Here is a 72,089-nt window from a genome sequence, read left to right as displayed (position 1 = left end):
TTTAAAACTTATCACACTCATCTTTTCCTGGTTAGCTTCTCACAGCACCCACAATATACATGCCAGGGTACAGTTGCGGGCAGTAGATTGGCTCCTTCAGCACCTGCCTGACCCTCCGCTTCCAGAAGAGCTGAAAACCATGCTTGCCAGACTCCCTTGCAGCTAAGCCCTCAAATGTGCTGTCATCCGACCACTGGGGCCTGCTGGCAGAAAACTTGAGAACCTGGGTCAGCACACCAGGCACATGTGGCATTCACGTTTGCTACTGTGGGGTCAGTGGGCTCCATCGGGCTCAGGAGTCCACAGGGCTGGCTAAAACTTCCCGATCTCTGGCTCACAGCTGGGACCCAATGGTCATGGGAGGAGACAGCAGCTTCCTCTGCAGTTTCCTGGATGAACAAGAGCAGCACTTGCCCTGGAAGACCAGCTCTGAGATCTCCTCCTGCCCTGCCAACAATTCAGGAACCTCTTAATCCCTTGCATTAAATCCCATCCTGCCTAACAAGCCAGAGTGGACTCTGTAATCTGCAACAGAACCACTAAATGTTAAACCATCTAAACATGTCTTAAAATTTTTTTTCTGAGTTTGCCGTTTGGCTTGAAGGATTGTTTCTGCTGTTTCCTTGCCACTTAAACATGTTTCTGTTTGTAGTCATATTTTAACACTCTTCCTTTATCCTCACTGATGGCATCCCTGGAAAAAGCTTTTCCACAGCAGGTTGATAAACGCTCTGCTTTCCTTCAGTACAGGTTTTACCTATTATTGGCCATTTGTATGTGTATCCTGGAGGAAGGGGTCACAGGAAATATGACAACTGTTGTAATCAAATAATCCCAGTTATTATTATTTTGGTCACACAGCTTGAGGGACCTCCATTGCCTGACCAGGGATGGAACTCAGGTCCATGGCAGTGAAAGCACTGAGTCTTAGTCCCTGAACAGTTGGGGAATTCCCAGCCTCAGTGATTTATTTTACTTATTTATTGCTGCGCTGGGTCTTCCTTGAGCATGCAGGCTCTCTCTGGCTGTGGTGAGTGGAGGCTACTCTTCGTTGTGGTGAGCAGGCTTCTCACTGCACTGGGTCCTCTTGTTGCAGAGCACGGGCTCCAGGGCACAGACTCAGTGGTTGTGGGGTGTGGACATGGTTGTGGGGTGTGGACCTGGTCGCTCCGTGACATGTGCGATCTTCCCAGACCAGGGGTTGAACCTGCCTCTCCTGCATTGACCTGTGGACTCGTAACAACTGGACCACCAGGGCAATCCTCCCAGTGACTTCTAAGGTCATCTACAGACACGTGATGCAGACTTTATTCTCTTGCCAGGGTTGGCAAACTTTTCTCTAACGGAACAGGGGTGAATATTGCTGAACCGGTCAAATGGTCTCTGTTGCAGCTACTCAGCTCTGCTTTTGTCCCATGAGAGCAGCCACGAGTACCATGTAAATGGATGGGCATGGCCGTGTTTGGCCTGCTGGCCCTAGATTGCTGACCCCTGTCCTACACCCCCCATTGGCTGATTCCTGGGCTGTTACCATGCCAACTGCAAGGCTACAACTTAAAGTTCCTCCTCACTATACTTTTTTTCAACATTTTATGTTGGAGCACAGTCAATTAACAGTGTTGTCTTAGTTTCAGGTGTATAGCAAAGTGACTCAGTTACACATATATTAATACATGCATCTATTATGTTTCAAATTCCTTCCCCACTTAGGTTATTACCGAATACTGAGCATAGTTCTCTGCCATTATACAGTAGATCTTTCTTGGTTATCTATTTTAAATACAGCCGTGTGTACATGTCAATCTTAATTCTCAATTTGTCCCTCCTTCCCAACATTATATTGGGTTGGCAAAAAAAAAAACATTGTTCTTCCATAAAATATTACAGGGATTCCCAGGTGGCTCAGGGGTAAATAATCTGCCTGCCAAGGCAGGAGAAGCAGGTTTGATCCCTGGATCAGGAAGGTCCCCTAGAGGAGGAAATGGCAACCCACTCTAGTATTCCTATTGGGAAAATGCCACGGACAGAGGAGCCTGGTGGGCTACAGGCCATGGGGTCACAAAGAGTTGGACACGACTGAGCACGCATACAAGATCTCATAGAAAAACCTGAGGGAACACTTTGACCAACTGAAAACTTCTTTACAGATCTTTTCTAGCTATTCTTGAACATCCATTTCTCTAGTGGAAAGTGAAAAGTGAAGTAGCTCGGTCGTGTCCGACTCTTTGCGACCCCACGGTCTGTAGCCCGCCAGGCTCCTCTGTCTGTGGGATTTTCCAGGCAGGAACACTGGAGTGGGTTGGCATTTCCTTCTCCAGGGCATCTTCCCAACCCAGGGATTGAACCCGCGTCTCCCACGTGGCAGGCAGACGATTTACTGTCTGAGCTGCCAGGGAAGTCCCATTTCTCTAGAGGAACTTCAGAGTTGGTTTTCCAAGTTAAGAAAGTTTTATTGGAATTACAATCTGATAATTTCTTAATTCATTAATAAGTTTAGAGGGAATGCCATCCTTACAAAATTATCTTCCAGTCTCCGTTTATCCAAGTCTCCTATTATCAAGAATTTTCTTCCTAGAGGATGTCCAGGCACAGATTCCAATCCAGGCTCTGTCACTCCCTGGTAGGGTAACCTTGGGCAAGTTACTCCTCTGTGCTTTTATTTTCTCATCAGTAAAATGTGAATAGTATAGCATTTGTCTTTCAGGGTGTTGGGAGGATGAAATGATTTGCCTGCCACATAGAAACCATTGCTCACTTGGTGCTCTAAACGTGTTGTTGCATCTGTTCAATCATAGTGGTTATTGCTGTGGGCATCCTGTCTATTTCTAACTTTAAAAACTGGTTCTAGTGTTTCACCATTAAGCGTAATGAAAACCTATGGAAATTTTCCTGATGTGGCCTATTTCTGTTTTACTGTTTTGTTTATCCAGGCCATATATCAACTTTGGCCACATCTCTTGAAATCATGATACCTTTCCCCCTTCTTTACCCATCAGAACAGAAAATTCCTTTAGCAGATTTCCCAAACTGATCCATCTTTGATTTGTTAAAATAGCCTCTCTACACCACGGTGCTAACCTTTTATGCATTCTTATGCTTTATTTGCTTATACTGCATCTGGGATTTTTATATCAGTGTTCTTAAGAAAAATTAAATTGCTTACCTAATTGTTTTCAAGTGCTACCTTCACCCATCACTGTTTATCAATGGTGTGCCTGCTTTATAAAGATAATTCAGAAGCCTCACTTCTTTTTCTCTACTCTGGAGCACTTTTAAACCACCTTAGAAACCATCTGACCTTCAATACTTTCAAATCATCCAAGTGGACATCATTTGTGTGTGATGTCTTATGGCAAATGGCTCAATTTCTTCCATGATAATTGGTCATTTTCTTTTTCTTTTCAATTCCTCTTGAGTCCATTTTATTGAGCCCATTTCTTACAAAAGCGTTCATTTACTCTAATGTTTCCACTTGTTAGAAGGCAATCTGCGCTCAGATTTACTGGTTACAGGAAAGTCATAACAATTTTTCCAGTCCACATTTGTTTAGTTTTGATTCTTTCTTTCCTTAGGTTTATTCATTAACTTTTAATTACAAAGAGAAAGAACCCACGGTTACACACACCTCACCCTGTGTGTTTCATAGAAGTCTTCCTCACCTTCCCCCATCCCATCCCACAGCCCAAACGCACAGTCTCTGACCTTCCTTGTAAATGCCCTCCAAACACGAGCAGAAGCCCCCAGGCCACATGAGTCGAGCGTGGGAAGGGGAGACAGGCAAGGGAAAACAATGGTCATAGAGGTAGGAGCTTTGTAAGGCCACGAGAGCGACCCGCAGCCCTGACCACACGTCAGAATCACCGGGGATGCTTCCATCGTCAATGCCAACACTGGACTGCTCTCCAAACCAGACCCTTCGGGACAGAGCCTGGCATCAGTGTGTTAGGTCCCCTCGGGCGATTGTATGATATGTGCATCCACAGTCAAGACAACCAGGCTCCAGAAACATGCAGGGAAGGCAGAAACAAAACCTTTAAAGGAACGTGGCCTCACTGTCTCTAAGCCGCATCCGCTCAAAGACTTGGGCCTTGGACCGAGGCAGTCCTGTGGGTCAGCCCTGGGGATTCTGTTCCAGACACAATGGCTGAGGCCTCTCTGCAGGGCTCTGAGAAATAGAAACTCATCCTCACCACCTAACACAGGCTTCCAGCAGTAGTAGTCATGCCTCAGGTGAAAAAAAAAAAAATCCATACACAAAAACATAAAACTTCTGTCCCAACAAGATGGGAGAGCAGTGCCCGCGGCGTTGGAAGCGCAGAGTCTGTTCTTGCAGCTCCCTGCCCCCCTCTGCACCTGCACAGAAGCACTGTTTCCCCGGGAAGATTAAGCATCACGAGCATAGAGCCTGGGGATAAGGCTTCAACGTCTCTCATCCGTGATCTAGAAGTGAAACCCCACAGGACGGCATGTTCAAACTGAGCGAATGGTTCAGAGGAAAGCCCCTTGACTCTCAAACCAGGTAGAAAATTATTACATAATTATTCTCCACTCAGTCAGTCAGTTAGTTCAGTCACGTCCAACTCTCTGCGACCCCATGGACCGCAGCACGCCAGGCCTCCCTGTCCATCACCAACTCCCGGAGTTTACTCAAACTCGTGTCCATCGATTTGGTGATGCCATCCAGCCATCTCACCCTCTGTCGTCCCCTTCTCCTCCTGCCCTCAATCTTTCCCAGCCTCAGGGTCATTTCAAATGAGTCAGCTCTTCCCATCAGGTGATCAAAATACTGGAGTTTCAGCTTCAGCATCATCCTTCCAATGAACACTCAGGACTGATCTCCTTTAGGATGGACTGGTTGGACCTCCTTGCAGCCCAGGGGACTCTCAAGAGTCTTTGCCAACACCACAGTTCAAAAGCATCAATTCTTCACTGCTCAGCTTTCTTTATGATCCAACTCTCACATCCATACATGACTACTGGATAAACCATAACCTTGACTAGACAGACCTTTGTTGGCCCAGTCAGCCTCATTCTATTCCTCCCAAAATACCCAACCATCTTTAGCTAACCCGGTAGGTCAGTCTTTTCCTATTTCACTCTTCAACTTTTTTTTAAGGCTAAGTAACTTATGTTTAGTGCTGGATAACATGTCAGCTAGTCAAACTTTTAAAACTTCCCCACACTTAGTCTAAGAGTAGTTTTATACATTTCAAATGATAATCAATGGTAACCCTGGAGTCAGACACACTATGTTTGCATCCTTGGGCACTTTTTCAATTTTTAGTTTTAAATATTACCTACCTCATGGGATAGTTATGAAGATGGAATGAGATAATGCATGAAAAGTGCTTAACACAGTGCCTGCCACCTCGTAAACACTATGGCCACTCACCCAACAGCTGTTTACTTGCTGTGTTACGAAGCATGTCTCACGGACTGGGCTAGGCTCGACGGATATGCTGGTGTGGAAAATCAAACTTGATCCCTGCTTCCACGGAGCTTACAAACTAATTCTCAGTAGATGCCGGCTGTTATTATTTCAAGATGCTAAGAATGAGAATGATCCCTTCGCTGCTAAAAATAAACACTGCAAGTGGTACAGCAAGAATTTGCAACCTTTTACTTGGGCTTGCTGAGTCCCAAATGGCAGGTATTTGTACAGTTAAGTTTCACGGAAAGAAACAAATGCAGCCCTGAAGGGCTGGATAGCTTTCTGAGTTTGATTAAACTTGAAATGCCAGGGATTAGGGGGGTATAAACATAGGCTGAGACAACCAACTTCCTGTCCCGAGAAGTCTTCACGGAGCCTTATGACATTTATTTAAGTCACTTCCCCCCTCTGTGCTTCAGTTTCTTCCTCTGAAAAATGAAGATACAGGGCCAGATTACGTCTAAGATCCCTGCCAGCTCCAACATTTTCCAGTAATTTTAAGTGTGTGTATGTGGCTTTTGTTTTTCCCTAAAAACAGTGATGATTCAGGCCTGCCAGGTTTAATATAGCAGTACTGGAAACAACTAGGCAAAACGCGTTTCCACAGACTGAGACTTTAAACAAAATTAGTAAGAGAAGCACCGTGTGGCAGAGCCTGGCAGTTGCCTACTCCTCGTTCACTTTGCATTTCTTCCGGGCAGCTGAACCCAACTTCATGTGGCGTGTCCATGTGCCGGGTTAAAAGGCCTTTATTTCCAGCCTCTCTGGTAACTCTGGCTAGAATGTTACTCAATCCCAGTCAATGACACGTCAATTGCTCTCTCCAGTACATCTTTTTTTCTTTTCCATTTATTTTTATTAGTTGGAGGCTAATTACTTTACAATATTGAAGTGGTTTTTGTCATACATTGACATGAATTAGCCATGGAGTTACATGTATTCCCCATCCTGATCCCCCCTCCCACCTCCCTCTCCACCTGATTCCTCTGGGTCTTCCCAGTGCACCAGGCCCGAGCACTTGTCTCATGCATCCCACCTGGGCTGGTGATCTGTTTCCCTATAGATAATATACTTGTTTCGATGCTGTTCTTTCGAAACATCCCACCCACGCCTTCTCTTCTTAAATGGGAAGGGTCCAGCCCATTTTCCCCTCCTGAAGAGCAATCAACAAAAAGAATATGAGGGAAGAAAAATACTACTGAAACATGCAAAAGAGTAATTTTTTTTCCCAAAGTCAGTGTTTTCAGACAAGCTTTTTATTTAACCGTCACCATAAGTTAGGAAGCCGTGTGTACTCTCTTTAGAGGATTATACTGGTTCTGACACCCTTTACACTGCTGGGGAGGGGAATGTCGTCACAGACCAACTGTAGGCTCTTCACTCAGCATTCGTTCAGAAATGCGTACGATCGCTGAATGCTTTCCGTGTGCTCGTCTGTCCTCTATAAAAAATGGCCCAAACCCCTTGCGTTGTTACATTTTTATTGGGAAATGTAATGCAGTAATCCAAATGGAAGATTTTATCTATATCCATTTAAGAATGCCAAAATGCACTTCTCTGATAAAGGCATCTTACTGGAGTTCTCCAGGGAAGCAGGACCACCAGGAAGTACACATTTAGAGACAGAGAAAGAGAGATCTGTCTTCAGGAATTGGCTCGCATGACGGGAAAGGCTTGGCAAGCCCCAAGTCTGCCGGGTCGGCCAGCAGGATGCAGACCCAGGGGAGAGCTGCAGTTCCCATCCAGAGTCCTGGCACATCCCCTCTTCTTCAGGGAGGTCAGTCTGGTTTTAAATTAAGGCCTTCAGCTGACTGCGTGAGGCCCACCCATATTATGGAGGGGGTGTGTGTGTGTGTGCGCGCTCAGTCATTCAGTCGTCTCTGACTCGTTGCAACCCCCGTGGACTGCAGCCCACCAGGCTCCTCTGTCCACGGGATTTTCCAGATGAGAACACTGGAGTGGGTTGCTGTTTCCTCCTCCAGGGGATCTTCCCAACGCAGGGATCAAACCCATGCCTCTTGCGTCCTCTGCCTTGGCAGGCAGATTCTTTACCTCTGTGCCACCTGGGAATCCCAGTGGAGGGTAATCTGCTTTAAGTTTACTCATTTAATGTTGATCTCATCTAAAAAATATCTTCACAAAAACATCCGTAAAGAAATATCTGAGTATCATGGCTTAGCTAAGTTGACACATAAAATTAATAGTTTCAGTTTTATTTGCAAGCCTTAACTATTTGCAAAGGTAATCAGAGTGCAAGGAGATCCAACCAGCCAACCCTAAAGGAGATCGACTCTGAATATTCATTGGAAGGACTGATGCTGAAGCTGAATCTCCAATATTTTGGCCACCTGATGCAAAGAGCCAACTCATTGGAAAAGACCTTGATGCTGGGAAAGATTGAAGGTGAGAGGAGAAGGGGACGACAGAGGATGAGATGGTTGGATGGCATCACTGACCTGATGCACATGACTTTGGGTAAACTCCAGGAGATAGTGAAGGACAGGGAAGCCTGGCGCGCTGCAGTCCACGGGGTCACAAAGAGTCAGACACAACTTAGCAACTGAACAACAACAGTCAGAGTTAGCGTAAATCTGCCATAGAGAGTACGCAGGAAGAGATCTTGGGGGGCTCTGTGGCCTGGACTTGCTGGGGAAACTGATCTTCAACTCACCCAGTCTTGCAGGAAATTCTCAAACACCCTGGCCTCTTACCAGTTACACATAAGGAGAAGCCATGTACGTGTCTAGTCTCCAGAGCAACTGGGGAGAGACAAGCAGGTAGAGATAAACTGAATCCCATTTGCAGTCAGTCTGACCATATTTCCACCCCTGTTAGACAGTATCACCAGAAGCTAAGAATTCTTATGAGACTTCAGGGCCAGAAACTGTGCTGCCCGGCCTGGATGAATGCCACTGTGTCCCCCACACGGAAAAGCCACACACAGGTAAGCGTAGTATCACTTACTCACCTTGAAGGGAATTGTACCCTCTGCCTGTTCCTGGTAATCGATCGGCTGCCAGCCCGTTAGTGTTCGCAAGCAGAGCAGTAAATCCACTGCAGCAGCATCATAGCTGCCGAAGTCCACACTGGTTCCCAAAGCACGTGGAAACCATATCCACCTTTGACACGGGCTTAGAAACTCCCTACCTTGCGTTCAGTGCCTACCATGCAATTCGAAAACATCAGTCAGTGCAATCTGCAAAGCAGATGCAGAAAGCAATAAACTGTCTTTTCAGTACAACCTTCCAACCCCTGAGTTTCACAAGGTTTCCCTCCCTCAGTGAGTGTGAAAATTATAACTACCAAGTGGGAACAAAATCACCTCAAGTTTCTTGCCCAGGGATCCCCACCATTCCTCAAAAGTGTTTGCATTTTTTCTAGTTGAGTTAATAATTGTCAATCATGTGGAACATCAAGTTCAATTCTATCAGAGCGGGAAGGAAAGAGGGAGAAGGAGAGAAAGAAGGTGGGACAGGAGGGGCTGAGGAAGAAGGGCCACGGGGTGAGGGGACGTGAGGAGGAGAAGAACGCGCCTAAAACCGCTTCAGGTTATCCATGTGCTTGAAGGAAGCAAAGGGCTATTTTCAGAATGATCGGATCAAAGCATGATACCTCCGACATACTTGAAAGAAACAAATACTTCCTGCAAGTGAAAGAAAAAAACCAAATGTTATGAAGAACCCATCTATGAGCAAAGTTGTGGTTTCTAAATCATGTGGTTTCTGCATCTTGATTATCGCTTGATTCTAGACTAACTTATCACAATGTTTAGACACCATGATAGCTTGAAATACTACTAATAGCTCCGTGAGAGTGATAAAGTGGTCTTTCTTAAGCAGGTCACGTAACTCGAAGAATGGAATCTGCCACAAGGCTTATCTATATTACTTTAGAATGAAGTAGACTAGCATTTGCAAAATGATTTCACTTGATGAAGCCATTTTGCTGGAGTGAAAATGTACAAAGCATTGTTTGATCATCTGCTCTATGGAAAACAATGGATAGCAAACTATTGATTTGGAAAAAAATTACCTCTTCAGGTAAGCAAAATTTGAATTCAATAAAGACATGCAGATTTTACAAGGCATAAAATTACAGAGAAAGAGCTGGAAGGAGTCTCAGGGGCCAGCTGCGAGTCTTTGTTTTATAGAAACAGCAGCTTCAGCCCAGAAGGCTTAAGCCATTCAACCATCAGTAAGAGCCCAGACCTAGGACCACGTTCAGCACTATCGTGGTGCTCCTCCAGGTGAGATATTTAGGTGTGCACTCTGACCCGATGCTTCTGTCCTCCACATCCCAGGATTCATATGTTCAAATCCTAACACCCAATACAGTGGTGTTGGGACGTGGGGCCTCTGGGAGGCAATTGGGTCATGAGGGCAGTTCAGTTCAGTCACTCAGTCATGTCTGATTCTCTGCGACCCCATGGACTGCAGCACGCCAGGCCTCCCTGTCCATCACCAACTCCCGGAGTCTACCCAAACCCATGTCCATTGAGTCAGTGATGCCATCCAACCATCTCATCCTCTGTGGTCCCCTTCTCCTCCTGCCCTCAATCTTTCCTAGCATCAGGGTCTTTTCCAATGAGTCAGTTCTTCCCCTCAGGTAGCCAAAGTATTGGAGTTTCAGCTTCAGCATCAGTCCTTCCAATGAATATTCAGGACTCATTTCCTTTAGGATAGAAGGGTTGGATCTCCTTGCAGAGAACCCCATGAGGGTAGGGGATTATTATTTTCATAAAAGAGGTCCCTAGCCCCTTCTGCTGTCTGAGGACTCAATGAGAAGGAGCTGCTATGAGCCAGGAAAGGAGTCCTCACCAGACGGCAAGCATGCGGGGCCTGGATCTTGGACTCCCCCGCCTCCAGAACTACAGGAAATAAATGTCTGCTGTGTGTAAGCCGCCCAGTGTGTGCTGTTTGGCAGCTCAAACTGCTCAGTGTGTGAAGTAACTTCAGCCATTTACAGAGGGTTTTTATCTAGAGACTTGGTGTCTGCTTTAATAAATACAGCTCATGGTTACCAGGAGCCATAAGTAAGCACAGCATATCAAATCAAACCTAACTGGAAATCAAGTCCTTGCTGGGCACCTATTCGCGTGCGTGCACCAATACACGGAATGAAGAAGCATGAGACATTCTCTACCTAAAAAGTTAAAAGCTACTGGAGCAGATCAAGCTGCCACCTGAAACAACATCAAAATCGTAATAAGTAGGGGGTTCATACCATTAGTGTTAAGATTTGGGAAAAGACTCGTGAAGGCTAAATATCGAGCTGAACGAGTGGAGAGTTTTTCAGCCATGAAAGAATACTATCTGGAAATGGACCCGTCCTTCCGCTGTAAGCAACAGTTTCAGAGTAGACAACACATCCCAGGACTGTGATCCCTGAAAGAGCAGAAATCAGTGAGGCAAGCCCTGTGTTCCCCAGTTTCCTTGTGGAGGCGTTTAGCAGGTTCCAGTACACAGAGGGGAAATACAAGGAATGCATTTCCCCAGGCGGGGTCGTGTAGAGCGGTGGAGATGCGGATCAGAGTTTGAGGAGGCCGAGACACCTCAAGTCTGCAGTGCAGAGCATCAGAGAGAAAGCCTCCAGGAAAAGAGGCCCAGAAATCCACCGAGGGGCCGATTTGCATCTCTGGCTCCGGACCAATCTTTGTATTCATAGTGTGAAATTCCATGGGCCAGGCAAAGAATCAGCAGGGGAAGAACAGTGACCAAGGACCTGTGAGCTCAACAACTAGTAAAATTCTCACAGAGGTGGGAGGTGTTCAAGAGCCAAACAATAGTGGAGCTCTAGAGTGGAGAACTTTTTGAACTCCTAGAGAATGCCGTGCCCCAGGAAAAGGAGTACTCCAGACCTGGTGTAGAGGCTAGTCTGGACCTGCCCTGACAAAGTTCTAAAAGCTCCAAAACCATCAAACCGTCAGAGCTGAAAAGGGAAGGAGAAAATACACAATTGTATTTGGAGACTTAACGCTCCTCTCTCAATGACTGACGGAAAGGTGGACAGAAAATCAGTAAGGGCTTAGACTTCTGAAACCAGACCATCAGTCAACACGACAATTAATATTTTTAAACATCATAGCCACTCACTATACAATCTGTATTCTTTTCAAGGGTATATGGGCTAAGACAAATCAGGTAGTAAACCCAATTTAGATACATTTAAAATAACTGAAATCAAATAGCATATTCTCTGACCCACAACAAAATGAAGTTTAACATCAGTAACAAACAAAGAAATCCAAAACATCCTCACATAATTGGAAATCAGACACCGCGCTTCTGGAACTTCCCTGGCAATCCAGCGGTTAGGACTCTGCCCTGACAGTGTGGGGGTCACGGTTCAACCCCACGTTGGGGAATGGGGACCCCACGCCACGCAGCACAGCCAGAGGAAAACACTGTGCTTCTAACTAACCCGAAAGTAAAAGAAAATACAAAGGAAATTAGACACCGTTTTGAACTGAATGAAAATTAAGACATGACATATCCAAATATGGGACATGCCGCTAAATTAGTGTTTAGAGAAAAGTTTAGTATTAAACGCCTATATTTATGAAAAAGAAGATCCAAAATCAAAAATCTAAGCTGACATCATAAGAAGCTAGAAAAAAGAAAAATTAAACCCAAAGTTAGTTGAAGAAAATAAATAACAAAGGTACAAGCAGCAATCAATAAAACAGAAAATAAAGAAGCAAAGGAAGAAAAAACAATCTAAGAAATCAAAAGCTGGCTCTTTGAAAGATAATTGACACAACTCCAATTATACTAGTAAAGAGAATAGGCACAGACTGGCCATATCAGGAATGTCTTATAGACAATAAAGAAATACTATAAACCAGTTTATGCCACTAGACAACTTATACAAAATGTAGAAATTCCTTGAAAAACACAAACTGCCAAAACTGACATAAGACATTTAAAAATTGGAGAACTCTGTTTCTGGTTGTTTCTCAGCCCCGAGTCCTGTTCTCTGACCTGCTTTGTGACACTGGGACTGGGGCCTGTAAACGCCTTCTTTTGCCAGAGAGCGAGGCGGGTACCACGGGGACATTCAGAAGCAAGGAGCTTCCATCCCCAAGACAGTGCGCTTTCTTCTCCCTGCTCCTGTGGTGAGTGACTCACCGCAGCCTCGGGGACACCCTGTCATGCCTCCCTTCCAGGGAGGGCTTGGGACAACCAGTGGCCCTGACCCGCCAGGTATTTTCACCAACACGCCAGCAGTTTTCCCAGAAAAGTTCCACCAGTGCCACAAAGGGTAACTTTCTGAAGTTCAGCAGCCTTCCAGGAGGCGGCTTCCCAGTGAGTCTCAAGTCCACCCCCAAAGCCAGGTTGCTGCTTGCCAGCTGCAGCGGCACCATCTCAGAGGTTCTGGGCCATCCACAGAACCACGGCCACGCCACCTCCAGAGAGACCTGAATCTCGGCCTTGCCTGGAAACCCTCCTCCAGGTGTGCTCCTTCCTCCAGGACTCTGCCCGGCCAGGAAAGCGGCTGTCTCCAGAGCTGCACGTCTGATTCTTCAGGGCTCTCTGCCTCTTAATAGTTAATCCTGTTACTAGGTAGTAACTCTCTATGTGAAGTTTTTCCTGGTGTAGCTTCTCCCTCCTCAGGGAACCTGACTGATACAACTATCAACGCCATCTAAGATTTAAGAAACTCACAAACTCTTTCAAAAAATAAAGAAGAGGAGGGAACACTTGCCAATTGAGTTTATAAAACATCATGCTGGTACTAAAACCAGACAAAGACATCAAGAAAAAAAAAAAAAACTAGACCCATATTCCATGTAAACATAAAAACCCTTAACCAAATACCATGGAATCAAATTCTCTACAATATAAACAGGGTAATAAACACCACTTGATCATGATATATCCAGGAAGGCAAAATTGTTTTAATATTTAAAAATCAAACATGAAATACCATCTTCACAAAATAAAGGAGAAAAATCATATAACTATCTTATTAGGTACATAAAAATCATATAACTTATTAATAAATTGAATCTCTATTCACAATAAAATTCTCCACACACTGGAAATTGAAGGTAACTTTCCCTAGATACAGGGAATCTACAGAAAAGAAACACTATCGCTAACATCACACTTAATGACAAAAGATACTTCTTCCCTAAGATCAGGAACACAGCAAGGACATCAGTTCTTACCACGTCTTCCCTACCTTGTACTGGAAGTCCTAGCCAGTGCAGTAGGACACCAGAAACAAAGCAGACCTACGAGAAAGGAAGAAGTAAAACTATCTGTATTCACGGATGATATTATTACCTATGTAGAAAATTCTAAAAATTTTGTTTTTTTTAAAAGCTACTAAAATAAGTGAATTTAGTAATGTGGTGGAACTGCAGGTCAACAAAAGAAAATCAACTGTATCTTGATGTATGCACAACAAAGAACCGAAAAATAAAATAAGGAGGAACACCATTCACAATAGCATCAAAAAACAAAATATTTAAGGATAAATAAAATATGTATAAAAACTATACAGTGAAAACTACAGAAATTGCTGACAGATATTATAGAAAGCCTCAAAACATGGAGATGGAACATGATCACAGATTGAAGGGTCGACATTATTAAGATATCCATTCTTCCCATCTGTAATGCTGGTGTGATTCCATTCAAAATTCTAGGAAGGACTTTGTAGGAATATATGGGTCAAAAACTGATGGAAATGTAAAGGATCTAGATTATTCAAAACAACTTTGAAGGACAAAGTTGGAGGATATAAGCTGAGCTCACATTTTACTGTTCATCACCTCTACCGTATAATTATAAGGGTTTGATTTAGACCATATGTGAATGGCCTAGCGGTCTTCCCTACTTTCCTCAAGTTAAGCCCAAATTTTGTGGATGATGTGAGCCACAGTCAGCCCCAGATCTTGTTTTTGCTAACTGTACAGAGCTTCTCCATCTTCAGCTGCAAAGAACATAATCAATATGATTTAGGTATTGACCATTTGGTGATGTCTATGTGTAGAGTCATCTGTGTTGTTGGAAAGGGTGTTTGCTAATGAAGAGAACGTGGTATTTGCCTAAAGACAGACATACATATCAGTAGAACAGAATAGAGAGTCTATTATTGGTTGTACACGTGTATGGTCAATTGATTTTTGACAAAGGAAGTCTTTTCAACAAATGATGCTGGAGAAACTAAATATTCACACAGGAAGAATATGAACCTCAATTTTCATTTCTCTTCATATAGCAAAAAGTAATGCACAGGGGATCACAGATCTGAATACAAAAACTAAATACACTAAGATTCTAGACAACAAAGAAGAAAACATCCTTGTGAACTTGGGCCAAACAAAGATTTCTTAGGACACCAAAAACACACCTATCATAAAAGGAAAAAAATTACAAATTGGCCTTCCAAATTCAAATTTTGTACTTTTCAAAAGATATAGACTTGAAGAAAAATCTACAAAATACATATCTGAGTTTAGAAAACAATTGTACCTGAAATGTATAGAGACCTCTTACAACTCAATAATAAGACAAGGAACCATATTTTTTAAACGAGCAAAAGATTTGAACAAACACTTCATGAAAATACATGAATGGGAAATAAGCCCTTGAAAAGATGCCTAGCAGCTAATGAACCTACTACAGAGTCACAAGAAAGGGTTAAAATTAAAAGTAATAATAACATGAAGCACTGACAAGAATATAGAGCAACTGAAATTCTCAAACATTTCTAATGGGAGTACAAAATCATACAATTAACTTGGAAATGTTTGATAGTTTCTTATAAAGTTGAACACACACTTCCCAATAAGATCTAGCAATTTCACTTCTTGGCATGCACCCATGAAAAATGAAAACAGATGCCCACACAAAAGCTGGTACTCGAATGTTCATAACAACTTTATTTGTAATTCTGAAAGCTGGGGGAACAAATTGTGGTATACCCCTTCAACAGTAAATCATTGATATACATAGCACATAAACAAATGTCAAAAACTTCAGGATAAGTAAAAGAAATTATTCGTAAAAGAGTACAAAGTGTATGACACCGTTTTTATAATGTTTTGGAACAAGGAAAATTTATCAACAGTGACAGAAATCAGATCAGTGATTGCCCGGGATCAGGGTGGGGTGAGGGTAAACAACTGCACAGGTGTAAGAGAGAACTCTCTGGAGTGATATCTTGGTTTGTCCATTTACCAAGACTCATGGAACTGAACACTTAAAATGCAAACATTTTACTATATGTAAATTATACCTCAATAAAGTTAATTTTAAAAAATATGTAGTGACCTAAACTGGACATCACTTAAACTGGTTTTAATTTAAAAATTTTCCTCTGTAACCTGATTTATTCTAAAACTTAGTTTCTTGTCTCTAATGGTAATACAAAACTTCATGTCAATTTAGCCTACATTAAATCATTATAAATTCCAAAACTGTAGAATTAGTTCAATGAACTTTTAAACCTTCATTATTAAAAAAAAAAATTTATTTTATCCACATGAATAACTGATTTGCTTCAAGGGGGTACACTAATGATTAGATATAAATTATAAAGCATGAGAAACATTCTCACCTACACTTGAACATATTTGTACTTCAATTAAATAAATACTTCTAACCACAACAAAATATTAAGAGGATGATCCAGTTCTATAAACCAGCAAAAGGTTAGATGATCATCTTCCAGGCACAAGGAGGTGGAAGTATTCATTAGTTATTTTAGTTTGTCACCAATGCCAGAACAGAAGTCAGACCAGAAAGGCACAACAAGAAATGAAACAAAAAATGTGCTACAATTTTACCTTTGGACCCACTAACAGCACTGGCTACATGCCAGGGAGCTTTCTTCCTCCTTCCAGCCACCAGGAAAACGTTCACAGAGTTGTATAAGGGTCACAAGACTAAAAGCTGGACCCAAAAGAAAAAAAAAAAAAATGCAGGTAATCCAATTAATCTGCTAATATTTATTACTGTATAAATATCTTTAGAGGTAGTTATTAATGAGTTATTTTTCAAATCATCTCACTCATCATAATTCAAAAATATATCACTTTAAAAAGGAAAAGAAAAAAATACTTTTCAGAGTGCACGCCTAACATGTTGGAGTGATTTCCACACAGCAGTGCTTCCAGGGTCTGCAGCTTCCTATGAGGGCAGCGCGGCCCGCGATGAGGACACACGCTGAGCGTGAACACACACCGCCCGAACAAGCACGTCCTGGCCATCTGCACGGGCAAGTAAGATGACGAAAGCTCCCTCGGCATTAACACAAGGCCTCGGGGTCTAACACCCTAGCCACTCCCAAGGATGGGACCTGTGTACTTCGTGTCCTCTGTATGGGACACATCCAGTCATGTTAAAGCTTCATCTGTTTCCCCTTGGAATTAGTTCTAAAATAATCTTCAAGAGGCTCAGCAAAAATATATTTTTCTCCCCATTTCCTCTTCATTATTTTTCGCCTCTGAAAGGCTCCTATATTGATCATCAAAACGAGAATTGGCTCTGAACCAAAACCAAAAAGAAGGACAGTGCAGAGTGTCCAGCGGCCCTCTGTGGATTAGTGCGAGGCTTCCACATGGAAGTTGTCAAACTGCGCGAATTCAAAGGAGTGAGTCCCAATCGCAGCCCAGCCGTTTCCTGGGAAGTTCACAGAGATGTTCTTCCAGAGGGTCTTGCCATTCAGCTTGCCGGAGGAGGAGCGACCCTGGAGTGGAGAGAGACACGGGAAAACGGTCCTCTGAAGCCTGCTGCTCAGTGGAAGGCCCACCCACTCAGTGCAGCAAACATTCTTCTCACGCAAGACTCATCAAGGCAAAACGATCCCACAACTTTGAGCAGAAGTTTGAAATGCAGGGGAAATTTTCTCAAAGGAAATTCTCATCTATTTATATAAACAGTTCTCAAGGCACAAGAATACCTCAATATTTCCTGTACTCCCCCAAAATGCTGTAAAATCTGCAGGAATGTAACACTTTTCATAACATTATGATAAAATTGTAGACAAAAGCTCACTAAAATAAAACACATTTCTTATTTACATGTAGTTGCAATTATGTCCTTTGCAGCTTACAGCTACCAGCTCTTCAGACAGGACTACAGGGGCCAAGATGTTTATTTAAGGTCTTCGTTAAACAGCATCAGCCCAGCCAGGAGAAGAGTAATTAACCTTCATTTTATTGTTTTATCCTCATGTACAGAATATCACTTCGAGGTCATATCAAAAGCTCACCCTTATGTTAGAAAAACAGTAACCAGCATTTAAACTGGTGACTGGGAGGGGCAGGGGGAGTGGATGGAAGAGAGAAATATCCGCCGGAGGAACAACGTACGGGTCACTGACAGAGAAAGATAAACGTAACACCTTGCTCAGACGCTGCCCTTCCTACTTAGCTAAGCGCCTGGCACACAGCTCTTACCATTACAACTTGCTTGTGAGCAAACATTCACAACACACTCCTTCCAGCCACATTTAAAACTAGCTAATTTCAAAAGGGTGAAAAGCAGAAGATCCGAAGCACTAGGTGGAGTCAGAATAAAATCTGCTCTTGAGTCCTACACTTCTAATGGAATGGGCCTTCATTTAGTTCTCGTGTTTTATGGCTGCAGACATGGCGACGAGCAATCAGAATCACAGATTTACCAGCGATGCTCAGACCTGAATTCGAGTTGCCCAACTCCACATGCAGAGCCACATACGCTCCCATTACTGCACACCTCACAGCGATCCCGCTCCAGCTCTGAAAGTGCTTCTTCGCCGCTGAGGGACTGGTGACTACTACACTGAGCCCGGGGCTCCAGCACACAAACCACGTTAAGCACAGACGCTCGTCTCCCCGCCCCGCCCCCGGCATCGGCTGCCCAAGCCTCTGACCGCCACTCCCACCCGGCCAGTCAGAGCGCGCCCTCCACCCAGACCTCAGCTCGGTCACCACCTCCAAGAGGCCTTCCCTGACCACTGTCTGGAGAATCTGGCAGGGAAGCCACTTTATCTCATGATCCCATTTTTACCTTCACGTTTTATCTGCTTATTTATAGCAGGAGCCAGCCGGCCCTGGCCCACAGCCCAGCCACCTATTTTTATAAATTCAGTGGAACTCAGCCTCCCCCCTTCCTCCACCTACTGTCAAAGGCTCCACTCTCGCTACAAAAGCAGAGCTGAAGAACTGCAAAATACACCACAGGGCGCTCAAGGCCTAAAATAGTTCCTCTTTGGCCCTTTACAGAAAAAAAAAAAAAAAGCTTAATAACTCCTGTCCCAGAAGAACAGAGGCTCTGAGAGAGCAGGAATCTTGCCTGTCTAGTTCACTACTGTATCCCTAGTATTTAGAACAGTACATATAGTAGACGCTTGATAAAAATGTGTCAAATGAAAAAAAATAATAATCATCTAACTCTCAAACAACCCACAGAGCTTACTTCCATTTTAAAGATAAGGACATAGAGGTTCACAAAGGTGAAATAACCCAGACACACGCTAGCATCCCAAGAACAGGTGGTTTGCTGGTATCATGGCAGGTTCTCTGCCTGTTTTCCACTGTTTATCACACTTTCCCAGTCTCATCTGATAATATAAAATGTTAACAAAAAAAAAAAAAGACACAAGAAAAGAACATTTTACCTCCAGGAACTGGAATCGGCAATACTTACATTCAGAGTTAAAGTGAGTGTATACCATTTTTTTGCTGTAACATCAGCATGTCCTAAACTATATATGATCCATCCGGCTGTAACACAAAAAGATTATCCTAGTTGACATATTTTTAAAATCTAAATCACTGAATCACATAACTCATTGGGGGTTCTTAGGAGCATCCATATGTAGTAAAGTCGGTCATAATAAAGATCGACATTTCCAAGATCTACAACTGATTTAAAACAGAAAACATCCTTCATTGAGGAATGCATTCAACATGCAGAGATCCTACCCTGAGCCATATACAATACATGAGCTCACAAGAGAATGAGCAAATAAACTTACAAATCAAGCAGGGTACACGATGCCTTAGCATGTATATTCAGGTCTGTATGTATACCTGATCGGACCGGATATGGAAGATAAGCAGGAACAGTCAAAAAACTACCATAAGACTTCCAGCTAGTGTAACTGACATTAGAGAATTAGAGAGAAAATAATGTCAGTTTTTGAATGTATTATATTTGAATGCCTGACAGAAACCCAGGATGAGATGTTCAATGGGCAGTTTAAGACACGGGGCAGTGGGGACTGAAGACAGACTTAAATCTCTAGTTCCACTTCTTCCACTGCTTCATTGTGAGACCTTCAGGAAATCAGTTAACCCCTCTGGCACTCTCTTTTGGAAAATTCGAGGTACCTTCCAGACCAGTCACGCTATGATTATGCAATTTCTATTCTAATATCCTTATTACCCACTCACTCTTTAACTTCTATTTTATCATCAGAGCCCTTTAACCTAAGGAAGAAGCAAAGGGGGAAAACAATAGGAGAGAAGACTTTTTATTAATGCAGGATGAAAGTCAAGAGACTCTGAATCAGAAAGAGTCACCAATAAGATCTAGTTTCAACAGAGTGGTGTGTACCCAAACCCAAGTGAAGTGGGTGGGATTCAACTTGAACAGATTCTAAGTACCTATTCTAGATAAAATACTATTATACATAAGACAGGGACTGTTAAGATGAATAATAAAGTCAAGCTGTTTTCAAGTTATTGACTAAATTAGGAAATAGGGTATGTCCATTTTAAGCAAGTTAGTTCTTCCCTTTATATTTCCATAGCACAGCAGCAGCATTCTCATAGCTCTGCTTTTTTTAACTTCCTGAGTATTCTCTCCTTACCCCCACGCCCTACTCTACCAGCCTAGCGCAAGTCTACAGCACCCGAGGGACTGTGCACAATTTCCCCTTTCATCAGGCTGCCTCTGTACTGATTAATTAACACTATCATTGGGAATCGTTTGGTGTTTGCTTACACACGTTGAATCTCTTCCCAATTAGATGCTCAAACATGGTGAGGTATTTCATTACTCCCACAGGTAACAAGCAGACACTCACAGCAACGTATCACATAGTAAATCATGTGCTACAGAAGAAACCACTTACCTAGATCGCCTGTGACTCTGTAGGTTCCATTTGCAAAAATCCAGAAGAAAATCCCCCTGGCACTTCTAATCAAAATACCACCTTTATTGACTCTTCCAGCAATGAACACGCCTCCCTTCTCAGGGGTCTCTATGTACACATCGCACTTTATAGTCAGATTGGACCTGCAGAATCAGAGTGTTAGCACTTTTAATTATGTCATTGAAAATGCAGCACCAATGCTCACCTCACAGTCACATGCTTCCAAACTTCTAATTGAGGCGGGTATGTGTTTCGCTAAGTCCACATTAACAGCAGGTATGGGCTTCAAGAACCTTCCCCAATAATGGTTTTAAATTTTACATGACTAAAGTCAAGTCATTTCATTGCCTCTCTTAAATGACTTACTATTGGAAAATAATACTTACTGTTTTCAAGTTTCCTAAGAATGCATTTCCTGTATTTCTATAATAAAATAACTTCTCGTTCTAAGAATATAATAATAAGAATCCATTTTTTTCTAGGAATACATAAAAGATAAGCTTCCATGTAAGTCTGAGCAAAAAGGTTTATTACATTTACATCAGCAAAGAGAAGCAGTGAAGACTACATATTAGGAGCCTCTGGGAAAAGTTACTTTGAGGCTGATTTTTACATTTAAGCCTAACAAGACTTAGAAATGACAGAAGAAAGATCTAAAATTATTTTCTCTGTCAAGTCAGAGTCAACTCTACCTTGACTCTACAGCAGGCATTTTCAGACTTGAGCCCCATGGAAATCACCCTGGAGGGGGTGTCGATTCTGCCTGCCGGCCCCACCCTCAGGGTCTGACTCAGCAGGTCTAGGGTGGGCCCTTGACCCTGCGCGTCTGACAGACTGCCAGGTGACGCTCACGCTGCAGGCCCAGGAGCCTCACTCTGAGAACCATTTTCCCTACAGGGTGTCTCTATGAACAGGCAGTAAAGTCCCGGTTTTGGCAGTGCTGACTGACAGAGTGTATCAAAGGAAGAGAAGGATTCAGCCAACCAGGAGCTCTCCTCCGGGCTTCCTTTCACAAATGCGACCAGATTTCCTTTGCAGCGATTTGTTGTTGTCTAGTTGCTAAGTCGTGTCCAACTCTTTGTGACCCCAAGAACTGTAGCCCACCACGCTTCCCTGTCCATGGAATTCTCCAGGCAAGACTGCTGGAGTGGGTTGCCATTGCAGGCAGATTCTTCACCTCTGCGTCACCAGGGAAGCCCACAATCACCCCAATCCAACATGACCTTTGAAAACAATTCCCCTCCTATTCAAATCTGAAGTGCAAATGGGAAAGAATTAGCTTGCACACAACCAAGCAATAAAGCAAGCAATTTATCTAAAACTAAGAATGCCAAGAAATACATTTATCGAAATGGGGAGAATAGATCTAGAATTATGTGGTTTTCACATTTTTCATCAGTGAATTTTGCAGTGAAATGTTACTTTGTAAAGGAAAATATAAAAAGAAGCACCTACAACAGGTACACAACCATCAGAAAAATCCTCATTTAATCGTTTAATCAAAGCTGGGCTACTTTACAGGAAGATCAAATGCTAAGTAGCTAAAGCCCAGTCTGTCCTGTATGTCCTCCCACTGCAGAGAGTGCTCTTCTCTTTACCACCAGCATGAAACCCCCTGGGATCGGACTTGCTCCTTAAATCCCCTACCTCTCTGTTGGTTCATCAGAAGCTGTCAGCACCATAAACTCATTCTATTTAGTGTGAGAGTGACAGAAGATCAAATGTTTTCCTTTTTTACATCACATTCCATAATAAACGATTCTTGCATCAGAACTTACAGGCAATTTTACAGACAATGAATAGAACAGAATAAAAGTTTGGCTTCGTCTTCCATAGTCATAACCCCTCAGAAGTGCTGAGAGAATAAAAACCAGCCAACATATTAAGTAAATTTGATCAAAAGGATTCAGAGTTCAGGTCTGTTCAGAAAAAAGATAGTTTTGTGATTGTCCTCAGATCCCAGCCAAAGCTTGCTAATGAGATGAAAGCCTGAAGTAGCTTTGGGAAAGTCCACCCTCTACAGTCAAATTACTGCGCTGACACATAACTAAACCTAAATGTGAGGGAAGTTCTGTCCTAAACCCAGTTCCAAGAACTGATGGTGCCCTGCACGCATAGAGCGGACTGACTGCACTAGCACTGTGGATGCACTCTGCTAGCCTTCTGTTTCCTGCCCTCAGGGAGAAGACAGTGATTAATGCAAGGCTGTGAGCGGAAGTCCCAGGAGCAGGGGCTCCAGCACAGGGCAGACCTGGCCTCTTGCCCTGGCTCTGGAATTTAGAAGTGTGGGATCTTGAACAATCTTAGCCCATGCCTCAGGTTCCCAGTCTGTAAGGCAGGCAGGGTGCTGCCTTCAGCATAAAGCAGCCATGGGAAGCACAGACCAGCGCTCAGTGTTACCCAGCTTTCACTCCCTCCGCTCCCTGCAATAAACGGGCATCACGGCCGGAGGGCAGAAATGAACGTGGGATGCCTGTACATCTCTCAACAGATCTGGCTCCCCTGCACCCAGAACAGGATAATGAGAAGCAACACAAAGTAAACAGGATGAGAGCAAATTTTAAAAGATTTTGGAATCAGGCCCAGAAGTGTGGCTCGGGTTTGGCCGCAGGCAAGGGTCAGCACGTACTCCTGAGCAGTGAAACAACAGGAGGAGGGCGGAGCGTAAGAAGGACGGAAGCAGTCCTCTCTCGACGTGCGTGACTGCGATTCCCTGGTTCTTTTTCCTTCAGAATATGTCACTCTTTCCGTCTCTCCCCACTTCACTTCATCCTCCCTTCCCTACCTCCTTCCCCACTGCAAGAGTAAGATTCAGTACTGCTACGTAAATACTGCAAAACCCAAAGTTATGAAGAGTTTCGGTTAATCCTTGGATGGTGTTCTATACCATCTCTCGACATCAATGAAATTCTCTCAACTTTTCTAGAGTCTCAGCCAGAAACAAAAGATTTGGGGTTCAGAGAGAACTTCATGTAGAATATTTATAGGCATGGGGGATAAGGGTTGGCCCACAAAGTTAAAGGTTACCTATGGCAGCTGCCTTCCAGACTACTGGTCAAAATATAACAAGGCCCATCCCTTAGACAAATAAACCCAGTCACCTGTCTTACAATAAGACCATTAGTTAAAAAAAAAAAAAAAAAGGAAATCACAAAGCCCACTGACATGACCAGAATATCCAGATAAAGTGTCTAGTACAGAGATCAAATTGCTAACATCTGTTGGATCATCAAGAAAGCAAGAGAGCTCCAGAAAACCATCTACTTCTGCTTTATTGACTATGCCAAAGCCTTTGACTGTGTGGATCACAACAAACTGTGGAAAATTCTTCAACAGATGAGAATACCAGACCACCTTACCTGCCTCTTGAGAAATCTGTATACAGGCCAGGAAGCAACAGTTAGAACTGGACATGGAACAACAGACTGGCTCCAAATCGGGAAAGGAGTCCGTCAAGGCTGTATATTGTCACCCTGTTTATTTAACTTATATGCAGAGTACATCATGTAAAATGCCAGGCTGGATGAAGCACAAGCTGGAATCAAGATTGTCAGGAGAAATATCAATAACCTCAGATATGCAGATTACACATTTATGGCAGAAAGTGAAAAGGAACTAAAAAAAAGCCTCTTGATGAAAGTGAAAAAGGAGAGTGAAAAAGTTAGCTTAAAAGTCAACATTCAGAAAACTAAGATCATGGCATCCGGTCCCGTCACTTCATGGCAAATAGATGGGAAATAGTGGAAACACAGAGAGACTTTATTTTCTTGGGCTACAAAATCCCTGAAGATGGTGACTGCAGCCATGAAATTAAAAGACACTCACTCCTTGGAAGAAAAGCTATGACCAACCTTGATGGCATATTAAAAAGCAGAGATATTACTTTGCCGACAAAGGTCCATCTAGTCAAAGCTGTGGTTTTTCCCGTAGTCATGTGTGGATGTGAGAGTTGGACTATAAAGAAAGCTGAGTGTCAAAGAATTAATGCTTTTGAACTGTGGTGTTGCAGAAGACGCTTGAGAGTCCCTTGGACTGCAAGAAGATCCAACCAGTCCATCCTAAAGGAGATCAGTCCTGAATATTCATTGGAAGGACTGATGTTGAAGCTGAAACTGCAATACTTTGGCCACCTGATGTGAAGAACTGACTCATTGGAAAAGACCCTGATGCTGGGAAAGATTGAAGATAGGAGGAGAAGGGGATGACAGAGGATGAGATGGTTGGATGGCATCACTGACTCGATGGACATGAGTTTGAGCAAGCTCTGGGAGTTGGTGATAGAGAGGAAAGCCTGGCATGCTGTAGTCCATGGGGTCTCAAAGAGTCGGACACGACTGAGCGACTGAACTGAACAGAGATGCTGGTATAAACAGTATTTCTGTTGCATAAAAAGATAATCCATCAAAGTTATCCTAAATTAGGTAAGAATTCTTTATCCTAATAATTCTTCACGGTGCTATAACGGTTCCAGGAACTTTGGATAACTGAAAGTTTCTCAAGACTTATATCAGAGCTTTCGACTAGAACTTCATTTTATAACACAGATTAAGGCTCTGCAGAAGGGATAAAGACTTTCTGCAGCATTCCTCAAATAAACAATTCAAGGCTCTCTTCCACATTACCTCCCCTTCCCTGCCGGTTTCCGAGCTACCGACACGGCTATTGTGTGGCTCTGCATTAATAATCACCGTCCCTGAGGCCGAATGCTCGTATTTATGTTTCACAGTAAGTAGACTAGTTAAACTCACTAGCCAACTGAAAGCTGATTTGCTTTTTACTATTGCCATCTACTGTCACCTTGTAAACAGATTTTGCACAAAGGCTAAAACCGTGTAATTCAAGTATGAATCCAGCAGGTGGCAACACCAGATCAACATATCAACTCTCCAGCAAAAACAAAAACTTAAAAACATGCATATCACAAAGTCTGCTTATACATAAAGTTTAAATTATAATTGGGTCCAATACCCTCAGATTTCACATTAAAACCAAATCTTATCCTGCAACGATTACTAATAAATTGGGGAAATCTGAGGGAAGAACGCCAAACAACAACAAAACAACTGGCTGGTTTGTGCCCACTGTGATATTCAACAGTTATCACATACCTGTTAGGTTCCCAGACAAGGAGGGCTGCTGCGGAGTCCTGGCTTCAGAAAGTACTTGATGACATTACAAGGTTATTTCGCCAGATCTACAGTAAAGACTAGGTCAGTTTTACGTACCATGTGTAATCCCCGATAACGCTGATGGTGTTGAAGGCGTCGGCAGCCCACGTGATGGGCCTCTGATTGAGAACCTGGCGCAATGTGAAGCGATGGTCTCCGGGGTCTTCCATATTCACGTAGTATTCAAACACCCCGGTCTGGTCAGCAAAATTTGGAGCTTCACTAAAAAACGGGTAATCTGTTCAGAACACAATAAATTGTGTGTTGAGTTATCAAATCCTTACAGCATCTCTCCTCTCTAATGTTTTCTGGTACATTCTAATATACTTTTGAAAAGTTTTAAATTGGCAAATGATATTTTTTATTGTTGTTCAGTTGCTAAGTCATGTCCAACTCTTTGCGACCCCATGAACTGCAGCATGCCAAACTGCCCATGGGATTTCCCAGGCAAGAATACTGGAATGGGTTGTCATTTCTTTCTCTAGGGGATGTTACCGACCCAGGGATTGAACCCATATCTCCTGCATTGGCAGGCAGATTCTTTAACACTGAGCTACCAGGGAAATGATACTTATAAATAGTCAAAGGGTAGGGTTTAGGTAATTAAAGAGCTACTGACTTTATGTAATCTTTATTAAATATCAATATGATCAGTCTGACATACAGACTTTACAGAGTTAATCCATGCAAATGCTTAAGAGGAAAGATCCTGAGTTCAGGAACATGCAGACCTGGGTTCAAAGTCTAGCTCAGTCAGTTCCCCAGGCAAGTTACTTAACTGCCCTGACTTCCAAGTTTTCAATGGTATGAAAGCGGTATGCATTCAGTAGAAACTGTGCCTCAAATTCTGAATTTTGATGAGCATACCCTCTCGTGATGCGGGCAGTGGCAGTGAGCAGCAAAAAGCCACAGCCCCACCAGCCACACAGTCACGAAGGGTAAACAACAGAGTCACCGAGAAGCATTCTGGCCCCTGACAACCGTCCTGGGCTCACTTTCTTCACAGTATCAGAGGCGACAGGAGACACGCCACACCTCTTTGGGCTTTGTGGTAGACGATTCTCCCCAGCTGCTGGGTCACGTAAGTGCTCGGAGCACACTGACGGTAGGCCGACTGCGTTAACAGGTTTGGTAGGCTAAGTATATCAAAGTACATGAAGCATGTTTTTGACTTACGGTATTTCCAACTTATGGTGGGTTTATCAGGACCTAAGCCTACTGTAAGTTGAGTAAGGTCTGTACAACTTCCGTTCCAACAACAACCTCTAAATTTTTTCTGGCACTGAAAATTACAGGGCCCTCAAGTGTGATGTTACTTGGAAGTAACAGAGAAATTAGGTCCCTTTTACCACATACAGATTTAGAACTAAATCAATGTACTTCTCACAGACTCCATCTAGCACCAGTTTGATAGGTAGAAATTGATCCATTACTGCTGAAAATGGGAACCAAGTTAAGTGTCAGTACAAAGACTTACCAATGTTGAAGTTATCCTCATAGACAGAGGGGAAGCGCTGGGACTTCGGAGGCGATGGGAAGCTGCCTTTGCGGCCGGAAGTGAGCGTGGTGAGGGTGAACAGCTCGTCCTCCTGCAGCTCCAGCGTGAAGCTGCCACCGCTGTCGAGGAGCTGAGAGAGAAATGACGCTGTGGTCAAGCCAGGCGCCTCGGCTCATCTCACGCGAGTCAAATAGCTTTTTAAAAAACGAGCTTAAGAAATGCCAAAGTGATTTCTGTTGGAAGTCCCTAATTATTTGTTAATATACACACTCAATACCAAGGCCCTGGAAATCGTTTTTCTTAAGTTGTTTAGAAGACTTTATACAATTGCATTCTAGAAAGGATATTAGGAGAATTTCACTTCATACAAGGAAGAAGGAACAGATGATCCCCAAATCTATTCCTATCAGTCTATGCTTTTCCATTAGACTGTAAGATCTTTAAAGCCTGTGTATAAATTCAATATATGTACCTATGAGATCTGCTTATTTATTTTTTAGGACTTCACTAAGGTAGAAAAATCTGTAAAATCTTACTGTTGACTCAGCTATTAAACACAGAAAACCTTACTATTAATTAAAAAAAGTCCTACCTACTCATTACATGTTCAATACATATTTCAATTAGCAAACTAGGTTTATGTTTTGGCAATTTAATCTCTTAAAGCCATAATCGCTTCATCTCTAAAATGAGTAGAAAATACCACCACATAGGGCTGTTGTGAGTATTAAATGAGACAATATTTATAAAGTTCTAAGCTCAGTGAGCGACCCAGAAGAAACATTCCCTACATCAAAGGTGTCCTACGGCAAATACAGGCCTCTAAAGACAGTGAAAGCGTTTGCATAACTGATGTTGGCACTAAATGTGGGTCCACTTCATGAAATCTGAGCAGCTCTCCTTTTCTACTTGGAATTAAACATGTTTATATCACACCCTAGCTTTAACAGATTGTTGGTCAGATCTATGACATATCTAATACCATATTCTGGCTTAGGAATAACCCTAAATGATACATTTTTCTTATGGGAAAATCAATTTCATGATACTATTTCTAGCAATGTGTTGTACAAAAAGTAGATGCCACACTTACTTCATTTATTGATAGTGACTAGTTGAGTCACAGAACATTAATAATTACCAGAAAATGTAGATTTGTGTCAATTAGGTAAAGTGATGTGCTTGCACGGACCAATTCAGTCTTTGAAACATTTACTGATAAGAAACCACCATTTACTAAGCTCCACACTAGGCACCTGGGACAAAAAGGTAGGGACCTTTAAGGATGTATAAGGCGGGGACTCAATCATAGCGGCATCCGGTGCAGCGGGGACGTGCTTACTAGGCAAACACACATCCCCAGGTGGCTATGACCCTAAGACTGGTGGGAAGGCTTCAGAGAAAGCCACACTTGGGCTGAGTCTTGAAGGATGATAAAAATACAAACAGAAGGCATCCCAGGAGGAAGAAAAAGCATGTGCAAAGTCACAGAAGTAATTAACTTGGCATACCCATGCTCTGAAAATTGCAAGAAGTTTAGTGTGAGAAGAAAGATCAATTTGGTAGGACAGGCCTCTAGAAAAGAAAGCATTCTTAAAAAAATAATAATAATAAAAAAAAAAAAGAAAAAGAAAGCATTCTTTTACCTCATGAGGTATTAATGAGGTCACATGTTACACTAAGGAATGTGAACTGACAAAATCATTAAGGCATTTGAGCAAAAGACAGACAAAAACCAGCTCTGGGAGCAGTGTGATGTTTGGCAGAGAGACTTAAAAGAGCAAGAGAGAGTTTCTGAAATCCAGGAGAGATATAATGAGGAACTGAACAAGCAGGAGCAGTAGGAATGGAGAATAAGGCATGGGCAGGAGAACTATGTGGGTGATACTGTCTGTACTTGATCACTGAGGGTATTCAAAGAATGGGTGGGAATGACAGTCTCAAATGAGACTCAAATTTCTGACCTGGGCAACCAAGTGATGGTACCATTCACCAAGACAAACTACACATCAAGAGCAAACCCATCCACCAAAACAGGCTTCCTTGAAGAGGCCTTCTATTTTAAAAAATGGGGGGCAACTTTATCTCTATTATGCTTCAGCCATAAATCAATTATGAAATTAAAAACTAATTCATTAATCAAATTTCTGTCCCCTCTAATGCTGCAGTGCTCAAACTGTAGGAATTTATTTAACACTACCCATAGAGAGTCCAGTTGTTTGAAGAGAAACCTCTCTGGTGGTTTTCCGAGCTTGGTATACCACACCTGCAGCTCTGGTATTTCACTCTGAGGAGGAAACACAAGGACAGCACTGTTGAGTGATTCACCATCTTCTCTTGGAGGACTTCCAAAACCTGTACCAGCAAGAATGCACCAAGGACAATGTGCACTCTATCTCTACCTACCCAAAGACCCAGCTCAAACCTTAAGCAGTAATCATTTCAAAAGTAGGAAGACATTATTCAAGCAAATACTTTATTTCCTACAAACACTGCAGATTTTTGGCAAATGTTTAAAAAAGATTTGTATCTTTGCTTCAAAAATACTCATTATTATTATACCTATATAAAAAGCTTTTTAAGAATTTTCTGGCATTAAAAAACAATGCTTATGCAATTAGTAGAAAGTGCACTGTATGTATTTCTGTATTCAAATCTGACAATAGGTCGAAATAACAAGAATTTTGTATCTTTTTATATAGAATGTTGTAAAGAGCAGTGCTGGAAAGCTTCCTCAACTACACAAATGATGCTCTACCAAAAAGAACAACCTTCTTGCAAGTGACTTTTGTCAGGATTCTTCAAAACCACTAAGAGCATTACCTCCTAGTGGCTTCTGTACTTCCTGACTAAAACCAGTCAGCAAAGAGAACACACCAAGGCATTTAACGATGCATATGCAAACTCTTAATAGCTTACAATATTTCACTTAAAACGTCCTAGGTCATGATAAAATATATAAATTCTCAAATCAAAACCAAAATAAAAGTTCCACTTATTTACTTACAAAAGAACCCTTAAGATCAAACGTAGCAAACTGATGTGACACATTGAAATAGGGAAGAAGTGGTCGTATACACTTGGAATGTTTATGACTCTAAGGAGAAAAAAAATCATGTAAGTTATTTAGATGAGACATAGGACATTTTAAAGAGAAAGTCATTTACTACACCCAGATTAACAGAAGTGACACACACTAGGTGACAAAGAGCGAAACACATATACTATCAAGGGTGAAACAGATCGCCAGCCCGGGCTGGATGCATGAGACAGGTGCTCGGGGTTGGTGCGCTGGGAAGACCCAGAGGGATGGGATGGGGAGGGAGGTGGGAGGGGGGATCGGGATGGGGAACACATGTAAATCCATGGCGGATTCATGTCAATGTATGGCAAAAACCACTACAATATTGTAAAGTAATTAGCCTCCAACTAAGAAAAATAAATGAAAAAAATAAATAAAATAAAGCAAGGAAAAAAAAAGAGTGTATTTCAAATTTTTTAAGACTTTTTCTAACAAAACCTTTGTTGAATGTCTATTGTGTGTGCCTATGCAATACTGTTCTTTAAAACATCAGACTTTTCTTCCATCACTAGTCACATCCACAATGTGAAATGTCTGTTCATTTCCAAGGCAAACCATTCAATACCACAGTAATCCAAGTCTAAACCCCAACCACTAATGCTGAAGAAGCTGAAATTGAACAGTTTTATGAAGACCTACCAGACCTTCCAGAACTAAGAACTAACACCAAAAAAAGATGTCCTTTTCATCACAGGGGACTGGACTACAAAAGTAGGAAATTAAGAGATACTAGAGTAACAGGCAAATTTGGCCTTGGAGTACAGAATGAAGCAGGGCAAAGGCTAATAGAGTTTTGCAAAGAGAACGCACTGGTCATGGCAAACACCCTCTTCCAACAACACAAGAGATGACTCTACACATGGACATCACCATATGGTCAACACTGAAATCAGACTGATTATATTCTTTGTACCTTAAGACGGAGAAGTTCTATACAGTCAGCCAAAACAAGACCAGGAGTTCACTGTGGCTCAGATCATGAACTGCTTATTGCAGCAGGGTAAACCATTGAACCATTCATGTATGACCTAAATCAAATTCCTTAAGATTATACAGCAGAAGTGACAAATAGATTCAAAAATTAGATCTGATAGACAGGAGTGCCTGAAGAAATATGGACAGAGGTTCATAACACTATACAGGAGGTGATGATCAAAACCACCCCCAAGAAAAAGAAATGCAAAAAGGCAAAATGGTTGTCTGAGGAGGCCTTATAAGTAACTGAGAAAAGAAGAGAAGCTATAGGCAAAGGGGAAAAGGAAGGGTATTGCCATCTGAATGCAGAGTTTCAAAGAACAGCAAAGAGAGAAGGGAAAGCCTTCCTCAGCGATCAATTGCAAAGAAACAAAAGAAAACATTAGAAGGGGAAAGACTGGAGATCTGTTCAAGAAAATCAGAGATACCAAGGGAACATTCCATGCAAAGATGGGCACAATAAAGGACAGAAGCAGAAGATATTAAGAAGAGGTGGCAAAAATACACAGAAGAACTATACAGAAAAGATCTTCATGACCCAGATAACCACGATGGTGTGATCACTCACCTAGAGCCAGATATCTTGGAGTGAGAAATCAAGTAGGCCTTAGGAAGCATCACTATGAACAAAGCTAGTGGAGGTGATAGAATTCCAGCTGAGCTATTTCAAATCCTAAAACTGATGCTGTGAAAGTGCTGCACTCAATATGCCAGTAAATTTGGAAAACTCAGCAGTGGCCACAGGACTGGAAAAGGTCAGTTTTCATTCCAATACCAAAGAGAGGTATTGCCAAAGAGTATTCAAACTACCACACAATTGCACTCATTTCACACACTAGCAAAGTAATGCTCAAAATTCTCCAAGCCAGGCTTCAACAGTACATGAACCGTGAACTTCCAGATGTTCAAGCTGGATTTAGAAAAGAGGAGGAATCTGAGGTCAAATTGCCAACATCCACTTTATCATCAAGAAAGCAAGAGAATTCCAGAAAAACATCTACTTCTCCTTCATTGACTACACCAAAGCCTTTGACTATGTGAACCACAACAAAGTGTGGAAAATTCATCGAGAGATGGGAATACCAGACCACATTACCTGCCTCCTGAAAAATCTGTAGGCAGGTCAAGAAGCAACAGAACCAGACATGGGACAACAGACTGGTTCAAAATTGGGAAAGGTGTATGTCAAGGCTGCATATTGTCACTGTGCTTATTTAACTTATATGCAGAGTATATCTTGAGAAACGCTGAGCTGGATGAAGCACAAGCTGGAATCAAGATTGCCGGGAGAAATATCAATAACCTCGGATATGCAGATGACATCACCCTTATGGCAGAAAGCAAAGAAAAACTAAAGAGCCTCTTGATAAAAGTGAAAGAGGAGAATGAAAAAGTTAGCTTAAAACCCAACATTCAGAAAACTAAGATCATGGCATCTGGTCCCATCACTTCATGGCAAATAGACGGGGAAACAATAGAAACAGTGACAGACTTTATTTTGGGGGGGCTCCAAAATCACTGCAGACGGTGACTTCAGCCAGGAAATTAAAAGACACTTGCTCCTTGCAAGAAAAGCTATGACCAATCCAGACAGCATATTAAAAGGAGACATTACTTTGTCGACAAAGGTCCATCTAGTCAAAGCTATGGTTTTTCCGGTAGTCATGTATGGGTGTGAGAGTTGGACCATAAAGAAGGCTGAGCACTGAAGAATTGATGTTTCTGAACTGTGGTGTTGGAGAAGACTCTTGAGAGTCCCTTGGATCGCAGAAGATCCAACCAGACCATCCTAAAGGAAATCAGTCCAGAATATTCACCGGAAGGACTAATGCTGAAGCTGAAGCTCCAATACTTTAGCTACCTAATGCAAAGAGCCGACTCATTAGAGAAGATCCTGATGCTGGAAAGACTGAAGGCAGGAGGAGAAGGGGAGAACAGAGGACGAGATGGTTGATGGCATCACCGACTCGATGGACATGAGTTTGAGCAAGCTCCAGCAGATAGTGAAGGACAGGGAAGCGTGGCGTGCTGTAGTCCACGGGGTCACAAAGAGTCAGACACGACTGAGCAACTGACCAACAACAACACTGTATATACCTACTCAAAATAAAACTCAATGGCATCTTGACTGAGTCAGACTTTGAATTCCAGGGTCATCTGATGGCACACCCAGATTACACTTATGCTCTGTTTTTTAAGTGATATACATCCAAAAACAAGAAATGCTTGGGATGTTTTCACTGAGAAGGCATCTCACCCAAGTATAACCTTCAAATGCACAACTGCAGTCAGATAAATATATACAACAAATCTCATTGTCAACATCACTTTTTCAAAATAATCATTACCATAAAGTAAAGGGAAAAAGGAAAGTGAAGTCACTCAGTCATGTTCGACTCTTTGTGACCCCATGTACCATAACCTACCAGGCGCCTCTGTCCATGGGATTTTCCAGGCAAGAGTACTGGAGTAGGTTGCCATTTCCTTCTCTAGGGGATCTTCCCAACCGAGGGATCGAACCCAGGTCTCCTGCATTGCAGGCAGACACTTTGCCATCTGAGCCACCAGGGAAGCCATCATTACTGTGGTGTGGATCGAAAGAAGTCTGTGACATCATTCCTACTTTACGAGATTTAACAATCACAGAGGACTTAACAGTATAAGGTTCTGGGCCAGGTTTTGTGGGAAATTTTTAAATTGTAATTAGAGATTTTAATACCTCCCCTCAATAACTGATACACAACTAGACAGAATATCAACAAAGATACAGGTGATTTAACAAAACTATCAAACAATTTGCCTGGATTAATATCTATAGATCACTTCATCCATAACTGCAGAATATGTATTCTTTTCATGTGTACAAGGAACATTTACCAAAGTATACAAGATTCTTAGCCATAATAGAAGTCTCCATAAATTCAAAAAGATTCAAGTCTCACAAAGTCTATTCTCTGACCACAACAGAATTAAGTCAGAAATGAATAACAAAAATGTCTGAAAAAATCCTCAAATATTTAGAAACTAAATAACAAATTTCTAAATAATCTTTGTCTCAAAGAAAAAAATAAAAGGGGAAACGAGAAAGAATTTTGAACTTACAAAAATAAAAACGCAACACATCAGGATTTGTGGGAAGCCACTAAAACAGAAACTTTAGTTTAAGATACTAGCAAAAGAAGAGCAAATTAAAACCAAGTAAGCACAGGGTATGGGATTCAGAGATGGAAACTACTATGTATAAAACAGATAATCAACAAGGGTATACTGTACAGCACAGAGAAATATAGACATTATATTGCATTAATTTTAAAGGGAGCACAGCCTATAAAAATACTGAATCATTATGCTGTGTACCTGAAACTAATACAATATTGTAAATCAGTTATATTTCAGTAAAACTTTTAATTCAATTTAAAAAAACAAAGTAAGCAGAGGAAAGAAAATAATAGAGATGAAAGGATAAATCAAACAAAACCAGAAAAACAAAAGTGTACAATTGAGAAACCAAAAGCTGACTCTTTGAGAAGATTAATAGAACTGAATAAACTTCTAGCCAGACTCATCAGGAAACTAGGATAAGAAGAAAGAAAATACAAACTGCACTTATGAACATTAAGAGAGGTGACATTAACACAAAGTAGATACATATATTAAAAGAACAGTGGGGAATAACAGCAGTAACTTTGTGCTGAGAAATTTAACAACGTAAATGAAATGGACAAATTTGCGTGAAGACACAAAAACCCAAAGCTCACTAAGAAGATGTAGACAAACCAAATACCCCTTTATCTGTAAAGGAAGATGAAATTATAGTTAACAGCTTTCCCACAAAGAAAACTGTAGCCCCAGATGGCTTTACTGGGAAATTCAAGCCTCCCTGGGAGCTTGGCTCAGACAGGAAGTAAGAGCTAAGGCAGAGCTGTAAATGGCCCTCCTGGGCATTGAAGCGCACCCCCGTTACACACACAGGGCCCGTCAGCAAAGGCTGGGACACTGGCTAGCTCCAAACATGAGGCCAGCTGAACCATCATGATCTGACTGATAAGAAAACTGAGCAGAGATTCAACTACAGAAACTGTTCAGGAAAGTCACAAAGCAAATGAGCAGCAGCAACCATGACAAAAAGCAACAACCACAAACGCTAGAGAGGAGAAAGAATCTGATGTCCAGAGTGTCCAGATTATTTTATGTAACGTGTCTAGCTTTCAACAAATCATTATGATATTTGCAAACAAACAGGAAAGAATGGCCCATATACAGATATAAAAGCAGTTGACAGAAACTATGTCTGAGAAAGCCTAGTCATTACCTATTAGATATTATAGTTCCTAGACAAAGACATTAAATCAGGTATTTAAAAATGTTCAAAGAACTGAAGGAAACCATATCTAATGAGTAAAGGAGAGATCTGCTTCTAGAATGTCAGTGTGAAGAGCTCCATAAATATGCTCCCAATGAAACTGGTGAAAATTATTTAAATAATAATAATGCTAAAGTCTGGAAATGATCCTAAGGGCACACTACTAATACAGAAGTATTCAAGAAAATCTACTAAAACTCAGTATGAGCATCAAGAGTATATGGCATTTAAACCACAAGCCATCCCTCCCTATCCCTCTCGGGATGGACTGACAGAAACTCCAGGCCAAGTAGAAACAGCCAAGAACACAGGACTCCCTCCCTCCCAGTTCCCAGGTGAAGGCGACAATATCTGTGGGAGAGAAGCCAATTATCAGTATTTCTCATGCCCTTTCCGGAGAAGGCAATGGCAACCCACTCCAGTACTCTTGCCTGGAGAATCCCAGGGACAGAGGAGCCTAGTGAGCTGCCATCTATGGGGTCACACAGAGTCGGACACGACTGAAGCGACTTAGCAGCAGCAGCAGCAAGCCCTTTCCCTTCAGCTACTTGAAGAACTGGCAGAATTTCTTTACAACCAAAGCTGCAAGAAAGATTTCCACGTAGCTGGGTAGAATGGGGAAAAAAGGCATGAAGTTGGGTCCTTCACCCCTGGGAGGAATCTGAAAGGAAGAGAAGGTTTGCACAGGTGGACCCTCAGCCCGGAGAGTGACCAGGTCAAGCCACAGACTGGTCATCCCAGTCCTGGGATCCTACACGGAAAAGAAAAGCTCCTTTATTTTTTTAAGGTGTTCAGTTACATTTTATGCTTTTTTCCTCCAATACTAACAAAGTGAATTAACCCAATAAAAACAACAAAGAATTACCATAGTTTCAACGATGATGGTGAGGTTACCTAAGCCATCCGTCAGAGCTACATAGCTTCCTCCTCTCTCTAAATGGCCGACTGTCTTCAGGTAATACCAACCTGGTTGAGTAAACTGAGTGGTATGAGCTATAGAAAAGCAGAGAAAGACCCAAATGACATTAAAGTGGTGATAACAGGACTCTTCCAGAAACAAAAAGCTATTACTTACTTGAAAAGAGAACAGAATACGCCGCCCAAAATGTCCCACTTTAGCACGTGTGTTATTTTGAACTGCTGGCAATCAAGACCCAGAAGACTACAGAAAAATTTCTCTCTCCTTCAACTGCCTGAAAGAATCTAGACAGAAGACCCAGCCCAGAAAGACAGCTATTACCAGCAATAACTTTTTATCTGAAAGACTTGTCTGCATGGCAGAGCAAATATCTGTTCTTCTCTTCCTATGAATGGTCTTCTTCCCCTGTGAAGCTCCAGGTCCCTATCTCATTCCTTGGCTTAGGATGGCATTTATAAAGCCTGAATTGCCTGACTGCAAACTTGAGTCCCATATTTTTACGTACAAAATTAAATGTGTAAATTAAATGTGTTTTTTTTTTCCTGGTGATCTGTCTTTTGTCCATTATTAGATTGACCAAAGAACCGAGAAGGTTAAAAGGAAAACTTTCCCAAGTATGACTGAGTCTAACAGCTAATTTCTATTTTGGAAAAAATATTTGCCAGCATCATGTTTCAACTTTTGAGTAATTAGCCTAGTTAAATGGTGTAACTATGGGAATATTCTTAGAATGACTGGTAAAAAATAAATAAACCACACTCTGTCAGTTCAAGACTACTGAAAAAGTGCTTTATTCCAGCAGTAAATAAAGTTATCTCCTCCCAGTTTTTGTTGATCTCTATTTAAACCACCTTAATATACCTACAAAGAATATGGTTTTCAAAAAGTTAATAAAATACTTCAAAAACTAAGCTTTATGGTTTTAAACAAGTTTATTTTCACAATATTTATTGGGCACCTCCATAGCTTGTCCTAGAAATGTACTGAGTGAGACTCCTTGTCTCATTTTGGGAAGTGACATAATTAACCCCCCAAGAAACAGTGACAAAATTATAAAAGTACATTAGTTCATTGAAATAATGTGGGACCAACTATTTCAACATTTAAGGAGTTAACCAATCAGGATATGCAAATTCAAAACTTAGCATTTTCATATTTATTAAAAAACAACCCGAGTTTAGAATAATGTCATGACTACAAATCTCTGTGAAAAATACATCAACTGTGAAGAAGAGCCTGGTCTTAGAATAATCAAGAATGGAATACAGAGAGTAGCTTAGTTACCCGAAAGAGTCTTATAAAACAAATCTTGCTAAAACAGAGATACACTTAAAACTAACATGTGTGTGCACACATGTGCGCGCACACACACATACGCAGTGTTTCTGTAACTCCCTCTAGGTGTTTTCTGCTTTGTCTCTCAGGAAGAAAGTCAGGGAGTGAGAGATGGAATCTGAACCATACCTGATACCCAGATAGGAGCTTCCACCACGTAGTGCCCGCTCCACGGCTCCTGGGCAGTCATCAGTCCACAGCGCCCATACGGCAACTGCTGATAGTAACTAGCCACCAAATTCCAAGCGATGGTTCTAAAAGATTGTTCGGTAAGAGAGACACCAAAGCAGCTTGTAATAAACATGTCAATGTCTAGACGCCTACAGTATAAAAGACCTTAGCAAAGTTTATACAAATATATGTAAGTGGTAAAATTACCACCCAAAACAAGAAAATTTAAGTTGCCTAAGTTCACCCATATTTTGAAAAATCAAGTGATGGATGCAATTATTTTAATAGTGAATCATATAATAAAAAATACAAATGTATATGAGGTGTACAATTTTTACTGCACAACTGTATATCAGAAAAAGAGTCACGACCTACCAGTACCACATATGGCACAAATGTGAGTCAAACACAGATAAAGACTTTATCCATACCTGCTTTCTTTTTGACAGTCAGCCTTCTTAATGGCCCAGTTGCATGACATAATTTCATGACCTGACTCAGCTGCTGTAAAGTTTTACAATGAGAACTCTAAACAGTCTGACTGCCAGGGTCAAGTCATGGTGTAGCAGGCAGGAAAGGGGTTCCCAGAGGGAGAGGACCACACAGAACTCTCTTGACATAAGAGGAGCCTTTTAGGCCTAAGCTACTTTGTGATCTAAGCCCGCCCACAATGCAATGCTTACCCCTGTAGAAGTGGTCTCAGTAGTAACTGATTTTAAGGGAACAAAAGCATCTAAGAATGAACAGCTATCACCAGGCCAGGGAAATAACTTAACCATATCTGAGACAATATATCAGACCCCAAAATAAGCTTTATTCCTGTTCGCAGCTTCCTGCCTTTTCTTTCTAGAGCTGACGCATGTTAAGTATAGGATAGACGAAAAAAATAAGGCAAATGCTTATAATCACTGAATTTAGGTTGTGAGACTATGGAAGTCCATTGTACTTTTTTCTACCTATTATGCTTTGAAATTTTTCAAAATAAAAACCTTTAAAAGTTTTAATTACTTACGAAGTCATGTAGCCATTGATGTAATTCTGATTCAATATACGACCCCAGCAGCCTGCACCCACATCACCGTTTACAGTGCTAAAATCTTCAGAAGACCACAGCTTCTTCTTAGTCAACCTAGCGTCCTTTACTGTAAGTGTCCCAGGGTAATGAGCTCTAGAAAAGAAAGAGGGGGAGGAAATGCAAAAAGTCAGAACACAGCACTTATGTCTACTTATTGAGTAAATACCCTCCTGGTTAGCTCAGCTGGGAAAGAATCCGCCTGCAAGGCAGGAGACCCCGGTTCAATTTCTGGGTCGGGAAGATCTGCTGGAGAAGGGATAGGTTACCCACTCCAGTATTCTTGGGCTTTCCTGGTGGCTCAGCCAGTAAAGAATCTACCTGCAATCTGGGAGACCTGGGTTCAATCCCTGGGAAGCAAAGATCTCCTGAAGAAGGGAACGGCTACCCACTCCAGTATTCTGGCCTGGAGAATTCCATGAACTATTCCCTGGGGTCACAGAGTCAGACGCAACTAAGCAACTACAACTTTCACTGAGTGAACAAACATACGTGTCTTTGCCAAGGTTTTCTACTTTCAAATAACAGGCATCTTCCAGGTGGATGTCAGGCTGCATGTAAGCATCTGCTTCCCACCCCTGGGTCTCAGGATGCCCTGAGGATGAGATGCACTTGCAACACACAGAAAAGGGGGAAGATCATCAGTGGATGAGGGACAACTTCTTTCTGGAAACCGTAACAAGAAGGGAAGGATGTTGACAGATGGAGACAGCAGAAGAGGCTTAGAAAATTCCAAGAGATGAATGAGGTGGAGACAGGATGTAGACTTCCCAAGGGATGTAGTGAGCTTGGACAGTAGAAAGAAAGGAGTGAAAAAGAAAACCAAAAGTAAGACTTCCCTGGCAACCCAGTGGTTAAGAATCTGCCTTGCAATGCAAGGGACGCAGGTTCAATTCCTGGTCAGGGAACCCACATGCTGTGAAGCAATAATGACAGAAGCCTACAGGCCACCACTAGAGAAGTATCACAAGGAAGACCCAGTTCATTTGTTACAAAGAGATATGTTTTTATCTTAAAAAAAGAAAAGAAAAAGACTAATAAGCTTATTACATAAAGTATCAATAGTATTTTCTCCCCTGCTCTACCCTTCATACAAAGGAAGACAGCTTGGCATTTATTCCCTGGCAAAAACAAAAACACTAAAACAAAACCAACAAAAACCCACAGAGGACTCTTATTTGAATAAAAATAAGAAGTTATTATCCCAGAGCAGTGGTAGTTCTCAACTTGGGTGATTTTGTCTGGAGGAGAAGGTATGGCAGCAGTTGCTACCGTTATCTAGGGCACAGAGGCCAGAGACACAGCTAAACACCCTACAATGCCCATAGCAGGTCCCCACAACAAAGAACTATCCAGCAAAAAATATCAACAATGCAGAGGCCGAGAAACTCTTCCCAGAGCAATGAACCTCTCCCTTTTCTAGCATATGAGAGGAGTCAACTGAAATATATATTTCAACTGAAAGTGTATATTTATTGTTCCAAGAGTAAAATACTGTCATAATGATGGTTGTGGAAGTGACTGATTATTGAATATAAAAACAATTAAGAAATTTCAAATGTAAAATAGAAAAGAGGCTAACAGTATAAGAATTAGACAGCACATGAACTCTAGGGAGAAAAGTGTATACTTCTTAAGCCAACAACTATTGACAAAAAATTTAACAAAAATACAAGCAAAATAACAGAGATTGAATCATATCACGATTCTCATCTTTGTGGTTTGGTATAGTAGTATTCTTAACATTAAAAGAATGATTGCGAAGACCTATTTTACTCTGGAAAATTCTGAAGGAGATGGGACTACCAGACCACCTTCCCTGCCTCCTGAGAAACCTGTATGCAGGTCAAGAAGCAACAGTTAGAACAGGACATGGAACAATGGACTGGTTCAAAATTGGGAAAGGACTACATCAAACTGTATATTATCACCCTGCTTATTTCACTTATATACAGAGTACATCACATGAAATGCCAGGCTGAATGAAGCACAAGCTGGCATCAAGATTGCCAGGAGAAATATCAATAACCTCAGATATGCAGATGATACCACCCTTATGGCAGAAAGCAAAGAAGAATTAAAGAGCCTCTTGATGAAAGTGAAAGAGGAGAGTGAAAAAGTTGGCTTAAAACTCAACATTCAAAAAACAAAGATCCATGGCATCCAGTCCCATCACTTCATGGCAAATAGATGGGGAAACAGTAACAGACTTTATTTTCTTGGGCTCCGAAATCACTGCAGATGGTGACTGCAGCCATGAAATTCAAAGATGCTTGCTCCTTGGACGAAAAGCTATGACAAACCTGAAGAGTGTATTAAAAAGCAGAGACAGTACTTTGCCAACAAAGGTCTGTATAGTCAAAGCTATAGTCATGTATAGATATAAGAGTTGGACCATAAAAATGCTGAGCACTGAAGAATTGATGCTTTTGAACTGTGATGTTGGAGAAGACTCTTGAGAGTCCCTTGGACTGCAAAACCAAACCAGTCCATCCTAAAGGAAATTAGTCCTAAATATTCATTGGAAGGACAGATGCTGAAGCTCCAATACTTTGGCCACCTGATGTGAAAAGCTGACTCAATGGAAAAGACTCTGATGCTGGGAAAGATTGAAGGCATGAGAAGGGGATGACAGAGGATGAGATGGTTAGATGGCATCACTGATGCAATGGAGAGGAGTTTGAGCAAGCTCCAGGAGATGGTGAAGGACAGGGAAGCCTGGCATGCTGCAGTCCATGGGGTCACAGAGAGCTGAACATGACTGAGCGACTGAAAAACAACAAACTTTAGTTTTTAGTTATTTAATTCCATTTAGGTCATGAATCTTTTTAAGAAAAAAAAATCCTACCTGGGAATTAATTATCCTAGTAAAGATGAAATAAGGCACATCAATCTGGTGTTCCATGGTTTCATAAGGAAAAATGAATATATAATAAAGAATATAAAATAAGGAATCAGAGGAAAATGAGAATACACACGGCTTTCATTGAATCACTGACCTCAGGTGAAAATAGGCACCTATTCAGTATTGTAAAAATACACAACAGATACTCAAAAAGAAAGCTAGCATCTAACAGGGTTAAGAATTCATGTTCTGGAACTATAAATCCCAAATTGGAAAATCTGACAATTCTCTGCAATTACATAATTTTAACAAACTTTAACATTTTGATGATCTAAGTCACTTCAAAGTCATGTCTGAGTCTCTGCGACCCTGTGGACTATAGCCTTTCCAGTTCCTCTGTCCGTGGGATTCTCCAGGCAAGAATACTGGAGTAGATTGCCATGCCCTCCTCCTGGGGATCTTCCCGACTCAGGGATCAGACACGTGTCTTTTACGTCTCCCGCACTGGTAGGCAGGTTCTTTACCACTAACACAACCTGGGAAACCCTTATTCTATATCCCAGAACTTCATTCTATGATCATAATATTCAGTTTTGACACCTCAAAGAAATGCTAATTTTAAGACTCATCTAGTTATCACTCAGTCAAATGTATATCTGGTATGTCTCTGGTAAAAATGAAAAATATTTATATAAAAAATAATACCTTGTAAAATAATATGCTATTATGCATTATGCTATTATGCATTATGCATATGCTATTATGCATATGATCTCTAGATATTAAGATTATGAGTAAGTTCCAACTCTATAGTTTTCTACAGTTTCCAAATTTTCTATAAAGAATATGCATTATTTTTAAAACCCCAAAAAACATATCTTTCAAAGCTATAGTAATAGGTATTATATCTCTCATTCAGAAAATAAAGAAACTGTTACATTTTAAACCTGAGTGATTTATCAAATGATCTGAGAAAAGAGGGGTAGAACTGATACTAAAACCCAGGTCTCTTGTGATGCCCAGATCTATAGTTCAACAAAATAATGTAAAAGTTCTTTAAGAATATAATTTTTAAATGCATATAATTAGGCAAAACGTCTCTATTATTTCATGGCATGATTTTTCAAACTTTAAATGACAAGATTAAGGTCACTGAAAGTAAACCAAAGTTTATCCTATCAGAAAAACATATGTGTATTACAGGAGAAATAGAACTTATAGACGAGGTGGACTGTGGTAGCAGCCCAGTTTTTTCTGAAGCTCCCCACAAAACTCCTCCTGAAACCAAACAGACCAATCTGATGACAGAAATTAAAACCCACAGACGATACGTCCATCAAAACCGGGTGACAGCGAGTCCCCAGGAGTCCTGCAGCGTCAGGATCAGCAGAGAGAACGTGGGAACAGTGGGGGTGACAGGTGACCAACAGGTGCTCATTCCACAGGGGCAGGCCCCACCCTGAGCGGGAGCACCGGCATCAACCAGCTAAAGGGCAGAGGTCTTCACAGGCTGGAAACTGGGGCCAAGGCCCAACAATAAAGTCACTAAGAGGTTAACACAACGCTGTGACAGTGTAAACCGGACTGGTCCAATAGGAACAATGTGAGCTACACAAGGTAATGTTAAACCTTCCAGGAGCTACGTTTTTAAAACACAAAATTTTAATCATATATTTTGTTTAACCCAATATACCCAAAATACTATCATTCAACACATGTAATCAATATGAAAAATCATTAATAACTTACTTTTCTATTATTAATATATCTTTAAAATTTGGGTGTGTGTTTTACACTTATAACACTCCTCAGTTCAGACTAACCACATTTCAAGCGTTCCATAAACACCTGTGGCTAGCGGTCCCCATAGTAAACAATACAAACTGAAACTCTTAACTATTTCAGAAATAGGCAGGAAATAATCTAAGCTATGGATTTTCCAGTAGTCATGTATGGATGTGAGAGCTGGACCGTAAGAAAGGCTGAGCACCAAAGACCCTTTTGAACTGTAGGGTTGGAGAAGGTGCTTGAGAGTCCCTTGGACAGCAAGGAGATCCAACCAGTCCCTCCTACAGGAAATCAGTCCTGAATATTCATTGGAAGGACTGACGCTGAAGCTGAAACTCCAATACTTTGGCCACCTGATGGGAAGAACTGACTCACTAGAAAAGACCCTGATGCTGGGAAAGATTGAAGGCGGGAGGAGAAGGTGATGACAGAGGATGAGATGGTTGGATGGCATCATTGCTCCAACTCATGTCCACTGAATCAAACTCTGGGAGATAGTGAAGGACAGGAAAGGCTTTGTGTGCTGGGGTCACAAAGAGTCGAACACCACTGAGCGACTGAACAACAACAAATCCTTTCTGGAATGGTAGAGTCTCCCCATGAGAATAAGCTCCCTGAATTAGAATCCAAATCGAGCAAGACAGGAACACTTAGGGTGAGGGAGAGACAACACTGCCTTCATAATTTCTAAATTGTAAACACTACTCTGCCCCTTAATCTAAATAAAATCATGTTTTGTATTTCTGAACACTGACACAATATTTCAAAAGTCATCAATACATTATTACATTGTCATAGAAAGATTCCCAAAATACACCAAAATACATACCTTTCAAAGAAAAAAAGGAATGAAGCATCATTTCTATATGCTTTAGTTAAGTAAATACAAGAAAGCAACCTTCTGCAAATACAATCAAAAGGGGAGAAGCAGACAAAAACAAAGGTGCTGTCGATAGTCAGAGCAACCAACAGAAACTGTTCACTCTCAGAGTAAAACATTCCTTACCCTATTACATCAATCACCTTCAAGAGCTCAGGGTCGAGCAGCATAGAAGCAGAAATGGGCTCCCAGAGATTATCACTCGCTATGATTTTCACGTGCTGGAGACCTTGATGGTTCAGCATTCTTCTTAACACCTTTCAGAGAGATAAGCAGAACACAGGAAAGGTTAAAAATGAGTTTTCAGCTGCTGACTTACGACCAAGTGAGCTGAAGTGTCTTCAGATTCAACAAGCAGGATGAGACTGTCAACATTATTTCTCAATAGAAATGCGCCCCATGTGGAGAGGTAAAAAAGCACTATCACTAAGATAATCTACTTCATGGGAATGTAAAAAGAAATGTGAAATGTCAAGTTTGGGAAGATGAGCGCTCCTCACTGCAGCAACACGGTCTGCCTGACTACAGGGCTGCACGGGATACGGGCGCTAGCTTGGCTCTGCCCCGTCTTCCTGCTGCCCTCATCAGACCTGTACTCATCCTACTCCCAGCTTGCCACGGGCGACCCTGCGCTTCCGTCTTACACTGCTCCACTGGCCCCTCCACAGCCCCCCACCCCCACCGCCGCGCTCACCCGTCCTGGCAAGGCCTGCCCCCTGCAGGTAGCTTTGAGTTGCCTGGCTCTGGCTGCAGTCAATCCTCTCAATCTACGCCCTCTCCTCCACACAGCTAGTGACTAAATCGTGCGGTTAATCCAAAACATACCGGCCTACTGATGGCTCAGTGCCCCTACTGGTCTAATCCATCTTTCTCCACTTGCTCTGCCCCCAAACCCCTTGACCTCTCAGTCTTCACGTCTTCCCAATGGCATGGTCTGCCTTAGCAACTTGTGGAGCGCCTATCCATCCCAGCTTGAAGATGCCAGCTAGTCTTTAAAGAGAATTCCCTGACCCTCAAGTGCAGGCATTGCCTCCTCTCTGCACCTTCTGACAAGCCCTCTATGTGCATTATTCTGCTAAATAAATCATGACTGATTTTTCAGCTGGTCATATGAGACTCTACAGCCCCCAGATGTGAACTCTTTTTGGGGAGAAAACATACATTTTATCCTTGTATTCCAAGCATATATACAATGTCTGACAAACTAGGTGTTGAGTAAATGCTTCCTGGCTGACGGATTGAATAAATAAACAAAATAAAGTTAGTGGATATTACGTGCTTAAGAGAATAAGACACTCAATTTAAAGAAAAAAAAATAACTGAAAGAAAATGTGACCACGAAGTTCTATTTCTTAGAGAAAAGACATATAAAACAAGACAAACAGAACTATAAAGTAAACCAGAGAATATCTCCACTTGAAAAGTTAAACTGCCATTTGTTTTCCAGTGATGGAAAGGGTTATTACTCTCAGATTTTCCTTTCCTAAAAAATAGCAACAACAGTAGCTACCCCTTAAAGGAGACAGTTAAGAAGTAGAGAGAGATACACATTTAGGGAAAGTACCTCAAAAAGAAACACACTTTGCAAATATTAGTTGCTATCTATTTGCTAATCACAAATAGAAAAATACAACACCCTCCAATGTAACAGGCATTCCAAAGAAAACAAGAATGAGATAATATACTACAAATTTGATACATGACAATAAAAGAAAAATACATTTCTTGAAGTTCTAAAAATCTAAATGATATAGTTGTTTCATAACAATTATCATAATTATATAAATATTGAACTTTTAAATAGAAAAATACACCACAACTCTATCGACAAAGGCAATTTTTGGGGGGATTAAAAGGAATTATATAATTTTATGTTACAACCGGCAAATCACATCACTGTGCTGTAAAAAATACAGTGTTCCTCCTACTGATTTCCATGGAACTATAAAGGAATTTTTCACTAATAACTTAAAGATAAAAAGATTTTAAAGTTGTACAGACCTTGATATAATTAATGTCAAATGCCCTCTCATTCCAAATCTACAAAACAAAAAGTCAAAATGTCAGAATTGTAAGATTTTGTGTCAGAAAATAAACACTACCACTAAGATGCCTCTTCTCTCACCATCTTTCATATTATCTGGAAAGCCATTTTTCTTACTTAATAGAGTGTCCTACTATTACATTTATAGATATTTATAAGACAACATAACTTTTAATTAAAATAGTATTTTTTAAAACCTTAACATATTTGGAGGGTATTTTTCAAAATGTCACTTACTCCAGAGATTTCTAAAAGTGGACTGTTGAAATCAGTCCATAAAGATCGGCGAAGCAGTGTATGCCAGGAACCACAGCAGGCACTGGGCCCTCACCACACCTAGGACTGTGGCAGTCATTCTTAGCAGTCCCTACACTTACACCTGGAAGCCAAGGATGAATAAGGACACTGCACAGGACTCATGTTTTTAGCACACACAGAGAATCACAATGATGTGCTACATCACGAAAGCAAACTCTTAGTGAAGACAGATAAAAGGAACATGCACAAATCTCTTAGGCTTAGAATCACATAGCATGAGGTTTCAGTGTTGAAACAGAACTTCGCTAAGACTTTCATTTTGCACCTGAGAGATGGGCCTAGGTTCCAAATACTCTTTTCACTCCAGTGATTCTGGTGGTGGTGGTTCAGTTGCTAAGTTGTGTCCGACTCTTGCAGCCCCATGGACAGGAGCCCACCATGCTCCTCTGTCCATGGGATTCTCCAGGCAAGAAGACTGGAGTGGGTTGCCATGCCCTTCTCCAGGGGATCTTCCTGGCCCAGGTCTCCTGCACTGCAGGCAGATTCTTTACCAACTGAAAAGTGATCTGATCAAAGAAACTTCCTTATCATGGCACGTGGTTATGAAGAGTCTAAAAGAGATGTGAATAACCCATTTTCTAACAGAAACATTTTCTGTGACTTTACCATAATAGAATGTTGCAGGACTCACACCTACATTTAGTTTCACTATGGGTTAAAAATATTTGTGTTCTCAAACACAACAGACTAATTTTCAGTTATAGTCTAGAGAAGCATAACAAAAACAGTGTGTCCCTGCTTCCGGCTTCCTGCAGCCCCAGTCTGCCCTCAGGCCCCACACCGCGTATAGGATCTGCAGTGAGCCTGCGGCAGCGTCCACCCCTCTCACCCAACTCCTCGAGGGCTTATTAACCGTGCTGTCCCCAGACACGTCAGTCACAAAGCCTGCAACACAGCAGCGGCCCTGTCACTGCTGGCTAACTCCATGAAAGCTTTTAAAACCAGTTTTGACAGCATATTTACTACCCAAAGTGTATAGAGACCCACTATGTGTGTGTATAAGGCTCCGTAGGGGCACAGTGCAGGGTGAGGCATGCCTCCAGCCAGCCAACAGACCAGCTAGAAACACAAGATGCTATGTCTAGCATTTTTAAACCATTAAAAACTATTAAGTAACAACTCAGGACAAGGGTAGGCATATTTCTAACAGCCTGCCTAATCAGACCCACTATTCATATTTTTTACAGCCTGAAAGCTAAAAATGGATTTTACAATTTTAAGTAGTTACATTTTAAATGGTTATATAATTACCTACATAATATCCTTAATATTGCCTTATGATCCACAAAACTTAAAATATCTACTCTCTAGCACTTTTAGAAGTCTGCTACCCTCTACTTTAGGACCACAGAAGATTGAGGGAGCAAAATGAGATTAATCACTAAACTATAAAAGTAAACACATTATTGTTTTAAGAATTATTAACAGAAAAACGAGGGAAAGTTTAGAAGAAGAAGAATTTGAGCTGGGGTGGTACCAAAAACAAAAACAGTGCAGGGAGGCATAAACTACATACAGGTTTCAAAAGTGGGAAGATTTGGATGGACAGAGAGGAAGGATCAATGGTGACATAGAGATAACTTGTCAACAGACATCAACAGAACAAATTAGTCTCAGGACACAAAAATGTCAACAAGTGCCAGAAATTACTTTTAAAAATTATAAATAAATGTGCAAAGCCTAATCATGTTCTGAAAAATATATTACTGACTCCGATATAATCAATGTCCAGATCGTGATAATGCTTGGACCCCACAATCCAGGTCACGATGTAGTAGGCGGTCAGCTGAAGATTGACGTAAGGCCAGTTGAAGCCCTTCCCCAGCCATCCGGGGAACGACCACGGCAGCCCTGTGGAGACGAACAGGCAGAGTTGGAGCAGGTACAGCTGTGCAGCACCACGAAAACCAGAGCAAAACAAACAGAAAGGAACCGACGCGGGCTAAGCACACAGCCAATGACGGTCTGACCAAAGGAAAGATGGCATACCAGGCACAAACTCTCAAAATCCCTTCCAGCTTACGAACATAATATTTCCTTACTGATCCTGAGAGTCAGGTTCCATGATTCTAAGTGCTCTTTCAATAAAAAGAAATAAAAAAAAAAACAAAAACCCTTTTCTCAATGATATTTACCAACAGAAACAAATGTAACATATAATTTAATATCCCCACCCCTGCTAAAAAGATATTCAATGTACAATTTTTGTTCTCTGAATGCAAATCAAAGAGTTTTGAAAGGTTTATGCTTAACCTGGTGGTGACTCAGACAGTAAAGAACCCGCCTGCAAGGCAGGAGACCCCAGGGTGATCCCTGGGTCAGAAAGATCCCCTGGAGAAAATGCCTGTCCACTCCAGTATCCTTGCCTGGAGAGTTCTACGGACAGAGGAGCCTGGCAGGCTACAGTCCATGGGGTCACGGAGAGGTGGGCATGACTGAGCAACTAACACTACGCTTAACGACTTCTGTGAGGCAAGTACAACACAAACTCCTCACTCACTACCACATCTTCTTACAACTGGAAGCTATTAAATACTAAGGAGTAAGGTAATCAGATTTTGCAAAACTAGTTTTTCTTTATGGCAACATAAGTGCCAGTGACTCAATAGGGAAATATGCCGTTGTTGTATGTTATTGAACAAATAATCCACATTCTTCTAATACCCCAGTTATTATTAAGTTTTTTAAAAAAAAAGAGAGAGAAAAGCAGCACTAATTATGATTCTAAATCCTAATTCTCTTACTAATATAGTAAAATAAGGTCAACATTAAGTTCCTTAACTGTTAATATGTTACCAATCTAGTTTACCACTGAAAAAAATTAAAATCAAAATGACAAAATGCTTATTTTTCTAAACTCTAGAAGAATGCCTAAGTTGTACCTACACAAGAAATGTGACATTAAAATAATGGAATGTTTTAAAACAGTGAAATCCCAAATACATTCTGAAGGCCCACCATGAGTAAGTCTTTGTTAGGAGAGGGTTCAGCCTGCCAGATTTTCTGCATTTAAATGAGAACTGACCTTGAAAGCAGCCCAGGGGTCAAGTATGTGCTGAAGTCAATGATGCTTTTTACTGCTCAATTTCTGAAAACTCTTACAAAAGTCTATTTAGAAAGAACACACTGACTCCTCATTTTTTTAACTTAGAAAAACTTACACTTGTCCTTTGATGGTTGAAAATGATTTTTAAAATAACGTGAAGTTAACCCCTATAAGTTAGGACCATCAGCAAGAAAAAGAAATGCAAAAAGGCAAAATGGTTGTCTAAGGAGGTCTTACAAATAGCTGAGAAAAGAAGAGAAGCTAAAGGCAAAAGAGAAAAGGAAAGATATACCCATTTGAATGCAGAGTTCCAAAGAACAGCAAGGAGAGAAAAGAAAGCCTTCCTCAGTGATCAGTGCAAAGAAATAGAGGAAAACAACAGGACAGGAAAGACTAGAGGTCTCTTCAAGAAAATTAGAGATACCAAGGGAACTTTTCATGCAAAGATGGGTACAGTAAAGGACAGAAATGGTATGGACCTAACAGAAGCAGAAGATATTAAGAAGAGGTGGCAAGAATACACAGAACTGTACAAAAAAGATCTTCACGACCCAGATAATCATGATGGTGTGATAACCCACCTAGAGCCAGACATCCTGGAATGTGAAGTCAAGTGGGCCTTAGGAAGCATTCTATGAACAAAGCTAGTGGAAGTTATGGAATTCCAGTTGAGCTACTTCAAATCCTGAAAGATGATGGCGTCAAAGTGCTGCGCTCAATATGCCAGCAAATTTGGAAAACTCAGCAGTGGCCACAGGACTGGAAAAGGTTAGTTTTCATTCCAGTCCCAAAGAAAGACAATGCCAAAGAATGCTCAAACTACCGCACAATTGCACTCATCTCACATGCTAGCAAACTAATGCTCAAAATTCTCTAAGCCAGGCTTCACCAGCACGTAAACCGTGACCTTCCAGATGTTCAAGCTGGATTTAGAAAAGGCAGAGGAACCAGAGATCAAAATGCCAACATCCATTGGATCATCAAAAAAGCAAGAGAGTTCCATAGAAGCATCTACTTCTGCTTTATTGACTATGCCAAAGCCTTTGACTGTGTGGATCACAACAAACTGGGGAAAATACTTCAAAAGATAGGAATACCAGACCACCTGACCTGCCTCTTAAAAAATCTGTATGCAGGTCAAGAAGCAACAGTAAGAACCAGACATGGAATAACAGACTGGTTCCAAATTGGGGAAGGAGTATGTCAAGGCTGTATACTGTCAACCTGCTTATTTAACTTATATGCAGAGTACATCATGCGAAATGCTGGGCTGGATAAAGTGCAAGCTGAAATCAAGATTGCTGGGAGAAATATCAATAACCTCAGATATGCAGATGATACCACCCTTATGGCAGAAAGGGAAGAGGAACTACAGAGCCTCTTGATGAAAGTGAAACAGGAGAGTGAAAAAGCTGATTTGAAGTTCAACATTCACAAAACTAAGTCATGGCATGTGGTCCCATCACTTCATGGCAAATAGATGGGGAAATAATGGAAACAGTGACAAACTTTATTTTTTGGGACTCCAAAATCATTGCAGATGGTGACTGCAGTCATGAAATTAAAAGACGCTTCCTCCTTGAAAGAAAAGCTATGACCAACCTATACAGCATATTAAAAAGCAGAGACATTACTTTGCCAACAAAGGTCTGTCTAGTCAAACCTATGGTTTTTCCAGTAATCATGTACGATGTGAAAGTTGGACTATAAAGAAAGCTGAGCGCCGAAGAATTGATGCTTTTGAACTGTGGTGTTGGAGAAGACTCTTCCGAGTCCCTTGGACTGCAAGGAGATCAAACCAATCAATCCTAAAGGAAATCAGTCCTGAATATTCATTGGAAGGACTGATAGTGAAGCTGAAGCTTGAAAACTTTGGCCCCCTGATGCGAAGAACTGACTCACTGGAAAAGACCACGGGAAAGATTGAGGGCAGTAGGAGAAGGGCACGACAGAGGATGAGATGGTTGGATGGACATGAGTCTGAGCAAGCTCCAGGAGTTGGTGACGGACAGGGAGGCCTGGCGTGCTGCAGTCCATGGGATCACAAAGAGTCAGACATGACTGAGCGACTGAACTGAACTGAAGCCCTAAAAATGGATCTCAATAAATCACATAATTTAGCCTGAATGTGTAAGCCTATTTGAAATAACCAAGGTCATTTCAAATGATTAAAGTATGCTTCAACTGTGTGTGTTTGAAATCTTTTATAGATCTGTACACTGCTATAGGAGAACAGCACAAGGAATATAGTCCCATGTGAGAAATTATCCTGCCACTAGAATTTAAGCTCCACAAGAAAAGTGACCACCACATCCTTGAGGTTCAAAACAAACAACAACAAAATCACTTTTGTATGCACCTCTTCTAGAAATGGGATCCACTACTGTATGTAACACCCCATTTTGCAAGTGAGTTGAGATATACTGCTATCGACTAGAAACTGGCACCTCCACCTGCCTTACAAGGATGAATCGTGTGCGCTGTACTGCTGATTTTCAACACCCACTGCAAGGAGTCAGGGTGGAGAGCAGAAATGAGGCACTCTGGGATACATACTCTCAGGAGCCCACCTTATGAGCCCAATTCTTGTATCTCCTCGTCTCCAGAAAAGCGCTGAACTCCTTCATGGGGATGCCTGCTCCTTGTGACCAGCAGAAACCTTCCACGAAAGTGTGGACCTGATTGCATGTGCTCCCCTCACCAAAACCACATACACACCGACCCCCCCACCTCTCTGGGGGCGCTCTTTTCCTCCTTCTCAAGTGCTGTCTCCCGTGCTGCAATCCTCATTTTGCCCCAAAGAAAACTTAACTCGTAACTCTCACATGGTACATTTCTTTAAGTTGACACCGTTGCATATACAATATACAATCTTATAAACACTGTCCTTTTACAAATTTTAATGAGACATTCTGTTGAGGAAATTAGTATAATACCACAAAAAAAAGAAAAACACAGAATAGACTTAGGTTCTAAATATGATTTTGACGGTTACTAATGTTCCAACCTTAAGTCAGTGGTGTAACTCTCTAAGCCTCCACTGCTTCTGTAAAATGAGAAGACAATGCCTCCCTCCAGAGGCAGGATAAGTATCAGACACTATACATGAGCAAAGGAAGACGCATGCCCGGCACATGCTTGGCTGCTGGTAGCCTACTGGCAATGTTAACCACAAGATTAGCTCTTCAGCAGTAACAGGTACTCCACACACAATTCAGAACTTTAAAATTAAAAGGGAGCAGGCTACAAAAGTATGGCAAACCTCACTTCTTACCTATGAGTGTAATATTAGGGTTTCGCTTCTTAGCTTCCTTCATTAACCACCATTCATATCCTCGGAAATAATTCTCATCTAATGCGTAGTGCATGTGGGAGGGCTCTGTGCCATCTGAAGGGAAGAGAGCAAAGCAGAAGGAAACTATGAATGGTGCTTCATAGGCCACACTCTACACACACAAACATATTGCAGAGAAGTAGGTTTCAGTTCCAATCCTGACCTGGGGCACCTAAGAATCATCTTATAAAACTTAAAGGTAGATGATCAAAGCGTATTACTGCACTTTTCCATTACCCTGAGCATCACAAAGGTCTTAAATAATAAACCACAACTTTCTATCATAAGCTGTGAGTGTTATCAGCTTATATAGTTGAAAATTTCTAGGACTAATATCCTGCTGGGAGTTGGTCTCTCGGGTTTTCAAATCCCCACGCCCAGCTCTAAGTTCAGCCCACCTCAACTTCTAGCATCTCAATCCCAGACGTGAATCCTGAGCTGCTAAGCTCCAATTTCCAAACCCCGTGCCTTGGGCCTATAACATGCCTCCATAAATCAAGACAACAGAATACTGAGAAAATAGGAATGAGCACACTTTCCCATTGTAAGAAAATTCTATAGTAATCTCTATAGGGTGTCTAGGTAGGTAAATAACATCAATCCTCACATGTTACCATGTTTCACAAACATCTGGCCTGGGAGAGGCGCCCTAGCCCTTTTCTTCTTAAACATAAAAATCAGAATTCACAAGAACTACCTGCTTCTGTATCTCTATCTCTAATCTAGCTTCAGCAAATGAAGATGGCCAGCCATTATCTATTCTGCAAAAAAGGGTTTCCTGATAAAATGCATGTCTTCCTATAACAGCTAGGGGATGGTTTTGTTATGGGGTTTTCTTTTGTTTTTAATTTGCATTTTTCCCTTCAGCATAAATTAAATACCAATACCACCATGCAGATATATCTATTTAACAAAAATTACTTACAAGTCACTAGCAGAAACATGGGCATATAGACAATTCTCTAAGGTTTACTACAATGGAGTCTAATCTATAAAAAAATAAGCTATATATAATCATTGAGAGAATTTTCTTCTTCCCAAAAACCAGAGACCTAAAAAATTTTTAATTGACTGCATGTTTTACACAAAGCCAATCAAAATGATGACAATAAAGACTGCAAATTTACTGGTTAAAATTATTTTATTTTTAAAGGACAAAAATGCTGTATCTCTGAAATACCAATTATATTTTGCCACATATTTTATTTAAAGCTAATAACACCTTTTTTTTACATGTTTAATACGTTAAACTTACTTCCTTAAAACTTCTCAGTAAAATTTCACTCTCTCCCTATTCTCTTTCTAGTGACTATTAGTTTATAAAAAACTGTGGATTTATTTACTACTGATTCTTCAACTAAATAAGAAATCTAAAGTCCACAAGCTGCTTTGTATGAAAAAATACATGTGTTGATTTAATATTTTTAAAATAACTATAATGAAAAAGGAACAATAAAGAACAATCTAAACAGTAATCAAAATCAGAAATGTTGGCATTATTTATATTCTGAAACCACAGTCTATGAGTTTAGGTACAGGTTCAAATATTGGAGGCAAACATCCCAGTCCCCAAATCCTCCTACCTGTTGTCTGCCCATCACCACCTATTTCAACTTTTAGAATATGCAAAGAGGCACCGAAGTTTGGCTGGGGAAAGAAGTAACAATATTTACAGTGTGGTTCATTATATGAAGGATAAAACATTTCAAGACAATTACTAATCACTGCCTTTGATTTTACAGATAAGAAAACCAAAGCAAAACTTCAGATAGCAACTTATTCCAAAAGTAATCTACCAGATTTTTAAAAACTAGAATTGTGAAGATGCTAAAGACTATTGCTGAAACTCACAACAGTTTCTAAAATATCACAGATACCATTAAATCATTATTTGTTCACTACCTTAAAGAGATAATCCAGTATTTCAGAACGGTAGGGCTCTGGGTAATTTACTAGAAGTCGGGAGGTTGCCTAAAAAAAAAAAAAAAAAAGAGTTTTCAAAAGCATAAATAAAGCAAATATAATCATAAGCACTTAATCACGGTGTTTATGCATGCCATGCCACCTAGCACGTCCACAATTAGCCAGCTCTTGGGCAGCACCGAGCTGTGGGAAGTCGTCTCCCAGGTTCTTTGTTCTCCTACCTTTGTCTTGCTCATCGCTGGGTAAATAGGGCTGATGTCTGTCCAACAGCTAAAACACAAGTTCCCAGCAACAACCACATTTCTCTTCTACTGAGATGAGGGTTGGTGACGGTTGGCTGGGAGGTTAAGGTTGCTAAGTCTATTGATGAATCTCATTATTATAGATTTATCTTGAGGACCTAGACTCAGAGAGTGGTTATTAGAAGAAATAAAACAGTTTCTCTACCTCAAGACTGTTTGTCACCTACAATATCTGGGGGCCAAGAATGGGAAAGACGAATCTCAGGCAATTTTTCCCTCAATATCTTGTAGGAAAATATTACAAGCAGCAATTCTAAGGAACCTCTACTCTCCTCAGTCTTATTAGAGATTTATAGGTGCCATCTCTTGCTGTTAAGAATGATGACACAATGGTCCCCAGGCCAGGCTGTATAGGAAACCTCACACAAGACTGGCATAAGCACTATTTACAATAGCTAGGACATGGAGGCAACCTAGATGCCCATCAACAGACGAATGGATAAAGAAGCTATAGTACATATATACAGCGGAATATTACTCAGTCATAAAAAGGAATGCATTTGAGTCAGTTCTAATGTGATAGATGAACCTAGAGCATATTATGCAGAGTGAAGTAGTCAGAAAGAGAAAAACAAGTATCATATATTAACGCACATACATGGAATCTAGAAAGATGGTACTGGTGAGCCTATCTGCAGGGCAGCGATGGAGATGCAGACACAGAGAAGACTCGTGGACACACTGAAGGGAGGAGAGGGTGGGACAGACTGAGACAACAGCATGGAAATGCACACATTGCCACACGTGAAACAGCCAGTGGGAATCTGCTGGGACTCAGAGCGCAAACCAGTGCTCTGTGACAACCGAGAGCGGGGGACGGGTGGGAAGTGAGAGGGAGGTTCAAAAGGGAGGGGAGACATGTATACCTGTGGCTGATTCATGTCGTATGGCAGAAACCAACACAACATTGTAAAGCAATTATCCTCCAATTAAAAATAAATAAAAATTTTAAAAGACTGGCATCAAAATGCATGGATAAAGAAAGGTGGAAGAATAAAGAGATAAAAGAATTTCCCTCCCCCCAAGAGCTTTCAGAATAAAGTTCAGATTGTTCAGTTTTATACCCAAATTCCTTAATTATTTGGATTCTCACATCATCTATGTAGGTATAACAGACTAATATATCTTTCTTCTGTCTCCATTACTGCCTTGCAAATAGGTTCATCAGACCATCTTTCTAGAGTCCATATATATATATTAATATACAATATCTGTCTCTTTTGGACTTACTCCACTCTGTGTAATAGGCTCTAGGTTCATCCACCTCATTAGAACTGACTCAAATGTATTCCTTTTTATGGCTGGGTAATGTTCCATTATATTTATGTACCACAGCCTCTTTATCCATTCATCTATCAAATGTACTCTACACCCTCATCTGACCAAATCCAGTCCAAGTTTTCCGGTCAAACTCCACCTCTTCAACGAAGAATCCCCTCTGCTCTTCCTCAGCGTTGTGACGTAGGTGCCTCTCCTGTGGACTGTGGCCTCCCTCAGCAACAGGTCCACGGTGCTACCATTAATCCCTCTATCCCCGCACCATCATCACTGCTTCACCTCTAAGATCCTTGGGGACAATGACTGGGCCTCATTCAAGTTCATATCCCCATTTATTCTCTTATTCAATAAGCATTTATTTAATATCTCTTTTGTTATCATTTGCTTCACCAGTACAGGCAACATAATATAGTCTTTGAGTCCATGGAGCTGGAATCCTGATTACATCATTTACAAGCAGTGTGACCAAGGGCAAATTATCATTTGCCAAGGGTCGTCTTACTCATTCGGCTGTCCCAAGACTAAATTCAGATATAGGCAAGGACTTAGCACAGTAGCAGGCACATAGTAAGCTCTCTAGAGATGACAGGCATTGTATACACAAATTGCTTTTAAAAATACAGTCACTTCCTCAAAGAGCTTACAGACTAGTAGAGGCTCAAACATTAAAGCGAATGAGTGCTGTATGTGCACGCTAACCTGGTCCTGACCCCAGGGAAACAATGCTGCCTGCTCTGCATCATGCCGACAACATATACTGCTGCTAGAAGAGTGTGTTTTGCTGTCTGGAGCTTGTTTTGCTCTCTATGCTCTTCCATCCTTAACAAATAAGGGGCCAACTTTGAGCAATCATACCACGTCATTAGGATATTGCCAGCTGATAGTCACACCCAGTGCAAAAGCATTAGTTTTATCAACGGCAATAGTTAGCAGTATAGCCAAGTATTGAAATGTACCATGAAGCAATAACAAATCACCAAATTATTGCTACTAATCATGCTCCCTAAATAAGGCCTGGAGTTGTTTATAACAACCTAGGATGAAGCCTCAGCACAAAAATTGGAAAACAGTTATGTTCTCAATAAATAGCAGGCACTGAATGTATTTTTCACTTAAAATCCTTGGATAACTTCCTTCCCCCTAATGTATGAAACAGAACGATATTAACCAAAATTAGTCATATTATAGATGCCATCTTTTGATCTTTGACACCTATCCTCACAATGTTTCGACCAGGGAGGTATCACTGTGTGCCCAGAAAAAAATCTGAGCTACAGAGAGGTTAAATAACCTGCCCAAGGCTGTACAGTGAGTGACAAGGAGGCCCAGAACAGATCCCTGGCAATCTGGTCTTAAGTCCAGGTGCACCACACTGCTTTCCCTACCAAATACGCAGATTAAATGAGAATATTCCAAACACTTACTGCTACAAACTGTGCTACATCCCGGAACTCCAGAAAGGAGTGACGTGCAAATGTAGTATTGCAATCATTTTCATTCAATCAGTATTTACTGAACTTCTGAGATGAGTAATACATTACACATAGGGACACTATCAGAAAAGAGTTTCCTGTTCTGAGTTATGAAACAAACCTCATTTTAAACAGAGTTAATAAACATAAAACAACAAAAGATTTCCACTTTGAGCAAGTTAAACAATGGATTTAACATCAAAGTAAAGGTGTTAGGACATGATGAATCCTCATTTTATGAAATACTGGCTATTCTAGGTTTAAACCACCAAAATAAAAAAGAGAACAATAGTAGTAAAGGATAAATACATTAGCACATTAGTCTACTGTTTATCTTGAACTATGTACCAACACCTATGAGTAAAGCTGCAACATTTGGAAATAAAAGTGTAAAAATCAGCTGGCTTAGGGAAAAGATTTTTTGCCCAGAGCAGAAGGTCAGATCTGCGATCAGACTAAAGATTTAGTCATCCACTGTCTTTTTCTTTCTGGAGTGCAAGGGCCTAACTGAAGTTCTGATTGCCCAGGAATCCACTTTTCAAAAATAATTATGTTTTATGGTATGTCTACTTAAAACTAGTCATCCAAATCTCATTGGTAACTTGAAACCTTAGAGTTTTGCTAAGTTAAATGATGGAAATTCATTACACACATAATTTCCAAATAATATAAAATGCTGCAACATTAATTACTGAACACAGGTTTATCTACTTTTGGTTTCTTATTACAAAGAAACAAAAGATATTTAGATCTATCAGTAAACACATCCTGTCACTAGAAATTAAGGTTTGTAAGAGTTAAGTACTCTAATTAATATATGTAATTAAAATACTAGAAATAATATGAGAAACCAAGAAAAATAGGATGTATCTTGGCTAAGAAAAGGTATGAGGTAGGGAGATATATTTCTGATAAGGGAAATGAAAGTAATTTTGTCCTAGAATAGACAAAATGAATGGATATAGAAGCTGGGAGAGGGAATATTACCTTGTGTAGTCAAGCTGGCTAAAAATGAAATTATAAGGATTTCTTTAATAAATAGCATACTTATGAAAAACTAAAAATTATTCTTAATCTTCTAAAATGACAAATTTTTATTAGACTATTGGTCTGTTCTTGATAAGCTTGGGAAAGATTCTTTACCTTCTAAGGAACCTACGTAGGAAATGAAGATTCAGATATTATCAAAATAATATTCTATGCTTCACATTATCTTTATCAAATCTTTACTTAAAAAAAAAGAAACCCTGAGTCTTCTCTATTAGAAGAGCTAAGGTTGTGGGTGGGGATGGTTAAACTGGGTTTAAACTATGTAACTTTATATATTTGCCTGTGAAGTTCTTGTCATTTTGGTTAAATGGATAATTAAGTATTGTTTCACAGTGACCAATGACCCTATTTAATCAAGTGTTTTAACATCTTTTTATTTTTGACAAACTTCCCCAAATAAATTCTAAATGAAGTCTTTTTGACCTCATATTAATTTCTTGCGATTTCTCCAGATGGGCCCTGGACATCTCAAAGATGTGTTCTTTCTCCTTATAAAAAGACATGAAACTAATTAGGCTTATTTGCCATGTTAAACTGCATAGCAAGCATTGTCAAGTAAGATCTAATGCTAAACTTTCTTTAGTCGATATTTGTATTGATACATGTTATTAACATACATGTTCCAGAAATTACATGAAATTCCTAGACATCTGCTATGTCCTGGTATAATGCTATCACTTGCAAATCTAGTTATTATCTTAAAATGCTATAGGTTACAGAATAACCAAATTTCCTTATCAACTGAATTACAATGAACTTTATCAGATTTTTAATATGCCCGTGTTTAAGCCTTTTTGTCATTTACAGATAGTTATTGCTTTACTAATGTTTTGGCAAAAATGTTCTTCCAAAAGTGCTTCATCTTCAAGACTTTTGGAGAGAACTCTTCGCTTAAACTACAGGATTCTGATAACTTTCAGATCATATTGATGAACTAGGTAAGAATTTACAGAACTCTAAAGTAAAACAAGAATCATAAAACTGCTAACAAAAGATCAAGATCAATAAGAATTATAGGGAACTGAATGAACTGATGAGGATAATTATAATTTTTATGACTTTTTATCCAAAACATTGTTGCTTCTTGAATGTTTTACTTCTTCCAGATTTGTGGAAAACCTTTTTCCTAACTTGTCTATGACTTGTAGCAATTTGCTAAGTGTATCCTTGTAAACAAAAATAAAACAAATTTCTCCCTATCTGATCCCTCCAATATTCAAAAACTCTTTGTGAGTATTCTTATTTTCATAGCAATATAATTATTTGCATAAGTTTACTAAGAATCTGTCCTCCTCCTAACAGGAAACAACTAGAAACACTGGTTATATTACCAAGGTTTTAACTAACATGTCATATTTGACAGAGACCTACATAGACTCAGATATGACCAGATTTTAAAAATTTAGGTTAACCTATGGAGTCAATTCTTCAGTGCTCAGCTTTCTTTATAGTCCAGCTCTCACATCTATACATGACTACTGGAAAAACCATAGCTTTGACTAGACAGACCATTGTCAGCAAAGTAATGTCTCTGTTTTTTAATATGCTGTCTAGGTTGATCATGGTTTTTCTTCCAAAAAGCAAGTGTCTTTTAATTTCATGACTGCAGTAACCATCTGCAGTGATTTTGGAGCCCCCAAAAATAAAGTCTGTCAGTTTCCCCATCTATTTGCCATGAAGTGATAGGACCAGATGCCATGATCTTAGTTTTGTGAATGCTGAGTTTTAAGCCAGCTTTTTCCCTCTCCTCTCTCACTTTCATCAAGAGGCTCTGTAGTTCCTCTTCACTCTCTGCCATAAGGGTGGTGTCATCTGCATATCTGAGGCTATTGATATTTCTCCCAGCAACCTTGATTCCAGCTTGCACTTCATCCAGCCTGGCATTTCACATGATGTACTCTGCATATAAGTTAAATAAGTAGGGTGACAATATACAGCCTTGACATACTCCTTTCCCAATTTTGAACCAGTCTGTTGTTCCACGTCCAGTTCTAACTGTTGCTTCTTGACCTGCATACAGATGTCTCAGGAGACAGGTAAGGTGGTCTGGTATTCCCATCTCTTGAAGAATTTTCCAGTTTGTTGTGAACTACACAGTCAAAGGCTTTGGCATAATCAATAAAGCAGTAGACGACATTTTTTCTGGAACTCTCTTGCTTTTTTGATGATCTGACAGATGCTAGCAATTTGATCTCTGATTCCTCTGCCTTTTTTAAAACCAGCTTGAACATGTGGAAGTTCACAGTTCACATACTGTTGAAGCCTGGCTTAGAGAATTTTGAGCATTACTCTGCTAGCGTGTGAGTTGAGTGCAATTGTGCAATAGTTTGAACATTCTTTGGCACTGCCCTTCTTTGAGCATATAAAGAAACATGCCCAAAGCTTTCTATAAAGAAAGCTGAGCGCCGAAGAATTGATGCTTTTGAACTGTGGTGTTGGAGAAGACTCTTGAGAGTCCCTTGGACTGCAAGGAGATCCAACCAGTCCATCCTAAAGGGAATCAGTCCTGAATATTCATTGGAAGGACTGATAGTGAAGCTGAAACTCCAATACTTTGGCCACCTGATTCGAAGAACTGACTCACTGGAAAAGACCCTGATGCTGGGAAAGATTGAAGATAGGAGGAGAAGGGGACGACAGAGGATGAGATGGTTGCATGGCATCACCGACTCAATGAACATGAGTTTGGGTAAACTCCGGGAGTTGGTGATGCACAGGGAAGCCTGAAGTACTGCAGTCCATGGGGTCACAGACAGACACGACTGTGTAACTGAACTGAACTGATGGAGCCAATGTCAGTGAACTCTGTACCATCATTTTGGCTGCAGTCTTCAGGCAAGAATACTGGAGTGGGTAGCCGCTCCCTTCTCCAGGTGATCTTCCCAACCCAGGGATCAAACCCAGGTCTGCCACATTGCAGGCGGGTGCACCGCAACCCACTGCAGTGGGCTGCAGGCATGGCAGTCCACTCCAGCATTCTTACCTGGAGAATCCCCACGGACAGCGGAGCTGGGCGGGTCACAGTCCACGGGGTCACAAAGACTCGGACATGACTGAGAGACTAAGCACAGCACATGGAGCCAATAGAGCTCCCTGGAAAATCAGCCTGGTAACTGGCTTACAGGGGTCCCAGGAGCCTCACCAGCTAAGTAAGAAAGGGCACTTCTTGGCAGATGCAGGAATCTCAGAATGTTGGTGGACCTCGAGAAGAAAGGAATTCACCCAAATCTATCAGGATTGCAGAGAAAGTCTGATGATAAGTTCACGGCTTGGCTTCCTAGCCTTGAGAGAGATTTATAATAGCCCAATCTGTGATTCCTTGTGAAAATGTCCAACAGAGCACGCTTAAAATTATTATTTTGGCTGCACTTATATAATCAGGGCAAGTTTAATAAGACTATACTTATTTTGCAAGCAAATTAGCTTTATTTTGGTTATCTCTAATAAAAGGTGGAAGTAAGGGGTGATGATAGAGAGAAAATTATATTTCAGTGAAGAGCTAGAGTACCCTCTGCAGATTATCGTACTGTAGCCTTCCAGGCTCCTCCGTCCATGGGATTTTCCAGGCAAGAATACTGGAGTGGATTACCATTTCCTTCTCCAGGGGATCTTCCCGACGCAGGGATCAAACCGGGGTCTCCTGTACTACAGGCAGACTCTTTACCATCTGAGCCACCAGGGAAGCCCAGTATCAGATTCTAGTCCTATTAATTGTCTTTGAGGTTTGTTTTCTACCTGTAAACTGGACCGAACACTGAATTCTTTTCACTCCCTCCAATATCTGAATACAACATTCCAAACTAATGTTTCTTTTTCCCACCTTTCTGACTTTAAATTATTAGGAACTAAAATTTCCCTTTTCCTGAAGTTATGCAACCTAAAGTGTTCTAACTTTATACAAACTCCAGAGAAATTACAACAGTTCATATCTGAACAACCTTCATGCCTGTTGCTCTGTGGACCACTCAGAAAGATCCCCAGAGATAGTCAAACTCAATCCAGGAAGATCTATGATTGCTACCATCTGTCCCCACTCCATCTGAAGATGTTCTACATCTAGAAATCACAACTGGCTGCCCTCAGGATTCAGAACAGGTTTACAATCTGCTCCATTAGCCATTGTTTTCTTTTATTTTCATAGAAATGTATATTACATAAACTGAATCAAGTATTTGCACCATATAGACCTAACCTTGTAAGCACACTTGCATCACTGTCTCCTGAAATGAGACACAACCCTTTAACGGAACTGACCGTGGCTGGGTGAGATATGGAGCATTCCACCAACCCACGACAGACTCAAACCCACTCATATCAGATGACCCAAAATGTTAATCACAGTATTACCTAATCTTTGAACAGATTCCTCGGGCCCCAAGATCACTCACCTGGTTTCAAGGTGTGACCTTTTAAGCTTAGGACAATGGCTACCAACTGGATTGCAAACTATTGACTGTAGTATAATTACGGGAGTGCTACTATAATCCTTTCTAAATTACAACAGGCCCTATCCCTTACTTTCAGTAAATCAGCTATTCAGGCAGTTTAAGGTCCTCACCACTTACTCTGATACCTAGGCATTAAGGGTGGCTTGTAGTGCAATCCCCAATGGTCAGGATTTTTCTTTTTTGTAATGTAAGTGTAGGACTCAAGCTTTGATTGCAAAGCATCCACTTCAAAGACGTATCCACTTCCGAGATGACTGTCTCAAACACACTGCAGCCAAAGAACCCAGAGCCAAGTTGACATTGGGGGGAGTGGGGACTTCTTTGCCAGATCTCAGTCAGTTTAACTGACCATCATTAGGGCCACTTTTTCTTTCCCTGAACTTTAAGTTCCCACACGTAAGGTTTCAGTTCACCAGTGAAAAGTAAGCCACAAAGCCCAAGACCTCCACCCTTGACCCTAATGAAAGCAGAAGCCCAGGCCCACACCCTCTCTCTCTCTACCTACAATCACCAGGTGTGACCCAGGTATGCCATGTGCTTTCCAGAACCTATAAGTAATAAACTTCTTTTGTTCAAAGTTTTCTGATGGTTATCGCCAAGGGCATCTTGCAATCATAAGAACCACAGGGGCCAGTGCAACAACAACACTGGTTATCAACAGGATGAGACCAGCCCAAAACAGCCACCCAGCAAGCAAGCGTTCAAGCTAGCTCTGAATTGCATCCAAGGACACATATGCCATCTGACTCAATTCAACAAACAACCCATTCAAGAGTTCAGCCTTGCCATTTTCAAATAAAATCAGCTCTACCTCTGTCCTGGGGAACAAAATAGAAAATTCCTCTCATCCAAAGACCTGCCACCACAAACGCCATGAACTCAAAAGCTATAAACACAAGGGGATAAAACAAAGGCAAGACAACGGTTACAGAGAACAAGCTGACAGGACTAAGCAAATTGTTAGGAGCCAAGAACAATCATGCCACTGAAGCAAGCTCCCAAGCTTGGGAGCCACCTGTTAGCATAACTAGGGAACTAAGGAAATTACCAGCTGTGTCCATGCAGACTTTGCATTAAGCTGGTATGGCCCTCAGGTCTCCCTTAAGTATTTTAGAATGCCTAGATAAGAGGAACTTACCCCAACTGACACAGTCTAGAAAAGACTAAGGAGACAGGCCAATTAAGTGTAATTAGTATCCTGTGTGGGATCTTGAAACTGAAAAAGAGCATTGGGTAACTAAGGAAATGTGAAAGGAAGTAAGGACTTTCATTAACGCAATCAACATTGGTTGGGACAAATGTCCCATACCAACGTGAGATGCTGATAATAGGAGAAAACTTGGTTACAGGGTATATGACAACTCTGTATGGTCTTGGCAATTTTTCTGTAAATCTGAAACTATTTCTAAAGTTAAAAATTCGTTAAAAAAAGAAAAGAAAACAGGCTTGCTCCAGAGATCCTTGAATCAATAAAAGAGTTCTCTCAATACCTACAACGAGAATCAATTGGTGCCTTTGTTAAAAATTTGTTAAAATGCAGGTTCTCAGGCGCCACGCCAGAACTTTAAAGAAAGAATGGGAGCTGGCGAGGCCAGTCTGCGTTTAAACAAAAAGACCAGGTGACTTCTTATGTACCTTAACGTTTCCCTCTCTTCGTACACATAAACAGCCACCAACGAGGCCTCTTCCAGCAGGCAACTCACCCCCTTAGGCCTTTGCCATCCGAGGGCAAAACAGTGATCCAACAGTTCAACAATCCGAGACTATCAGCTGATACTGGTGTGGCCTGACATTAGAAAAAAAGACTTTTAAAAGCCCCAGTTTCTGGCTTCCCACCTTCCTAAAGAGAACCAGAGGCACCTGTCGTCCCTTTAAACAAAAACCAACCGGACGCCCGCCCCCTTGGAAAGAGCCCAACCGCAAGCTGCAGTCCTGGTCCGGGACTCTCCGACCCCCTCCCCCCGCCCCCAAAAATAACAGGTGCAGTCAAAACATCCCTCCGGGGCATCCTCTCCGGCAGACGGACGCTCTTCGGGCCCCTGGCCATCTCTGGAGCGAGCCTCCCGGAGTGCCCTCTCAAGGTGAAGAGACCCTTCCCCTCAGGCCCCCCTGCTCAAGTTGAGGGAGGGTTTGAGCCCCCCGCCCTGTCACTATCTAGACCTGTCACTAACTCGGCGAACCTCTGGACCCTCATCTGGTTAACCTAACTGTCTCTATGGGGTCATCTTAAACCAACAAACGCGGGGTACAGTCGCGCGGCCGCGGCGTCTAGACAGCCACGGACCGGCGCCCGCCTCAGGCGGCGACGCGCGCGCGTCGAAACGCTGGGGCCGCGCCGCGGGGGCTTGTGGGACGGGGCGGGACCGCACGCCCCCCGCCCCGCTCCGCTCCTCACCCCGCCGCCGCTGACCGCTCCGATGCCGTCGAACTCCCGGCCCAGCCCGTCGGAGTCGTCGAGCACGTACGCGCCGCTGGGTGCCAGCAGCGCGCACAGCAGCAGGGGCACCGCGGCTTGGCCCGCCAAACCCGCGGCGGCCGTCATGGTTTTCGCCCGGCGTTGCCGGGAGGCCTGAATTAGGCGCTCAGCCATTGTGTGACAGGTCATATGACTCGGGCGCCCAGGGAGGCGGGTCCGGTCGCCGCCATGATGGAGAAGGGCAGGAGGCTGCGGGTGCCGCCGCCGCCATGTTGAGTGTGGGCTGCAGGTCGCTGACGCCGCCGCCTTCGTGTTGTGGGGTTGGGGAGCGAGCCTTTTCTAGCGGGCCCTACGTCAGCGCTTGACTGCAGGTTTCTGCGTTTGTCACTTAGGTGCCCCGCCTCTGGCATCACCTACTGAGCATTTTGTCAAAGAAAAAGATGGCTATCCAAGGCTAAGGGAGCCGTGCAGTGAATGGCCTACCGTGGACCTCCCCAAGCATCAACATTCAGAAAACTGAGATCGTGACATCCAGTCACATCACTTCATGCCAAATAAATGGGGAAACAGTGACAGACTTTATTTGGGGGGGCTCCAAAATCACTGCAAATGGTGACTGCAGCCATGAAATTAAAAGACATTTGCTCTTTGGAAGAAAATTATGACCAACCTAGACAGCATATTGAAAAGCAGAGACGTTACTTTGTCAACAAAGGTCCGTCTAGTCAAGGCTCTGGTTTTTCCAGTGGTCATGTATGGATGTGAGAGTTGGACTATAAAGAAAGCTGAGTGTGAAGAATTGATGCTTTTGAACTGTGGTGTTGGAGAAGACTCTTGAGAGTCCCTTGAACTGCAAGGAGATCCAACCAGTAAATCTTAAAGGAAATCAGTCCTGAATATTCATTGGATATTCATTGGATGCGATATTCATCGCATCACCTGATGCGAAAAACTCATTGGAAAAGACCCTGATGCTGTGAAAGATTGAAGGCGGGAGGAGAAGCAGGCAACAGAGGATGAGATGGTTGGATGGTATCACTTACTTAATGGACATGAGTTTGGGTAAACTCCAGGAGTTGGTGATGGACAGGGAGGCCTGGTGTGCTGCAGTCCATGGGGTCACAAAGAGTTTGCCACAACTGAGCAACTGAACTGAAGCGTCTCCGGGAACTTGTATCATGTGCCAGTAGGTGGCTGAACTAGAAAGAGGACCCGGCTCACAGCCTCTGTCTTAGTCCCCATTCAGCTGTCACTTCCGGTGGATCACTTAGCTTCCTGAGCCTGAGTTTCCCCATTCTGTAAGAGGAAAGAGAAGACCAGCTGCAGGGGGGACATTTGATTAAATGGCATGCAAACAAGGAAACAGACAACGCAGTAAATCTGAGCTGAGAGTGTCACCCACTTAGGAAGTGTTCACTGGTAATTCATCCTGATACCTACTGTGTAGCTGCGTAGGGTACTTTCTGTTGCCAGTTGAAATGGTTCCCAGCAGATACCCCTAAATTGGTAAGAAAGTTGTGAATTGTGCTGGGATTCCTGTCACATCTGACACTAAGCTGAGGTTTCTGATTTCCTTGGCATTGAAGCAATTTGGAGAGACTACTGAGAGACTGCAGAGAAAATATCTCTGAGCCCAATATCTCTCTAGACAAAGCCATGGAGTTGGTTATCAGTGCCTGCACAAACCTGGGATACCGCAAAAAGGCAGGGAGACGGCCCAAAAGCTATTTAGGCCGAGGGAGCCTTTGTCTACAGGGTTCTATTTGGAATCTGATTGTTTTGCCCCTTTACTGCAAACCTAAATTTAAGTGTCAAGACTACAATTATATTAAGAAGAAAAGTTTATCTGAGCAGTACCATAAACACACTCATCAGGCCCTTAAGGATATCTGTAGGTTCGTAGTGGCCAGTATGCTTACTCTTAACATTTCCCTAAGTTACTGTCGATCTACTATTACCAAACACTCGCAGCTGGTGTCTAATGTCCTAACCCAATTATTAATAGTGGCCCTTTCACCCTCAAAAATGTTCTGGCTTGAAGGATAAGTTATATAGTTCCCTGTATATTGTCATTTGTTTTCTTTTATGTGTTCTTTTTTCCATACAGCACTTATCTGACCTACTTTCCTTATAATCACCATTCCATGTGATTATACTGTATTCAAGTGTATATTCAAGTGTAGCTATTCAAGTTCCATGGATTTCCTTTACCAGAACGCTGATCCATCTGTTCTAATAAACTTGTAAACATAGGTTGGAGCACCAGTGGATGCCAGAGGTGGTTGATAAGTAAATGTTAAGCTTCCTACCAACCCTGAGATTTTTTATCTGTGATATGCACTGCGACCCCATGGACTGTAGCTCTGTCCATGGGAGTTTCCAGGCAAGAATACTGGAGCAGGTTGCAATTTCCCTCTCCAGGGATTGAACCCAAGTCTACATGCATCTCCAGCATTGGCAGGCAGGTTCTTTGCCAGCCGAGCCATGGGGAAAGCCCTAAAACACATGCACAATAATGAAACCAGAAGGGAAGTACTAAGGTGGAAATAGAGGGAAAATACAATACAAGCAAAATTGGGAACTTGGAAACCAGAACCCAGCATATGTCATCCTGTAGTGCACTGGTGTACCTTGTATTTGGGGGGCACCCTATAAATATTTGTGCAGTGTGCAAAGCTGGGCAAGAGGAAACAATGTTTAACAGAAAATGTGTACAACTAGTTCCTATTAGTTCATAACCAAAGAAATTCCTTATCAGGGAAAACATCTCATGTTTCAAATTTCTCATTTATGCTCAGGAAACCATTAGATAAGAAAGTTTCTAATAAAAAAGCAGTAAGTGCAAGCTAAGAAAGAGAGACTTGAACTGCTGGGCACAGCACTGCTACTTGTTGAAGATGTGAAATAGAGGGAAACAGCAGTTACCAGACAAGTGACGGTGTGTTCGGCTTCCCTCGCTCCTGTTTTATCAGGATCCCTGAAATATACCAGACAATAAGAAAACAGGGTCTCTCAGTTCTCAAAAGTCAGATGAGTTTTAAAAATAAGGAGTTTTTCTCTTAAACAGTGTTTCTGAGTGTCAAACTGCATTTCAGCCCCAGCAAATTTCTCAGTTTTCTAAAGTGAACATGTGATCAGAATCAGATGATCTTTTGAGGAAAGTGAGCACAATCTTGTCTGAAAGATGAAACGTTGCTGATAAAGTCTGCTATCTCACTTTCAGAAATGGTTTTACTTTTAGGAGTCTGAATTAGGCTGCCAGAAATTCAAGGCTACAGGCCAAGTCTTCTTCTTCTTTGTACTTAAGTGCAGCAGTGTGCAACCCAAGGTGAGTACTCAGTATATGTGTTGAAATTAAACTTAAATTGAACTTAAACAGAAATCACTGGTGTGATGGTGCCTCAAATCACTGGGAAAGATGGGCTTTTTAAAACGTGATATTGAGAAAAAGATCAAATTTTTGATCTATGCCTCATACCACATCTAAGTATAACTGCCAAATGGACAAAGCTCTAAATGTTTTAAAAAAAAAATGGAAACATAAAAGTTCTATTAGAAAATAGGGATAAATTCCTGTATAACTTGGGGTCTGTATAAGACTCAATTTCTTGACACAACAAAATAAAAGTTTGATTTTTAGGAAAGTCACTAAATAATATAAGGGGATAAGAAAAAAAATTACATCCAGATAAATTGGAAGCATTTCTTAAAGTAAGAGTCCTCCAGGGTCAAAAGTGTGAAGTATTCTCTTTTTATGAACTATCCTGTAACATCTGCCATTTATCTGATCTTTACAACTTTTACAAAAGTTGTTTGATTTCAGTTGTTAATTACATCACTCCCTGTTCCATGACTTCTCTCAGTTAACTCAGGGCTTTATGCAGACAGTAAAGATAGTTCAATGGACAGAATCCACATAATGGAATAAATTATGTATTGTTTGCTAAACATTTTCTTAAGTATAACTACAGATAAAAACTGCTAGAATAAGAAGCAATGTGGTAGAGTAGTTATACCATCAGCACTGGAGCCAGACTGCACAGCTTCAAATCTCTCCTTCCACCTGCTAGCTGTGTGATTTCGGCCAGGTTTCTTTACTTCTTCAGGCTTCAGTTTAACCATCCATAAATAGAGATGATGGTAGAACTGTTAATATGAAATTCAGCTGAATTAATATTTATATAACACTTAGAAGAATGATCAGCATATCCTACAAGCTATTGAAGGGCTTGTTATCTGAACAGTAACATCAGTGGAATACAGATTTACTAGAACACAATGCTTGAGTTTACTGCTCTCCACAGAACCAAGACAGTCCTGAGGGAAAGGATTCTTCCTGTCTTTGTACTGGTTTGAATTTTGTTGTCTACGGTCATCCAAATCTGTGCCTTCCTGTGTGTGGCTGATCCCCCATCGTGTGAGTCTTGGGAGTTGTGGGAGGGAGATCCCACCTCCTTCAGGAGCTAAGGCACCCCTCTGTCCCTTTTCTCACCCTCCAGAGCACGGGAGCTCTGGAGCCCCAGTGACCAGGACCCCTCAATCAGTTCCCCAAACCTCGGACTTTGTTCTTGGAAGCGTGCTTAAATGTACAGGCCGCTGAGAAATCAGCCAGGAGCAGAGTCCAGAGGAGGCAGTGCTAGAGGTGCCCCAGAGGGACCGGAAGTCCCTGGGCAGTAGGGGAAGGAGCGCCATCCTAAGGGCTCGAACAGGATGGCGTGAGTTGCCCTTCTGGTCATTTGCCAGGAGCCCATTTCAAGGCTGATTCTGCAGCCTCAGCAGCAATTCTGTGCCCTATCTCAATTTCTAAGTCTTTCATTTTTTGCTCAGGGTTAGCCAAAGATGGTGCTGTTGCCCACAGCAAAGAATTCTGACTGATACACCAGGTTATAATGAGACTGGAAATGATAACCGCAAAGAATTCTCAGCCTCTATATCTGCATCCCCCCACCAACTTTAAACACTGCCTTCACCCCGTGTAGTTCTTTTGTTGGTAATTGTTAATGCACGTGTGTGTGCTAAGTCACGTGAGTTATGTCCGACTCTTTACGACCCTATGGACCATAGCCCACTAGGCTCCTCTGTCCATGGGATTCTCCAGGCAAGAATACTGGAGTGGGTTGCCATGCTCTCCTCCAGAGGATCTTCCTGAGCCAGGGATCGAACCTGTGTCTCTTATGTCTCTTGCATTGGCAGGCAGGTTCTTCACCAATAGCGCCACCTGGGAATCCCCATTAATGCATGCTGCTGCTGCTGCTAAGTCGCTTCAGTTGTGTCCATAGACAGCAGCCCACCAGGTACCCCCATCCCTGGGATTCTCCAGGCAAGAACACTGGAGTGGGTTGCCATTTCCTTCTCCAATGCATGAAAGTGAAAAGTGAAAGTGAAGTTGCTCAGTCGTGTCCGACTTTTCGTGACCCCTTGGACTGCAGCCTACCAGGCGCCTCCGTCCATGGGATTTTCCAGGCAAGAGTACTGGAGTGGGGTGCCATTGTCTTCTCCAAGGATTAGTTCAAATTAAGGAAATCCAGGAAGTTTTGCTGTCCTCCTCTGTTTCACCCATGATACATCTATTCGTCTTTGGATCGTCAGTACCTTATTCTGCACTCCTGCCAGGGTAAGAATTCTAGAATCCACCTAATTTCAAGTCTTAGGCATAAAAAAATAACAGTACCCATGGATCAGAAGATTTTTTTTTAAACATCTAGTACAATTCTTTCCAATAATTAGAAGGCAAACATGTATATAACTTGAAATTTTCTAGTAGCCACATTAAAGTTGACCCAAAAAAGCATATGAGATTAATTTTGACGATTTGTCTTATTTAGCTCAATATTC

The 72,089-nt window shown here is 41.5% G+C and overlaps 1 protein-coding gene across 9 annotated transcripts; it reads right to left on the bottom strand.

Moving 5' to 3' along the window:
- Positions 1-15,303: 15,303 nt before the first annotated feature.
- Positions 15,304-66,589, bottom strand: GALC (galactosylceramidase). 9 transcript variants are annotated; one of them, XM_043920493.1, is made up of 19 exons: positions 66,234-66,504; positions 65,542-65,624; positions 55,510-55,688; positions 55,268-55,336; positions 54,949-55,012; positions 53,306-53,419; positions 48,697-48,836; positions 46,625-46,663; positions 44,750-44,880; positions 39,051-39,206; positions 37,997-38,121; positions 36,479-36,606; positions 30,201-30,290; positions 29,394-29,480; positions 27,173-27,323; positions 25,753-25,933; positions 20,507-20,670; positions 19,075-19,151; positions 15,304-17,131 (listed from the first exon to the last, which is right to left on the bottom strand). In XM_043920493.1, exons 3-19 carry the CDS (start codon positions 55,522-55,524, stop codon positions 16,985-16,987), a joined length of 1,878 nt encoding a protein of 625 aa, XP_043776428.1. In that variant the 5' UTR covers positions 55,525-55,688; positions 65,542-65,624; positions 66,234-66,504; the 3' UTR covers positions 15,304-16,984. The 9 variants fall into 9 exon arrangements, with proteins under 9 accessions (XP_043776428.1, XP_043776431.1, XP_043776425.1 ...); XM_043920496.1 differs by lacking the exon at positions 55,510-55,688 and having other exon boundaries at positions 66,234-66,503; XM_043920490.1 differs by lacking the exon at positions 66,234-66,504 and having other exon boundaries at positions 65,542-66,147.
- Between the last annotated feature and the right edge of the window lie 5,500 nt (positions 66,590-72,089).

This window comes from Cervus elaphus, chromosome 12 (genome assembly GCF_910594005.1).
Source record: "Cervus elaphus chromosome 12, mCerEla1.1, whole genome shotgun sequence".
NCBI lineage: Eukaryota > Metazoa > Chordata > Mammalia > Artiodactyla > Cervidae > Cervus > Cervus elaphus.
This window is presented reverse-complemented; position numbering and strand designations above follow the sequence as displayed.

Coding starts and splice junctions, on each gene's coding strand:
- GALC (XM_043920488.1), bottom strand. CDS start 66,443: ATGACCTGTCACACAATGGCTGAGCGCCTAATTCAGGCCTCCCGGCAA. Junction 36,607..37,996: donor AGCTCCTATCTGGGTATCAG/GTATGGTTCAGA, acceptor GCTTTTCTATAG/CTCATACCACTCAGTTTACT. Junction 29,481..30,200: donor TTGATCTTAAGGGTTCTTTT/GTAAGTAAATAA, acceptor TTTCCTCCTCAG/AGTGAAATACCAGAGCTGCA.